Consider the following 72089-nt stretch of genomic DNA (forward strand, 5'->3'; position numbering starts at 1 on the left):
ATCAATAGGTATATGCCTTTTATTTATTTATTTATTTTTTAGTTTTTGATATTGATATTGACCTAGGGGTGTTTTATCACTGAGCCACATCTTCAGTCATTTTTATTTTTTTATTTGGAGGTAGTGTCTTATTAAGTTGCTTAAGGTCTCGCTAACTTGTTGAGGCTGGCCTTGAACTTGCAATCCACCTGCCTCAGCCTCCTGAGTCACTGGGATTACTTATGTGTACCACCACACCTGGCTTTTGGTATGCCATTTCAATTATTTAAGATGAAGAAAAGAGTTTGTAGTACAGAGGGGGATACCATGACAATGTATTTGCACTTAAAAACCTATTAAGCATATGATCTTCAAGTCAGGGGTTCTTAGCCCAGGAAAATACAGACAGACAATATAGAATGAATTAAAGTCCAGAATTTATTAAGCATTTATGAAGGATGGCTGAACATAGGGAAGGAAATGAAGGTGACAGTGACAGGGAAAAATGGCAGATAAGAATCTGGAGGACAATGCAAAAGTAATCATGACTGTAAAGATAAAGGAGCATTTGCATATAGCTATGAAATTCTTCTGAAGAAGTGTGGTCCTACCTTCATTAGACAGAAGGTAAAGATCTTAGTCTGAGAATTTCAGGCAAGACCATCTCTCCCCATCTAAAATCTCTGAAGATGGCACAAGATACATGAAACCTAAGGAAGAAGAGGATGAGGGTGAAGTAGCCTGCACTCCTAGTAGGTGATTCACAGGGTCTTATATGGGGGATGATGCATAGAGTATCTAGTGGCAGCATGATGGTCTTCACAAAGGTAGGAAGAGAATTGTGCAATAAGCGAAGGCATATGTTAGGATTTTGTGCAGACATCAGTTCTTTGAGGAGTGATCACGAGCAGCAAAGCTAACAGCAATTGGACACCCAGCAACAGGGCTTGCAGCAGGGTGTGCTGCAGCAGTGGGTCACACAGGTTTGCTTGGAGCAGGTCCTACAGCATGTGGTTCTAGAGCAAGCTGGAGGGCAGCATGGCTGGTAGCAGGGGATGATGCAGCAACTGAGGCAGCAGCAAGGCTCACAGCAGCTGGGCTCACAGCAGGGTGTACTGCAGCAGCTGACCACACAGGTTGGTTTGCAGCAGGAGGTCCTGCAGCAGGTGGTTTCAGAACAAGTTGGGGGACAACAGGGCTGGCAGCAGCTGGACCCACAGCAGCTGGGTGGACAGCAGGGTGTGCTGCTGCAGCAGCTGATGACACAGGCTGGTTTGCAGCAGGTGGTCTTCAGCAGGTGGTTTCACAGCAAGTTGGAGAGCAGCAGGGTGTGCTGCAGCAGCGGGTCACATGGGACTTTTTGGAGCAGGTCTTCCTGCAGCAGGTGGTTCTAGAGCAAGTAGGAGGGCACCAGGGCTGGCAGCAGGGAATGATGCAGCAACTGGGGCAGCAGCAAGGCTCACAGCAGCTGGGCTTATAGTGGGGTGTGCTGCAGCAGCTGACCACACAGGTTGGTTTGCAGCAGCTGGTCTTGCAGCAAGTGGTTTCACAGCAAGTTGAGGGACAGCATGGCCAGCAGCAGCTGGACCCACAGGTGGTTTTGCCACTGCAGCTGGACCCACAGCAGCTGGGTGGACAGCAGGCTGGCTTCCAGCAGGTGGTCTTGTAACAGGTGGTCCTGCAGCAAGTAGGCTTGCAGCAAGGGGAGCAACAGGAGCGGGCCATGGTGTGAGCTGTGGAGGGTGGGATTCTGTTCACAGGTGAGTGAGTTTGCACAATATGATGAGTCCTTCTAATTGGGCTCTTTTATCCATCTGGCCTCCAAAGTTTGGACCAATCAGTAGCCCTTTTCCTTGTCTTTGTTTATATTATTTTCTACATTGGTTTGTATTTGTCAAGGAAGAAGTTGTTTTCAAAATATGATGTGTTTTGAATTTAAGTGTTTAATCTGTTTCTTTTTTGAATGGTTTCATTAGTGCATGATAGTTATTCATAATTGTGGGGTTCAGTTCGACATATTCATGCACGCATGTAATGTAATTTGCTCCATTTCAGTCCCCACCACTTCCACTTTTCATCCCTTACTCTCTTTCTCTCTTCTACTTGTTTTCCTTCTATTTAATTACTGTTTTTTTTTTTTGACGGGTGTTCTATTTACATACATAAAGTAGAATTTTCTCTTGGTATTTTAATTCATGTGCATAGCATATTTCGGTCAACTTCATTCCCCAGTCCTTCCCCTTTTCCACTCCTCCTCCATCTTCCTCCATACCCTTCCTCTACTCCACTGATCTTCTTTTCTATTTCCATAGGATCCCCTCCCCCTCATTTGATAAAATTCCTTATTTCTCTCTCACCTTCACATGTGAGATAAAACATTCAACCTTTGACTTTCTGGATGCAAATGCTTTTCCCATTTGCATCCATTTACCAGAAAATGGCATCAATTTTCTTTATTACAGCTGCACAATATTCCATGGTACATACATTTATGACATTTTCTGTATCTGTTTGACTGTTGATGGGCATCTGGGATGGTTGTATAGCTCGGCAATGGTGAGTTTCACTGCTCTACATATTGATAGGCATGTATCAGTATATATGTTGATGTTAGTTCTTCTGGATAAATACCAAGGAGTGGGATAGCAGGAATAGGGGCTAGAGTGTGAAGAACTGTATTAAACAGGAGTGGTGAGAGTGGATATCCTTGCCTTATTCCCGAATTTAGAGGAAATGCTTTCAGGCTGTTCTCCATTCTTTATGATGTTAGAATTGGTTTAATCTATATAACCTGTGCGATAACAAAGAAAGTTTCTTCTATCGTTAGTTTCTTCAGCATTTTTAATATGTGTGTGGGTGCTGGATATATCAAAGGATTTTTCTGCATCTATTGAGATGATTATGTCATTTTGTCCTTAATTCTATTTATGTGATGTATTACATTTATCAGTTTATGTATGTTGAACCAAACTTGCAACCCTGAGATGAAATCCTGGTGATAATGATGAGCAATTTTCTTAATGTGTTTTTGAATGCAAATTGTTAATATTTTATTAATAAGTTTTACACCTATGTTTATCTGTGATACTGGACTATAGTTTTCTTGATTTTTTTCCCCCCTGGTTTGAGTATCAGGGTGATTCTGGCTTCATAGAATGAATTTGGGAATGTTATCTCTCTTTCTATTTCATGGAAAAATTTGAGGAAGTTATTTTTTCTTTGAAGGACTGGTAGAACTCAGTTGAGAATCCATTTGGTACTGGGCTTTTCTTTGTTGGAAGACTTTTAATTGCTGCTTCCATCTCAGTATTCGATGTTGGCCTGTTTAGGTTTTCTGTGTCCTGTTGCTTCAATCTGGGTAGATCATATCTACATAGAAACATGTCAGTAACTTCTAGATTTTCCAGTTTATTGGAGTATAATTTTTCAAAACAGTTCCTAATGATAACCTGGATTTCAGAAATGTCTTTGGTGATATTTCCTTTCTCATTTCTATTTTGTTGATTTGGGTCTTCTCTCTTTTTGGTTAGCTTAATTAATTAAGGGTTTATCAATTTTCTCTACCTTTTCAAGAGACATTTTCTAGTTGCATTGATTTTTATATTGATTATTTTAATTCTCAATTTCATTAATTTCAGTTCTAATCTTAATTATATCCTTTCTTTTACTGGTTTTGGATTAGCATTGTTTTTCTTCTTCTAGGGACTTGAGGTATAGTATTAGGTTTTTTATTTGGGATCTTTCTGTCCCCTCCCCCTCCCTGGCTCAATGTAGGCCCTCAATGCTATAAACCTTCCTCTAAGAACTGCCCTAATATTATTCTGATGATTTTCAAATGTGTATCACTGTTCTCATTTGGTTTTAGTCATTGTTTGCTTTCTAACCTGATTTCTTCTATGACCTATTCTTGATTGGAGGTGTATTTTCCAGTCTTCATATGTTAAAATGGTTTCTGTTTTTTTGTCTTGATATTGATTCCTAACTATATTCAGGTACGATCTGATAGGATGGAAGAGATAATCTCTATTTCTTTTATTCACTAAGCCTTACTTCTTGTACTAAAATGTGGTCTATTTTTTGAGTAGGGTTTAATTTATATACATAGGTTCATTGATATTTGGGGAATAAATATTTACACTCATCACATCTTGTTGTTGGAGAGTTCTTTTAACCAATACAAATCACGCTTCTTTGTCTCTTCAGGTTAATTTTGGCTTGAGGTCTACTTTGTCAGATTTGAGAGAGTAGCTACTTCCTCTTCCTTTTGGACTTACATCTTTTTCTATCCTTTCAGCATCAGCTTGTGGATATCTTTAAGGTGAGTCTCTAGTAAACAACATATGGATGGCTTTTCTTTTTTAATCTACTGTGCCAATCTATGTGCTTTTAATGAAGACTTTTTATGTCTATGTCTTTTTAATGAGACCATTCAGTGGTGTTACAGAGAGATGATTTTTATTTCCTGACACGTTGATTTATTACTAATGTTTACTTCAGTCTTGATTCTCCTTTACTGTGTATTATCCTAGTGAGATTCATCCATTTGTTGGCTCTGATATTTCTTTTTCATTGCTTCTATATATAATCTGTCATTATTATGTTCTGTAGTAGTTTAGTGGTTATGGATTCTTTTAGTTTCTGTTTATCATGGAAGAGTTTCTTCTTTTTTTTTTCTTCTATCTTCAATGCTGAATGACAAGATTTGCTGGATATAACTATCTTGGTTGCCACTCATTATCTTTCAGAACCTGGTAAATATTCCAAGCCCTCTTGGATTTTGCAGTCTGGGCTGCCAAATGAGTGGAAAGTCTAATTGGCTTATCTCAAAATGTAAACTGCAGTTCTGCTGCTCTATCCTTGGTCTGTATATTAGACATTTTAATTATAGTGTGTCTTGGTGAGTATCTTTTTTGTTGTGTTTTTTTTCATTTTCATGTTTTAAATATGACAGCAGGATGCATTAAAATTCATATCATATGTATAGAGCACAATTTTTCATATCTCTGGTTATACACAAAGTAGAGTCACACCATTTGTGTGTTCATACATGTACCCAGGGTAATGATGTCCATCTCATTCCACCATCCTTCTTATCCCCATTCCCTCTTCCCTTCCCCTCCCTCTCCTTTGCCCTATCTAGAGTTCATTTAAACCTCCCATGACTCACACCCCAACTACATTATGAATTAGCCTCGTTAAATCAGAGAAAACATTTGACTTTTGGGGGTTTTTTGGATTGGCTAACTTCACTTAGCATTATATTCTCCAGCTCCATCCATTTACCTGCAAATGCTGAATAATATTCCATTGTGTATATATATCACTTTTTTTTAACCATTCATCTACTGAAGGACATCTAGGTTGATTCCATAATTTAGCTGTTGTGAATTATGCTGCTATAAACATTGATGTGGTTGTGTCCTTGTAGTATGCTGTTTTTAAGTCCTTTGGGTATAGATGGAGGAGTGGGATAGCTGGGTCAAATGGTGGTTCCACTCCCCGTATTTCAAGGATTCTCCATAGTGCTTTCCATATTGGCTGTACCAATTTGCAGTCCCACCGACAATGTATGAGTGTGCCTTTTCCCCTACATCCTTGCCAACAATTATTGTTTTTTGTATTAATAGCTGCCATTCTGACTGGAGTGAGATGAAATCTTAGAGTGGTGATTTGCATTTCTCTGATTGCTAGAGATGTTGAACATTTTTTTTTTGTATATTTGTTGATTGATTGTATATCCTCTTCTGAGAAGTGTCTGTTCAGTTCCTTGGCCCATTTATTCCTTGGCCCAGTGTGAAATTTCCTGAAAAAAATCAGACATAGAAATACCACACAATCCATCAATCCCACCTCTGGGTGGATAGGGGAAAGAATGGCATCATAAACTTGAAGAGACATCAGCACTGTCATGTTCAAGACAGCATTAGAAACAACAGCCAGACTGTGGAAGCAAAACAAATATCCATGGATAGAGGAATGGATTTAGAGAATATGGCAGAAACCTGAAATACTATTTAGGTTTAAAAGAGAAGGAAATTCCCCTCTTATGTACTGACATGGATGACCCTTAGCCCTCTTTCCTCTATGAACTAAGCCAAGTACAGAAGGATGAACACTGCAGGATTCCACCTACGTGAGGTATGTAAAAATACATGAACTATGATAAAAGAATAGATTCATGGATTCCAGAGGCTGGGGTGGGTGGAAGTAGGGAATCAATAGATATGCCAATTCAATTATGCAAGATGAGCATCTTCTAGGGATCTATGGTACAAAATGTAAGTCAATGATAGCATATTTTGCATTTAAAAATTCATTAAGCATGTGATTCTCCCAACAGGGATTCTTAGCACAATAAAATAAACACAGAGAATATGAAGTGAATTAAGATTCAGCTTTTATTAAGAATTTATGATGGACGGTTGTACCAAGGGAGGGAAGTGAATTTGATGATGACAGGAAAAAGTAGTGCATAGGAATATGGAGAAAAATGCAAAAGAAATCAAGACTATGAAGATGAAGGGACAGTTGTGTGTAGCTATGAAATTTTTCTGAGTAAGTGTGTTCCTAAGTTCTTTAGATGGATAGGTCAAGAACTTTGTCTCAAAAATTCAGCCAAGAGCACACCTCCCCATAAGGAACTGTGAAACTGATCCAAGGTGCACAAGGTAAGGAAGAAGAGGATGAAAGCAGAGTGGTCTGCACTCCTTCGAGGTGAGTCACAGGTCTTATATGGGGAAGGATTCACAGAATTTCTGGTGACAGTATGCTTGTTTTCAGGCAAGATAGGAAGAGAATTTGTACAGGTAAGGCAAGCAGATTGGAAGGAGTTTGTGCAGGCATTGGTTTTGGGTAGCTGATCATGAGGAGCAGGGCTGGCAGCAGCAGGGCTGGCAGCGGGGAATGATGCAGCAACTGGGGCAGCAGCAAGGTTCACAGCAGTTGGGCTCACAGGTTGATTTGCAGCAGGTGGTCTTGTGGCAGGTGGTTTTACAGCAAGCTGGGGGACAGCAAGGCTGGCAGCAGCAGGGTTGGCAGCAGGGAGTGAGGCAGTAGCTGGGGCAGTAGCAAGGCTCACAGCATCTGGGCTCACAGCAGGATGTGCTGCAGCAGCTGATATCACAGGCTGGTTTGCAGCAGGTGGTCCTGCAGCAGGTGGTTTCACAGCAAGTTGAGGGACAGCAGGGCTGGCAGCAGCTGGTGACACAGGCTGGTTTCCAGCAGCTGGTCCTGCAGCAGGTGGTTCTGCAACAGGTAGGTTTGCAGCAAGAGGAGCAGCTGGAGTGGGCCATGGTGTGAGCTGTGGAGGGTGGGATCCTGTTCACAGGTGAGTGAGTTTGTACAATATAAGGACTCCTTGCCATTGGGCTCTTTTATCCCAGGGGCCTCCAAAGTTTGGCCAATCAGCAGCCTTTCACCTTGTTGTTGTTTATGTTATTTTCCATATTCAGTTTATGTTTGTTAAGGAAGTTATACTGTAAATGGGATGAGTGTTGTGAAAGTGTTTCATCTGTTTCTTAAGAGGGCCTCACTCACAGGAACTGTTTCCAGATGAAAGGAAGACAGTCACCTCATTAGCATCCTTGGTGCTCTGAGCATTTTTGGATCATGCTCCTCTGGAGATTTTTTCCTTTGCCTGTATTCAGATTAGGAAGTGCCTCTGGGAGGAGCATGATGTTGTGTATTCACTGTGATCAACCAATAACCTGGCACCAGGTCTGTTTCCCCACATACTACTCAAGATTAGTAGAGAAATCTTTCTCCGTATGAACTCTCCCACCTGTGTGTCCCAGGTGTTTCCAAGGTACTTGGGATGAGGATTTTGGGCATCTGGTTTTGCACAGCAGAACAGAACCAGAACCTAAGGGTAGAAGTTGTAACATTACCTAGGGATGAACCAGGTATGGATGGACATCAGTCATGTTTGATCCAGAACTGGGGGCTCATCAGGAAGAACCTGTGGGACTTTCTAACACACAATCCCTGCAGATCCAGGAAAACCAGAATGAGCAGGTGAGTCTGTTTCTCTTCTGGGTACCGGCAGAGCCTGTGATCTTAGGCCAGGGGTCTTCCTCGGTCTTTCCTTCTTTCCTCTTGTCTCTCTGTTTCTTTCTCTCTGCTCCTTTATCTTTCTGTCTGTTGCTTTCTTGCTTTATTTCTATGTCATGAAGGAATTACGATTAGCTGAGATGATCCTTAACTTATCTGTAGGGACTGACGGATTTAAATCTCATTTAATATATTTTATGTTCCATCTATTAACAGTTTGATACCTCAGTGGAGAGGTTAATTTGCTTTAACAAAATCCTCATTGTTATTTACTGTCTCAGTACAATGTTTTGTCCTTTCCCATTCTCTAAAATATAAGCACAAGACCCACAGATATAAATAATATGATTAAAGTCTAAGTTCAATATGTATTTAGACATTTAAATTACTCAACACAATATGTAGTGAAAATCCAGGTTATTGTAATTTGTTATCTAATGGATGTGAAGAGCTGTGGAAAGATTTTTCTGGGTCATACAAATAAATAAGCAGAATTTTATCTATTTCTCCTTAAATGTTTAACGAATATGTAACAAAATAAGCTTGTCATTCATTTTTTAAGTAAATTCAATACAAACAGATATATTTAGGATAATGTGGGTGGTGGTTTTAAAAATGTTCACAAAATCTTTGGTACCTTTTTATTCAAGAGGTAGAGCCTAATTTCTCCTGTCCTTGAGTGCAGTTTAAACTTAGTGGCTCACTTCCTACAAATAGTATATGGCAGAAATGACTGTGTACAACTTTTGAGATTAGATCATAAAAGATAACGTGGCTTTATTGTGTCCCCTCCCTCCCTTGCTCCCTCTCTTTCTCTCTCTCACACACTTTGAGAAAATGGCTGCTTTGTCATGTGGCTACTTGAGCATCCTACACAGAGGTCCATGTGGTGAGGAGCACCCAACATCCAGCAAGAAGCTGAGGCCTTGTAGGAAGCAAATCTTCAGATTCCAGGCAAATCTTCAGATAACTAAAATCACTGTTGAAGTTTTCACTATAACTGATGATATCAGGAAAGACTCTGAATCAGAATCTTCTAGTTAAGCCTCTTCTGCATTTCTGATCCAAAGAACCTGTGAGAAAATAAATAACCTGTTGCTTTTCACTGCTGTGTTTGGGGTAATTTGTTAGGTAGTTTAATAGATAACTCAGAAATGTGAAATCTACTTGGCCATCAACGTATGCACATAAAATTTTTGTGCATACATTGTTGCTCATTCACAGTATGCCATATTCATAACTTATAGTCACATATTTTTAAATCGAAATGGATTTATGTGTGTATCTGTAGGGATAACACAATTTTAATATCTTAAAATATTTTTCTCATGTGAATATCATCCCAAGCACAAGCCACAAAGCTGCTTCTCAGTGTTCTGATGAACAGATTCCTGCTACAGCAGCAGAAGCTTGGAAGTTACTTTAAACCCACCTTAATCTTATTCCTTTTTTTTTTTCCAGTAGTGATGTTAAATCACATTTAAGTCTACCATTGTTTCCAAAAGAATACAAGTTATTACTTTTCAACTTGGTGAAATATCCCAAAGTGAACATATCCCTGCCACTACTCTCAGGTTAGAACATAGAAAGGAACCCAATTTCTTACAAATCATACCTTGTCATTCACCCCCAAATGAGGTGGATCCCTTTGTTGGCCTGTTAGCCTTCTAGGGTTATTTTGTCTCTGTTTCCCCCTCTTAGGTTACTTAGGATAATAGAATTCCCAGGTTTCCTTATACCATGAGTGTGAGCTTCTTCACTATAGTTACCTAGAGTGTGTTCACCCTCACTGTAAAATTTCCACTGACACAATTAATCTGTAGATTGTCTTCCAGATGAATATGTGGCTTGTTTGTTGATTGGGACGAGTTGCATTCATGCTGCTATAGATGTTTTAGCACAGAGCCTGTGGTCGTGTTTATAAACACTTCTGGTGAATATACAACTGGATATAGGCCTGATTATAGAACTCTCAGGTGGAAAGAGTTGTTCTTTTGTTTGACAGTCTTGTCCATGGTTCTCCAGATTTCTTGTTATGTATTTTATAGTGTACATAGCTATGTGATAATTTAAAAGTTAATTTTTTTTTTTGCTGGTTCACTGATATAAAAAATGATCCAGTTTTGTATGTTTACCTTGCATCCAAACTCCTTTCTCATATCTGATAGTGCATGGTAGATCTTCTTGGAAGGGAGTGATTTTTCATGCAGTCAGATCATGAACAAAGAAACTTCTGTTCATTTCAGCATAGTCTTTTTACCTTGCATTTTTCTTGCCTTGGTCTATTGGTAAGCCCTCTAGTGCATTGTGCATCTGGTGGGTATTTTTGAACAATCTCAGCCTAGAGCCTTAAAGGGAGAGCTTTGACATTTCCTTATTACCGATGATCCTCCTTTTCCTTTCTGTAGATTCTTGTCATGAGGGCATCGACATTTTCTCAAATCTGAATAATCCTTGTAGATTTAACCCGATCCATGTGGTTCTAGTGACCTTCTCCCAATAACATTAAAAAATCCCCACTAATAGAGGTTACGATGTGAGCAACATGTTTTAAGATGCCCGGTAGCTTTGCCATAGATAACACCTCTCAAAGATGGGTCATGATGGAAAAAATTGTGAAAGTGGTTTTCTAGGCACTTGGAGGTGACCTTTTCCTGCTCTATGTGATTGAATGACTCACTGACCCTTCCCTTGAGCTTGGGCAGTGGTCTGTTAGATGATATGTCTGACATCACAGGTATGAACACTCCACTCTGGAGACAGACTTGAGACTTGCTCTCCCGTCTTGACTGGATGGTGAATAAAGACTTTTTCTTTTCTTTTCTTTTTTTTGGACCTTTTCTTTTGACAGCTGGTCTTTTCAGGAATTGTCACCCTGCATGATGGGTGAATGAGGACTGTTTCAGCAGTAGTCTGGAGGCTCTCGTAGTCCTCGTTTCTTAAGGTGATGCAGGTTGAAAATGTGTTGGTGTTTATTCTACCTTTTTTAGTCAACATGATGAAAACTGAAGCATGTTACAATGTTGGAATAACCTTGCATTTCCAAAAATAACACAATGTGCTCATGATCGGATGCATGTGACTCTGGCCTTGACTCACATCTATCCTAAACAGGATCTACTCCGTTTTGTATTCTACAAATTGATTCTTCCATTATCACTGTATTTCCTCCACCTTCTCTCATCAAGTCAGTTCAGAAGAAGCCAAGATTCTTTACCTTCTTTTGACACAAATTGACCTTGCTATAGTTCTACATCCTGGACTTCTGAAGGCACTGTCCTGCACGTAGAATTTATTAGTAGTGGTCAGACAGTGCGGGGGTAAAAGAATGTGTTCTTTTTTTTTTCCAAGCATAAGAATATATATATTTTATTGTTAGTTGTTCAAAACATTACAAAGCTCTTGACATATCATATTTCATACATTTGATTCAAGTGGATTATGAACTCCCATTTTTACCCCGTATACAGATTGCAGAATCACATCGGTTACACATCCACATTTTTACATACTGTCATACTAGTGTCTGTTGTATTCTGCTGCCCTTCCTATCCCCCTCCTATCCCCCCTCCCCTTGCCTCCCGTCCCCTCCCCTCTCTCTACCCCATCTATCCTAACTCATTTCTCTCTCTTATTTTTTCCCCTTTCCCGTCCCTTCCTCTTATATGTAATTTTGTATAACAATGAGAATGTGTTCTTTTGTCTTGGTGCAATAGGAAACCCCAAGGCTTCATTTCTGAAACACAAACTGTGGGGAAGAATTCTAAGGAGTCCCTGGTAGACAATTTGCTGAGTTCATTACCATGAGTGTATTCTATAACAAGAGTGTATTCTTCCAAAACACATGAATGAAGCAGTGCTTTTAACCCTCAGCACAGATGATAAGAAGAAGAATTTACTTGCAAGATAAATGAGCATCAGCTCAACCTACTGAGAAGCTGGGGGAAATATGGAATTGGAAAATTAATCAAGAAGCTGGTTATATCAGATTGTTACCCCAGCAAATGACACGTTAAAAAGGAGAATGGCTGTGACTTTTGGAACATAGACTGTTTACCAGATTATAGCTCTGTGTTGTGAATTTAGAGGCTCAAAGGTCTTAAAGCAGAAACCCCACTGTGTCAAAAATATAATTGGACTTGTAGGACATGTAATTTCCTAGTGGAACGTAAATGTTATGTCAAGGAGGAGCCAACATCTCATTTAGGGTATACACTCAGGTCTCACAGGACAGAGACAAGGGAGATGAGATTATTCTTGGATTGTGGACCTTCAAAGTGACATTAGCAGGAGCAGAGTCTATTTATTGCAAAAGCACCTCAAAGACAAAGATTGGCTTCAGAATTACAACCATTTCCTTTAGCATGGTTGAAGATTTTGAGAAAATGTATGTAGGTATAGATATATGGCAGAGCGTCGTCTTCCATGGAAGTTTGGAGGTTTGGGTTGACAGATTGGGTAGTAGATGGGAATGGTGGCACTTACCCAGGTGAACATGGGATAGGGGAGGGGCATTGTTTCTTGATCCTGTTGTTCCTTAGGCAAGACACTCAATGCTTCATCCCCACTGTATGAGGATATTGATAAACAGAGTCATATCATTCTAATATTATAGCTATTGCAGTGGTATAGTATTGTGTCTAGAAACTACCCAATGCAGTAAGTGTACTAAAAAATGTATTTAGAAATTGGAACCTTCATACAGTGGAGGGATGTCTTATGTTTCAGGAACCCCCTGGAAATCAGTATCGAGTTTCCTTGTATAATCAGAAATACCATAGGATCCAGCAACCCCCATCTCTGGGTGTTTAAGTTAAAGAATAGAATTATAATCTTGAATATATCAGTCCCATGTTCATGGCAGCACTATGAACAATAGCCAAGGGGTTGAAGAAACCCAAATATCTTCTGATGGAGGAATGACTCATGAGAATTTGTCAGAAACCTACAATCAAATAGAATTCAGCCTTAAAAGAGAAGGAAATCCCCTCTTTGAAGGGGATGTTGTCACTGAGCCACATTCTCAGTACTTTTTCTTTTCTATTTTTTGACAGTGACTTGCCAAGTTGCTTAAAGTCTGCTAAGCTGCTGAGGCTGGCATATGGGAGTGTACCACAGCACCTGGCTTTCTTTATGCCATGTTAATTGAGCATGATGAATAACGTCTAGGGATTTGATGTACAGTGTGATACAATAACAATGTGATTTTCACTTAAAAATCTACTAAGCAGATAATTCTCATGTCACAGGTTCTTTGCATAGCAAAATAAAGACAGTCAATATGGAAGGTCCAGAATTTATTAAGAATTTACCAATGATGACTGTATCTAGGAAAGGAAGAGAAGGGGACAATGACAGGAGAAAACAGTGCTCAGGAATATGGAGGACAATGCAAAAGAAATCATGACCATAAAGATGAAGGGGAATTTGCATAGAGCTATATGATATTCTTCTGAAGAAGGTAGTTCTAAGTTCTTTAGACGAGAGGTAAATAACTTGGCCGTAGAATTTCATGCAAGATCACACGTCCCCACCAAGGATCTATGACCCTGGTACAAGGTACACAGGCCTAAGGAAGAAGAGGGTGATGGATAGTGGAGTAGTCTGCGCTCCCTGCAGGTGATTCAGAAGATCTTCCATTGGGGACACTGAACAGAATTTTTGTGAGCATGATAGCTTTCAGCTGAGGTAAGAAGAGAATTGATTCAGGAAGGGAAAGCAAGCAGGTTTTGCAGAGTTTGTAGACCCTGGTCTTTGGGAGTTGATCATGGGCAGCAAGGATGGCATCAGCTGCACACGCAGCAGCAGGGCTGGCAGCAGGGTGTGCTGCAGCAGCGGGTCACATGGGACTTTTTGGAGCAGGTGGTCTTGCAGCAGGTGGTTCTAGAGCAAGTAAGAGGGCAGCAGGGCTGGCAGCAGGGGATGCTGCAGCAACTGGGGCAGCAGCAAGGCTCACAGTAGCTGGGCTTACAGGAGGGTGTGCTACAGTAGCTGACCACACAGGTTGGCTTGCAGCAGGTGGTCTTGCAGCAGATGATATCCCAGCAAGCTGGGGGAGAGCAGGGCTGACAGCAGCTGGATCCACTGCTGGTTTTATCACAGCAGCTGGACCCACAGCAGCTGAGTGGACAGCAGGGTGTGCTACAGCTAGTGGTCTTGCAGCAAGAGGAGGAGCAGCAGCGAGCCATGGTGTGAGGGGTGGAGGGTGGGATCCTGTTCACAGGTGAGTGAGTCTGTGGGATATGATGACTCCTTGCACCTGGGCTCTTTTATCCATGGGGCCTCCAAAGTTGGGACGAATCAGCAGCCATTTTCCTTGTTGTTGTTTATGTTATTTTCCATATTCAGTTTGTGTTTGTCTAGGGAGAATTTGTTATGCAAATGGGATGAGTATCCTGAAAGTGTTTGATCTGTTTCCTAAGTGGGCATAACTCAAAGAAACTGTTTCCAGAAAAAGGAAGACAGTCATACCTTATGAGTATCCTTGGTCCTCTGAGCATCATTTTGGTCCTGTGGTGGCTCCTGCTGCCCTGGGGAGGGTCAGGGCATTGTTTCTCTAGGGCTTTCTTCCTTTGTGTTCAGATTAGGAAGTGTCTGTGGGAGGAGCATGATTCTGCTGTATTCTCAGTGAGGAACAAGCCATATGTTTACCTAGAAGATCCTGACTCAAGACCAGTAGAGGAGGCTTTCTGTGTTTTCTCTTCCACTTATGTGTCTTGGGTGGCACTTTGAAAGAGAGTGTGGGACACATGGTCCTTCCCAGCAGAGCACAAGCAGAGCCTGAGGGTAGAATAAGAAGCAGTGTATGGGGACCAGTCAGGTAGGGATGGAAGTGTGGGTGACCATCATCCTGTTTGATCCAGTACTGGGGTCTCACCAGGATGAACCTGTGGGACGTTCTGTCACTTGAGCTCTGCGGACCCAGGCAAAGGGGCATGAGCAGGTGACTCTAGTCCTACCCTGGGTCCCAGGGGAGTCAGTGATCTTTGGTCAGGGATTTTTTTCTGTCTTTCCTTTGTCTGTGTTTCCTTGTCCTCCCTTTTGTTTCTCTCTATTGCTTTTCTTGCCTCAATTCTACTTCATGAGGGAATTAAGATTAGGTGAGATGGCACCTGGTTTACCTGTGAGGACTCACATATTTAAAATGTTTTCAGGTCTATCAATGTGTTCAGAAAGATGATAATTATGAATTTCCAACGTGGTGAAATATCCTAAAGTGAATGCATCCCTGTCAGTATATCAGGTTAGGAAAATAGAAATGAACCCCGTTCCATTCAAACCCTACCCTGTCACTGATTTCCAAAGGAAACAGAAGCCTCTGTTGACATGTGGACCTCTAGGACAATTTTGACTTTTTTCACTTTTAGTTTGCTTCAGATAATAGAATTGGTGCATCTCCTGATGTGGTGAGTGTGAGACCAGCACTCTAGTGTGTTCATGCTCATTACTATAAAGTATCCACTGAATGAAATAACACAATCTGTTGCAAGTTCCCTAGATGATCATGTAGCTTGTCTGTAGCTTGGGACCATTCAAATTTGTGCTGCTATACATGTTTTTGCAGAGAATCTGTGGTGATATATAAAAGCATTTCTGGTGAATCTACAACCAAGTATAGGATTAGTCATAAAATTCCCAATTGGAAGGATTCATTCTTTCTCTGTGGTGATCTTGTCCATGTTTCATTCTATTTCTTCATAGATATTCCGTTTTGTAAGTGTATAATATAATTTTTTTTATAATGTTATAATTTAAGTCAATTTTTAACTATGTTGGCTATATTAAAAATGATCCATTTTCTATATGTCTCTGTATGTAAATTCCCTGATTACATCTAAGAGTGCATGGTAGATCTTTTAGAAAGGGAGTAATTTTTTAATGCAATTACATCACAAATAATGCTCCTCTTTTTGTTCATTTCGGCATAGTCTTTCTATCTTGCATTTTTGCCCTATATGACACCTATGACCCACAGGTCATGATGGGATCAGTTGGTTAGGAGTATCTTTTCTGCTGCACCTTGTTGAAATCACTCTTCTTTCCTTTGCTCCTGTGCCAGGGCCTGCTGGTGGTGTGTCATGTTTGACATCAGAGGTCCAAACACTCCATGTGAAGACAGATTTGAGACTTGCTCGCCCATCCCCCAGCTTGACTGATGAATGATCACTTTCACTTTTGGAAGCTGTTTGTCTCAAAGGTTGGCACCCCTCATGGTGGGTGAATCACGACTCTTCAATCCTCACTCTTAAGATGTTGAATGATTTTTCTTCATGAACTGAAGCAATGTTATGATTATTTTACGTCTTATTTAGTCTATGTGATGAAAACTTTGAATAGTGTTCCAGTGTTGAAACAGCCTTACATTTCTGAAAATAACTAATTGGGGTCATGATCACATGCATGTGACTCAGGTCTTGTCCCACTTGTATTCAAGTAGGATCTATACCATTTGCATTATCCTTTTCTTCTAATTGGATTTCCTCCACCTCCTCTCATTAAATCAATTCTGAAGAAGCCAAGATTCTACACTTTCTTGTGTCCCAATTTGGCCATGTTTTAGTGGCATATCCTAGACTTCTTAAGGGGCTTTCCTCTCTATATGATGAACTGGCAGTTCTCTGACAGAGCCTGAGCAAAGGTATCTACAGTGTTCTTCTCAGATCATGCACTGGGAAACCCCAAGGCTTCCTTTCTGAAGCACACATCATATGGAGGAATTCTAAGGAGTCTTTTGTAGACACATCACGGAGCTTCATGACTGCAAAAACAATGTCTGGACCTGTTTATTAATAATTGATACTGTTCATGTCTACATCCAAATTGTATTATTCTGTAGGGCATGCATGAAGCAGTGCCTTTAGCCTAAACTCAAATGAACAGAGAGGAAATTACTTGGAAATTAAGTGAGTATTAGCTCAACCCATTGAGGAGAAGTTATGGGGAAAGACATACTTGAGAAACAGTTAAGAAGCCAGTGATATCAATTTGTCACCCAACCAAATGCCACATAAAACAGGAGAGCCTCTGTGACTCTTTGAACACTGACCTTTCATTGGGATTATAACTCTATTTTGGGAATTTCAAAACTCATATTTTGGATGAAGAAATATTGATGTGTCCAAAAAATATAACTGGATGTATATGATATGGCATATCCTAAAGGGCTCTAAATGTTGAGTCAGGGAGGGACCAAATGAAAATTTGTACAAAAAGTCAGAGACATCATATTGTGAGCTGGTCACCCAGATGCTATTGGACAAGAGACAGGAGATTGTTCTTTGAATGTGGAACTTGAAGCTGACATTAGGAGGAGCAGAGACCATTTATTGCATAGAACCCCAAAGAGAAAGATTGGCTTCAAGGTCAGCAGTATTTCCTCTAACCTGGTTGAGGATTTTCTGAAAATGAATATTGTTTTTTTTTTTTGTTTGTTTTTTTTAAAGGCAATGGTGTGGTGTTCCCTAGAAGTGCAGGTATGTTGGTGGAGAGGAGGGAGAAATGGAAACATTTTCAGGGCCCAGCCGAACATGGCATGGGGGTGGGAGTGTTGTTGTTTCCTCTTGTAGTTCCTTAGGCAAGACCAGGTATATTTTCTTATTGCATGACATTTCAGTAAACAAGGCCATATCATTAGAACATTGCAATCATTGTGGCATTGGAATAGCATGTGTGGCTCTTCCACAAAGTACTGAATGAATAAGGGTTTTGACTAGGATGTGGAGAAACTGGAAAACTGCTACACTGGAAGGAATGTATAATGATGTAGGAATCATGCAAACCAGCATGAAATTTTCTCAATACTCCAGACTTAGACACACCATATGGGCCTGAAAGCCCACTTCTGGATTTGTAGGGGAAAAAGAATGGGATCAGAAACTTGAAAAGATATCAGCACTCTTGTGTTCAGCGAAACATCATGAATAAGAACAAAGCTGTGAGAAACCCAACTATCCATCAACAGACGAATGGATCAAGAGAATAGGATAGAAACCTACTCTGGAATACTATTCAGGCATGAAAGTGGTAAAATCCTTCCCCCTGTGTTAACATGGGTCCCTATCCCCTAAATGAACTAGGCCAAGTACAGGGAAAACACTAGCAGGATTCCACCTATATGAGGTATGAAAAGTCGGTCAACTCACATAGGGACAGAATGGAGTGGTGTATTTCAGAGGCTGGGGTAGGTGGAAGTAGAAAGCTGCCAACCAATGGGTATGCCATTTCAATTTTTCAAGTTAAGCAACTTCTGGAGGTCTGTGCTACAGAGTGGAATACAATGGCAATGTACTTTGCACTTAAAATCGATCAAGAATGTGATTTCCATGACAGGGCGTCTCAGTACAAGAAGGTAAAGAAAGACAATACAGAATAAATAAAGGTTTATAATTTATTAGGAATTTATGAAGAAGGGATGTACCAAGGCAGCCAACTGAAGGTGACTCTGCAGAAGACATGGCAAACAGGAATAAGGAGAACACTGGGAAAGAAACCATGACTATAAAGATGAAGGAGCCCTTGCATATAGCTATGAAATTCTTCTGAAGGAGTGTGTTACTATGTCCTTTAGATGGAAAGATAAAGAATTTGGATCCAGAATTCCAATCAAGAGCACACATCCACATCCAGGACCTGTGAGTTAAAACCAAGGTCCCCAAGACCTAAGGAAGAAGTGGATGGGAGTGGTGAGGTCTGCACTCCCTCAAGGTGATTTATAAGGTCCTACATGGGGGGTGATGGACATAATTTCTTTTGACAGTCTGATATTTATCAGCCAAGGTAGGTAAGACAAGAAGGTTGAGAGGACTCTGTGTAGATGCTGGTGTTTGGAGAATTGATTACCGGCAGCAAGGCTGGCAGCAGGTACACACACAGCAGCAGGGCTGGCAGCAGGGTGTGCTGCAGCAGCGGGTCACATGGGATTTTTTGGAGCAGGTGGTCCTACAGCAGGTGGTTTGAGAGCAAGTAGGAGGGCAGCAGGGATGGCAGCAGGGAAAGACACAGCAACTGGGGCAGCAGCAAGGCTCACAGCAGCTGGGCTCACAGCAGGGTGTGCTGCAGCAGCTGACCACACAGGTTGGCTTGCAGCAGGTGGTCTGGAAGCAGGTGGTCTCACAGCAAGCTGGGGTACAACAGGGCTGGCAGCAGCTGGACTCACAGCTGGATTTACCACAACAACTGGACACACAGCAGCTGGGTGGACAGCAGGGTATGCTGCAGCAGCTGACCACACAGGTTGGCTTGCAGCAGGTTGTTTTGCAGCAGGTGGTTTCACAGCAAGTTGGGGGACAGCATGGCTGGCAGCATCTGGATCCACAGCAGCTGGGTGGACAGCAGGGTGTGATAGAGCAGCTAGTGACACAGGCTGGTTTCCAGCAAGTGGTCTTGCAGCAGGTGGTCCTGCAGCAGGTAGGCTTGCAGCAAGAGGAGCAGCTGGAGTGGGCCATGGTGTGAGCTGTGGAGGGTGGGATCCTGTTCACAGGTGAGTGAGTTTGCAGGATATGAGGACTCCTTGCAGTTGGGCTCTTTTATCCATGGGGTTTCCAAAGTTGGGACCAATCAGCAGTCCTTTGCCTTGTTGTTGTTTATGTTATTGTCTGCATTCAGTTTTTGTTTGTTTTAGAGGAATTTGTTATGTAAATGTGATGAGTGTTGTGGAAGTGTTTAATCTGTTTCCTAAGAGGTGTCAAATCACAGGAACTATTCCAGATGAAAGGAAGACAGTCTCCTCATTAGCTCTGAGTATCAATTTGGTCATGTGTTGTGTCCTGCTTTCCTGGGAGGGTGAGGCCATTGTTCCTCTGAAGCTTTGTTCCTTTGTCTATATTCAAATTAGAAAGTGTCTGTGGGAGGAGCCTGTTGCTGTGGTATTCACCAGGACAATTGGCACCTGTGCTCACTCAAGAACCTTTCTGTGTTTTCTCTTCCACTTATGTGTCTTGGTGGCACTTTGAAAGAGAGTGTGGGACACATGGTCCTTCCCAGCAGAGCACAAGCAGAGCCTGAGGGTAGAAGAAGAGGCAGTGTATGGGGACCAGTCAGGTAGGGATGGAAGTGTGGGTGACTATCGGTCCTGTTTGATCCAGTACTGGGGTCTCACCAGGATGAACCTGTGGGACGTTCTGTCACTTGAGCTCTGCGGACCCAGGCAAAATAGGATGAGCTGGTGACTCTCGTCCTACCCTGGGTCCCAGGGGAGTCAGTGATCTTTGGTCAGGGATTTTTTTCTGTCTTTCCTTTGTCTGTGTTTCCTTGTCCTCCCTTTTGTTTCTCTCTATTGCTTTCTTGCCTCAATTCTACTTCATGAGGGAATTAAGATTAGGTGAGATGGCACCTGGTTTACCTGTGAGGACTAACATATTTAAAATGTTTTTAGGTCTATCAATGTGTTCAGAAAGATGAAAATTATGAATTTCCAACGTGGTGAAATATCCTAAAGTGAATGCATCCCTGTCAGTATATCAGGTTAGGAAAATAGAAATGAACCCCGTTCCATTCAAACCCTACCCTGTCACTGATTTCCAAAGGAAACAGAAGCCTCTATTGACATGTGGACCTCTAGGACAATTTTGACTTTTTTCACTTTTAGTTTGCTTCAGATAATTGGTGCATCTCCTGATGTGGTGAGTGTGAGAGCAGCACTCTAGTGTGTTCATGCTCATTGCTGTAAAGTATCCACTGAATGAAATGACACAATCTGTTGCATGTCCCCTAGATGAACATGTAGCTTGTCTGTAGATTGGGACCATTCAAATTTGTGCTGCTATACATGTTTTTGCAGAGAATCTGTGGTGATATATAAAAGCATTTCTGGTGGATCTATAACCAAGTATAGGATTACTCATGAAATTCCCAAATGGAAGTATTCATTCTTTCTCTGGTGGTCTTGTCCGTGTTTCACTTTATTTCTTCTTAGATATTCTATTATGTGTGTTATATATTATAATTTAGAAGTAAAATTTTTAACTGCTCTGGACATATTATAAGTGATTCATTTTTTATATGTTCCTGTATGTAAACTCCCTGATTATATCTAAGAGTGCATGGTAGATCTTTTTGGAAGGGCATAATTTTTTGTGCAATCACATCACAAATAATGATGCTCTTTTTGCTCATTTCAGCATAGTCTATCTTGCATCTTTGCGCTATATTACACCTGTGACCCTCAGGTCACAATGGCTTAAGAGGAACAGTTGGTCAGGAGGTTTTCCAGGAACTTGCAGGGCATCTTTTCTGCTGCACCTTGTTGAAACCACTGTCCCTTCCCTTGCTCCTGTGCCAGGGCATGTTGGGTGGTGTGTCGTGTCTGACATCAGAGGTCCAAACACTCCATGTGAAGACAGATTTGAGACTTTCTCGCCCATCCCCCAGCTTGACTGATGAATGATCACTTTCTCTTTTGGAAGCTGTTTGTCTCAAGGGTTGGCACCCCTCATGGTGGGTGAATCAGAACTGTTTCAACTACAGCAGGAAGGCTTTTTTAATCCTCACTTGTTAAGGTATTGGATTTTGAAAATGTGTTTATTTTATGCATTGATTTTTTTTCATGAACTGAAGCAATATTATGATTATTCTGCACTTATTTAGTCTATGTGATGAAAACTTTGAATAATGTTCCAGAGTTGGAACAACCTTTCATTTCTGAAAATAGCTAATTGGGGTCATGATCACATGCATGTGACTCTGGTCTTGACTGTGACTTCTATCCAATTAGGATCTATCCTATTTACATTATCCTTTTATTCTAATTGTATTTCCTCTACCTTCTTCCATTGAATCAATTCTGAAGAAGCCAAGATCCTCCACTTTCTTGTGACTCAATTTGGCCGTGTTTTGGTTGCATGTCCTGGACCTCTTAAGGGGCTCTCCTCTCTATATGATGAACTGGCAGTTCTCTGACAGCACCTGAGCAAAGGCATCTACAGTGTTCCTCTCAGATCATGCACTGGGAAACCCCAAGGCTTCCTTTCTGAAGCACACATCATATGGAGGATTTCTAAGGAGTCTCTTGTAGACATATCACTGAGCTTCATTACTGCATAAACAATGTCTGGACCTGTTTATTTATAATTGATACTGTTCATTGTTACATCAATGCATAAACAATGTCTGGACCTGTTTATTTATAATTTATACTGTTCATTGTTACATCAAGATTGTATTATTCTGTAGGGCATGAATGAAGCAGTGCCTTTAGCCTACACTCCAATGATCAGAAGAGAAACTTACTTGCAAGATAGTGAGTATCAGCTCAACCCACTGAGGAGAAGCTGGGGGAAAGATGTCCTTGAGAAACAATCAAGAAGCCAGTGATATCAATTTGTCACCCAATCAAATGTCACATAAAACAGGAGAGCCCCTGTAACTCTCTGAACACTGACCTTTCATTGGATTATAACTTTATTTTGGGAATTTAGAAACTCATATTATGGATGAAGAAATACTGATGTGTCCAAAAATAAAACTGGATTTATATGGCATGGCATATCCTAAAGGGCTCTAAATGTTATATAAGGAAGGCACCAAATGAAAATTTGTACAAAAAAAGGTCAGAGACATCCCTGTTTGTGCTGGTCACTTAGTTGCCATGGGACAAGATACAGGAGGTTCTTCTTTGAATGTGGAACTTGAAGCTGACATTAGCAGGAGCAGAGACCATTTATTGCATAGAAGTCCAGGGAGAAAGATTGGCTTCAAGGTCATCAGTATTTCCTCTAACCTGGTTGAGGATTTTCTGAAAATGAATATTGATGTTTTTAAAGGCAGTGAGGTGGTATACCTTAGGAGTGCAGGTGTGTTGGTGGAGAGGAGGGAGAAATGGCAACATTTTCAGGGCCCAGCTGAACATGGCATGGGGGTGGGGGCATTGTTGTTTGATCTTGTAGTTCCTTAGGCAAGACCAGGTATTTTGTCTTATTGCATGACATTTCAGGCCATATTGTTTGAACATTGCAATCATCATGGTATTGTGATATTGTGTGGCTCTTCCACAAAGTACTGAATGAATAAGGGTTTTGACAAGGATGTGGACATTTCTACACAGAAAGGAATATCTAATGATGCAGGAGCCAGTATGGAATTTCCTAAAAAGAACAGACTTAGACACACCATATGGTCCTGAAAGCCCATTTCTGGATTTGTAGGGGAAAGAACAGGATCAGAAACTTGAAAAGACATAACACTGTTGTGTTCAAGGAAGCACCACGAATAAGAGCAAAGTTGTGGTAAACCCAACTACCCATTGACAGATGAATGGATCAAGAGAATAGGATAGAAACACACCCTGAAATACTATTCAGGCATGAAAGTGGTAAAATCCTTCCCCCTATGCTAACATGGGTGAAACTTGGCCCTGTACCCTAAATGAAGTAGGCCAAGTACAGGGAAAACATTAGCATTAGCAGGATTCCACCTATATGAGGTATATAAAGTTGGTCAACTATCATAGGGACAGAATAGAGTGGTGGATTTCAGAGGCTGGGGTAGGTGGAGGTAGGGAGTTGCCAACCAATGGGTATGTCATTTCAATTTTGCAAGATGAACAACTTCTGGGGGTCTGTGCTACAGAGTGGGATACAATGACAATGTACTTTGCACTTAAAATTGATCATATTAGGGGTCTCAGCAGAAAAAGGTAAAGAAAGACAATACAGAATGAATAAAGGTTTATAATTTATTAGGAATTTATGAAGAAGGGATGTACCAAGGAAGCCAACTGAAGGTGATTCTGGCAGAAGAATGGCAAACAGGAATAAGGAGAACACTGGGAAAGAAACCATGACTGTAAAGATGAAGGAGCACTTGCATATAGCTATAAATTTTTCTGAGGGAGTGTGCTTCTATGTTATTTAGATGAAAAGATAAAGATTTGGCTCCACAATTCTAATCAAGACCACAGCTCCCCTTCAAGGATCTATGAAGCTGAACCAGGTCCATAAGACCTAAGGAAAAAGAGGATGGGAGTGGGGTGGCCTGCACTCCCCCAAGGTGATTCACAAGGTCTTACTTGGGGGATGATGAACATAATTTCTGATGACAGTCTGATGGTTTTAAGCCTCGGTAGGAGGGGAATTGCAGGTAAGGCAAGCAGGTTGAGCAGGGTTTGTAGACCCTGGTCTTTGGGAGTTCATCATGGGCAGCAAGGCTGGCAGCAGGTGCACACACAGCAGGAGGGCTGGCAGCAGGGTGTGCTGCAGCAGCAGGTCACATGGGACTTTTTGGAGCAGGTGGTCCTACAGCAGGTGGTTTGAGAGCAAGTAGGAGGGCAGCAGGGCTGGCAGCAGGGAATGATGCAGCAACTAGGGCAGCAGCAAGGCTCACAGCAGCTGGGTGGACAGCAGGATGTGCTGCAGCAGCTGGTGACACAGGCTGGTTTCCAGCAGGTGGTCTTGCAGCAGGTGGTTCTGCAGCAGGTAGGCTTGCAACAAGAGGAGCAGCTGGAGCGGGCCATGGTGTGAGCTGTGGAGGGTGGGATCCTGTTCACAGGTGAGTGAGTTTGCAGGATATGAGGACTCCTTGCAGTTGGGCTCTTTTATCCATGGGGTTTCCAAAGTTGGGACCAATCAGCAGCCCTTTGCCTTGTTGTTGTTCATGTTATTGTCTGCACTCAGTTTTTGTTTGTTGTGGAAGAATTTGTTATGTAAATGTGATGAGTGTTGTGGAAGTGTTTAATCTGTTTCCTAAGAGGTGTCAACTCACAGGAACTGTTCCAGATGAAAGGAAGACAGTCTCCTCATTAGCATCCTTTGTGCTCTGAGTATCAATTTGGTCATGTGTTGTGTCCTGCTATCCTGGGAGGGTGAGGCCATTGTTCCTCTGGAGCTTTATTCCTTTGTCCGTATTCAAATTAGAAAGTGTCTGTGGGAGGAGCCTGGTGCTGTGGTATTCACCAGGACAATTGGCACCTGTGCTTACCCAGAGGATCCTCACTCAAGACTAGCAGAGGAACCTTGGCATCCTTGGTGCTCTGATCAATCTTTTGGGTCAATGGGATGGCTAATGCTGCTCTGGACGGATCAGTGCAGCTTTCCTTTTAGAATATTTTTCCTTTGATTGTATTTAGATTAGGAGGTGTCTGTGATAGGAGCATGGTGCTGCTGTATTCACAGGAAGGAACAGCACATGTGTTTACCCAGAGGATCTTGACCGAAGGCTCCTAGAGGTATCTGTTTCTACCCGGGCTCTTCCACCTTCCATCTCTGTTCTGTGAGGACTAACATTCAAAATATTTTGAAGTCTACTGAAAAACCAGCCTCTACCTCAGAGCAAAGCCTGTCCAAGGAAGGGACATGACCTTAGTCCTTAGAAAGACCCACAGAGCACTCCTAAGCACATTCCCACCCTGCTGAGTTGTTTATCTACAAATAACAGGAGAGATCTGCTGCACCAGGTGTCCCTGACTCAGTCAGGCTAGGTGGGGATCCATAGCAGCCCCCTAGCAGCCACCAATCAGCATGAGACAGGGAAATACCTGGGATGCCAGTGGTTTATGGTGGTTGATAACAAGTTGGGAAACCATGTAGTTCAGCATGTACACCCCTCTTGGCTCAAACCAATCAGTTCAAACGAATACCCCTTTTGTACTGACCAATCACCCCTACCCAACTTGTTCCCACCAGTGAATGTGCTAATCATGTTTTAGAGTTGTTATTTGATTTTCCCGCAGTGTGTGATGATTTGCTAAGGGATACTATAATGTATGTGAAGTCCTTGCCTTCTCCAAAAAATGTATAAAACTGCTGCAAACCCTGGGCTCGAGGCCTCTCAGCGTCACCAGTTGCTGTGTGTGTGCTTGGAGGACCGAGCTAGCTGGCAATAAACACCTCTTTGCTGCTTATATCGATCTTGGGTCTCTGGTGGTCTTTGGGGGTCCTGAATTCAAGCATAACACTACCATTTCTTTAAAACAATACAACTTAGAATATAGACGTGTACCCATAACCTGCAGATTATATTCCGCCACTTTTTTCTAACGGGTTTTCATCCCTTTGTTCAATCGAACCATCTAAGTTGGCAATGACTTATTTTCACTCTTAGGTTGATCAAATAATAGAATTGGTTTCCTCTCTATTTTTGTTCTTTGTGTGTGGTACATCCTTGTAATTATCTGAAGGCAGCTAACTCTCAGTGTTGTAAGATCTTCCACAGACTGAATTGGATGAAAATTGTCTGTTGCTTGTCTTCTAGATTAACGGGCAGCTTGTTTGCAGATTGGGGCTAGGCATATTCATGCTGCTATATAGATTTTTCATACCGAGCTCGCTGTCATGTGTACAAACTTTTCTGGTGGATATACAAACGGGCATAGAATTGTCTATTAATTCCCATGTGGAAATCTTTATTCTTTTCTTTGTCATGGTCCTGTCAATTTTTCCCTAAATTTATTCTTAGATCTTTTGTTTTTAATGCATGCTATATGTTTTAATTTAAAATATAAAATTTTGCTGCATGGGGAATATTGAATATGATCATTACTGTACGTTTATGTGATATCCAAACAGTTTATTGTAAATTTTTTGGAGTGAAACAGTTTCTAATGCTTAATTCTGTCATGGTCTTGATGCTTCTGTTCTTCTCAACATAATCTATCTTCCATTTTTTCCTGCCTTGGTTCACTGGTAGACCCTCTGGTATAATTGTGCATCAAATACTTTTCTTTTTATAATCCCTGCCTATGGAGTGAGAGCTCCCCACTTTTCCTCATCGTTTATGATCCTTCTTTTCTTTTCTCTAGATTCTTTTCATGAGGGCAAAAAAAAAAAAAAAATTCACTAGTGATAATTAAACCCTCTCTAGTCTTTACCTGCTTCTCGTCCCTGTAGTGACTTGTACCTAATGACTTTAAAAACCAACAGTTCCAGATGTCACTAGCTAAGTAATATTTTGTAGAATTCCCAATAGGTTTGCTACAGATAATACCTCTGAAAGGTGGGCCATGATTGAAATAGTTGCTGAAGTGTTCTTCCAGGTACTTAGAGGCAGCTTTCGTCCAGGGACAATAGCTGACCCTTCACTTGGGCCTAGGAAAGTGTCTGTTTTGTGGCGTCTCTGATATCAGATGTCCAAAAACTTCATACAGGAGGCGAATTTGGCACCTATTCTACCACCACTTGGTCAACTCACTTATGAATAAAACTAGCCTTCTTAGTTAACAGTCATGTCTTTTTCTTTTCCTTCTCAATATGTTACAGCACTCTGTCTTGAAAAGCTTTTCACCTTTGTAAAATGCTTTTATTTTTCTGTGTGAGTGGATACAATGTGCCCCAGTCTGGCTGGGCACAAAATAACCCACAAGGCACTTCTAGGTTCAAAACAGGACCTCCTTTATTGCCCAACTCTCACAAACGCCACCCACGGGCCCTTCCAGGAACACCACACACCAACCGGAAATCCCTCCTCCGGAACTTCTCCAACCAAAGCAAACTCTCCAGGAATCCCCATGAGAACTCCAAAGTAGCCGGTGCTGGAGGTGGACAACAGGGGTCTAATATACAGTTGAATACACAGCTTAACATAACCATCATCATCTCAATGTCACCTCTCAACCACTCCCTTCTGGCAAAAATGCCATGTGCCATTCCTACTCGGCTGTGGCTCTCAGCAAATGAAATCATTATTGTACCTTTTTCAGCAAATGTGGTTAAAACACTGGAACACATTAAGACGCTGGACCAACTTCACGTTTCTGTTAACAATCCCATGTGGTCTCGATCTGCTGCCTATGGCATGGTCTTGGCTCCCTTCTGTCTCATGGGGGATATATATATATATATATATACTGACTTTTCATTTCATAAATTTGTTTTCCTGTCCTCACTCTATTTCCTCTACCTTCCTGTGGCCCAAATTTGCCTGGTTATGGCACTGTGTCCTGGTTTCCTGAGGACCCTCTCAAGCCTATAGCATATACAAACAGAGCTCTTACAGTAGGTATACGGGAATATCCCCAGGGTTCTTCTCTGGCAGACACACCGCGAGGGGAGTTTCAAGGGGGAACTTGTAGCCATAGCTGACCTTTGATGTGGGCTTGTGAAACACAGAAAAGAGGCTGTACCAATGTTCTGAAATTCAGATGGGCCATCTCTACAGCCATATTTTTTTTTTATTCCGCAGACCATGATTGAAGAATTGTCTTTTGCCCTCTATTCAAATTTTCGAAAGAGCAACTTATTAGTGTGTGTAAGCATCAGCTGAACTCACCAAAGAAGACCTGGGGGCAAAGTGCGATGGGAAAACACAACCAAGAAGCTGGTGGCATCCGATGACCACACACAAAACCGAGAGCCCCTGGGTCTTTCAGAAGAGCTACCACTGTGAGTCTTACGTTTGGACTTTGAAAGGAATTAAAGAAAGAAACTCTGAGTTACTGAAAAATAGAAATTGACTTGTGTGACAAGTAACATTGTCACTGGCTCTCAAATGCTGTGTCAGGGAGGAAACAAATGAAAATTTACATGAACAAATTTGAAGTATGACAATTGGTGCTATCCACTTGGGTGCCACAAGACAGGAAAAGGAGGGAGATCAGATTATCCTTGGAAGGGGGCTGTAAAAGTGGTACAAGTAGGAAAAGAGCCAATTTAAACAAATCCGTGTTAAATAAATATACTGGATTCAAGATCAGCAGAACTTACACCAGCCTGACTGAGTATTTTGTGATTATGAATGTGTGTTTCTCAAAAGGCAGGCAGTTGGTCTACCATGGAAGGATGGAGTTGAAAGAGGCCCAGGTGGGATTTTGGCGTTGCCCAACTAAGGCCTAAAGAGGGACATTATTCCTTGGTCATCTAGTTTCTTAGGCAAGATCATGCAATTTGCATTAAACATTGGGATATTATTTCAACATTGGGTTAAATAAAATATTGGAATTTTGTGTCTAGCTATTATAAAAAAAATTTCTCAATAGAGTACTGGTGTTGACAGAATGTGCATACCGGTGGGATTATAAATGAGGTATCAACTGTGGACTAGGGAATGGAGGTTCCTCTGAAAATTAAAAACAAATGTCATATGATCCAGCAGACCCACTTCAGAGTGCTTATGTAAGCAATTGAAATCAGAATGCTGAAAAGATATTAGCCCTCCAGGATTCATGGCAACACTATTAACAGTAGCTAAGACATGGAAGTAATGAATGGGTCAAGAAAACATGGTACAGACATACAATGGAATACTATTCAGCCTTAAAACAGATGGAATTCTCCCATTTTTCGATAAGATGGGTGAACCTTGAGGATACTATGCTAAGTGAAATAAGCCAGTCACAGAATGATAACTTCTACATGATTCCACTCACATCAGGTGTATTAAAGTCAAACTCAGGGAAAGAAAGACTAGAATGGTAGTTTCCAGAGGCTGTAATAGGAGGATGTTGGGAATTCCTAATCAATGACTACTGACTTTCAGTTATCCAAGAGGAAAAACTTCCAGAGACATTGTACCTATGGTGTGTACTACAATGTCAATGTATTGTACTCTTCAGATCTACTTAATGTGTACATCTAATGTCAAGTGGTCTTACAGCAGGAAAACAAAGACAGACATAAGGAACGAATAATGGTACAGAATTTATTAAGGGTGTCTGTATCTGGGGAAACAACAGAAACTAATAGAAAAGGATAAAGAAGTATACAAGAATCCAGAATATGCTGCAAAAGAAAATAGTTGATCAGCTGCATAAACTTTTTTGAAATTTTTTAATGAAGAAGTGTCTTCCTAAGTTATTTAGAGAAAGAGGTAAAGAACTTGGATTTAGAATTTAAGCCAAGGCCATAACTCCACATCAAGGATCTATGCAGCTAGCCTAAGATCCATTAGGCCTAAGGAAGAAGAAGTAGTCTGTATCTCTTCATAGTGATTTACAAGCTCTTATAAAGGAGATGATTAATAGACATCTTAGTGATAGCATGATGGTTTTCAGGAAAAGTAGAAAGTGAATTTGTGCAGGCAAGGCAAGTCAGTTGACAGAAGTTTGTTTGTGCAGATGTTGGTCCTTTGGGGAGTTGAGCATTAGCAGCAAGACTGGCAACAGCTGGATCCGTAGCCCTGGCTTAGGCAACCAGGCAGGCAGACACAGGTGGGGTGGTAGCATTTCCTTGTGCAGTACACGGGTCCAGAGCAAACTGGCTGGCAGCAGCTGGATCCACAGCCACTGGACCCACAGCAGGAATTGGACCCACAGCTGCTAGATTCACAGCAGCTGGGCTGGCAGCAGCTGGACTCAAAGCCACTAGACCCACAGCAGCTGGGCTGGCAGCAAGGCTGGCAGCAGCTGGACACACAGCAGCAGGGCTGGCAGCAGGGTGTGCGGCAGCAGCTGGTCACACAGGTGGGCTTGAAGGTGGTCCTGCAGCAGGTGGTTTGGCAGCAGGGCTGGCAACAGCTGGAGCCACAGCTGGAGCCACAGCAGCTGGGCTGGCAGCAGGGTGTGCAGGAGCAGGTCACACAGGCTGGTTTCCAGCAGGTGGTCCTGCAGCAGGTGGTCCTGTAGCCAGTGGGCTGGCAGCAAGGGGAGCAGCAGCAGTCACTCATGGTGGCAGGTGTGGAGGGTGGATCCTGTTCACAGGAGAGTTTCCTAGAATCTGATGACTTCTCCCCATCTGGGCCTTTTATACATGGGTCTTCCATGGTTTGGGCCAATCAGTAGGACATTTCCTCCTTGTTGTTTACATTATTTTCCCTATTGTTTTCTATGTTCAGTAGGGTATTAACAAGGAGGAAGTTGTTCCCTGAATGTCATGAATCTTTTGAAAGTGAGTGTTTCATCTGTTTCTTAATTGGCAGTAACTCATAGGGACTTTGTTCAGACAAAAGGAAGGAGCCACAGCATCTGCATTGTTCCTGCTCTGGTCATCACCTGGTCATTGAGGCCTGTGAGGGTCAAGGTCGTTGTTTCTCTCCAGTTTTGTTTTCTTGGCTGTACTTGGATTAGGAAGTGTGTTTGGGACACTTTGGGGAAGGACATGCTGGGGAGATGATCACAGGAACAAATTGAATACCTGGTTTGTTTTCTCTTTACCTCCCCCTCCCCCCCCCAAATCAAGATAAATACTATGCTCTGTGCCTGTATCTGCTTCTCCAACCTGTAGGTCTTTTGGTCTGAAGTACACCCGAGAAAAGGATGTTTAGTGAAAAGTGATCCCAATGGTAGAGCCAAATCAGAGGATGGGTAGACGCAGAATCAGTGCATTAGGAATCAGAATGTATCGATGGATTTATGGATGACCATTGGCCCCACTTTGCCCAGGACTGAGGGGCTCATGACAAAGAACCTGCCCTGCTGCAGATCCAGGCAGACCATGATGAACTGATGACTCCATCCTAACCTGGGTACCAGTAGAGCCAGTGATACTAGGCCAGTTGTCCCCTCCATTTCTTTCCTCCCCTCCTGCCCTCCTTTTCCACCTTTCCCCTCTCTTTCTCTCCATGCTTCTTTTCTTTAATGAGGGATTTAAGACTGAGATGATACTTCATTTATCTTTGAGGCCTTACATGTTTCTAACTCTTTGTTAGGTACACCATTCATTTAAAAAAAGGATGGAAAGGATTAATTTCCAGCTTGATGGAATTACAAACTGAATCTGTCTGTGTCCTTATTACCAGGTTGGGAAGTGAAATTGACTCCCTCCAGTGGTATCCTCTGACTGGTCCCCAGAGGGAGCCAGTCACTCTGTTGACTTGTAACCCTGGAGGTTAGTTGTGGCTGTTTGATTTTTATTATAAATAAAAATTGGTTTCTCTCTCTCTCTCTCTCTCTCTCTCTCTCTCTCTCTCTCTCTCTCTCTCTCTCTCCTGTTAGGTTTACCACTGTAATCATCTGTAGTTTATTAAATTTCACTGCTGTGTAATTCCCAGTAATACATGAAGTTAACACAACTTCATTGTTGATTAGCTTCTGGATAAGCACATGACTGTCGCGACCCCTTGCCCGCAAGGAAGACGCAACTCGGGAATCTTCTTCTTTCAGCGGTTTATTCAGGCCCTTGATATTTCTTCTACTAATCCCTCGGATGCCCCCTCCCAGCCTTAATAAAGCATCTCAAGCCCCAATGCGAAGCTGCCACGTGGAACTTTCTCATAGGGTGCTGAAAAACCATGCGCCAACTCTCCCAAATAAGGAGTTGTTTGTCACATACCACAGCGGAGTCAGCGCCATCTTGTAATGGCGACCATAGTCTGCATAAATGGCAGAGGCGGCTCACCACACATGACTTCTTTGTAGAAGGGGATTATGAAAACAGTGTTGTTATGCATGTTTTTGTACAGAGCCTTGGTATATGTAGTTAAAACTTTTTATCATATAAACTACATGTAGAATTACTCATAATTTCTAGTTTATGTATTTATTTTTTTTCTTTTTCAAAATCTTACCTTTCTTTTGACCTATTCTGAGACATCTTATTTTTTATTCTATTGTACATAACTCAAAACTTTTAGTTTAATGCTTCTGAAATATAGAAAATTATTTATTTTGAATGTTAATCCTGTATCAAAGCTCTCTAGCTTTTTCTAATTGTTTACTGCAGGGCAAGTCAGGCACTGTCAAAATCATGTGCAAATGATAATTCTTTATTAACCTCATTTCAATCTTTTATCTTGCATTTTTTTCTTGCTTTTGACCATTTGGTAGAGCCTCTGGCACCATATTTCATATAAAGGTGTGGTGGATATCCTTGTATATTCTCAGTGCAGAAGGGAGAATTCACAAATTCCCCAGTTATACTTGATGCTTCCTCTCTCTTTTTTTTTTTTTGTAGATTATTTTCAACAGAATCATGAGACTATTTTATTCCTTATTTACTAAGGTATTTTTGTTTAAAAGTTTTAAAATACTTTATTATTATTTTAATCCTATGTATTTATGGGGTACAGTGTGATAATTCAGCACATACATGCAATGGATAGTGATCAAACGAAACATTTAAAATTTTTATGGGCATATAATAATTGTATATATTTAAGAAGGAACAGAGTGATATTTCAACACATGTAGGTTGATTCCATTCCTTTGCTACTTTGAACAGCCCGACATAAACATGAGTAAGCAGGTGTCTCCTTGATATATGGACATCATTTTCTTTGGATAAAAATTCAGAAGTGGGATAGTCAGATCACATGATAGTACTATTGTTAGGTTTTTAAAGGATACTGTTTTCCATTCCATAATGATCCTATAAATTTGCATTTGTAAATGTGTTTTAGGGTTCCCTTTTCTCCACATCCTTACCAGCACATTTTGTTCTATTTTTAGCATAATCATTCTAATAGGAATGTGATGTCTCATCTGGTTTTAATTTGCATTTCCCTAACAGTTAATGATGTTGAGCATTTTTTCCATAAATTTTATTGACTGTTGAATTTCCTCTTTTGCCAAATATCTATTTGTATTATTTGCTTATATTTTAATTGAATTATTTGTTTTTTGTTATTGAAGTTTTGAGTTCCTTATATATTCTGGATAATGATTAATGTCAGATGAGTAACTTGCAAATTTTTCTCCCATTCTGTAGGCTGTCTCTTCACTCTGTTGATGCTTTCCTAAACTTCTTAATCTGATATAAAATGCCATTTGTCAAATTTTGCTGTTTGACAAATGGCATTATATCAGATTAAGAAGTTTAGGAAAATTTTAGAAAAAATTTTTGTGTGTTTTGGGGGGTCTTATGCAAAAATACTTACCTGTCTAAACATCTTGAAGTGTATCCAGTATGTTTTCTTTAAGTAGTTTTATAGTTCCAGGTCTTATATTTGGATCTTTGAGCCATTTTGAATTGATTTTTGCATAGAGTGAGAACAGTCAAGTGTCAATCATCTGCATTTGAATATCCAGTTTTCCAGGTATCATCTGCTGAAAAGGCTGTCATTTCTCCCATGTATGTTTTTGTTTGCTTTGTCAGAAATCAGTTGGCTTTTGATGCAAGAGTTTTTTTCTGGGTACTCTATTCTGTTCCCTTGGTCTATGTGGTTTTTATGCCAATACCATGGGGAAAGGTTTACTTTCTTGAAAATGATGTTGAGATTTATGAAGTGATTTTTCTTTATGAGTTGTGATAATGTTATGGTTATTGTGCCTTTTTTAAGCAGTGTGGCTAAAATACTGAAGAATGTTCAAATGTGAGACCAACCTTGAATTTTGGAAAACAACATTGCATTTTGCGTCATATACACATGGCACTAGATTTGAATCATTTATATCTTATTTATGATAGATGTTGACTTGTTGGACACTTGCAAGCATCATCTAAACTCACAGAAGAGAACTGGGGGGTGGGAAGAGTGTGACCGGTAAATTGTAAGTTCAAGTTAGTGATATGAGATTATTACCTGATCAACAGGTAATAATCTCATATCATATAGAGCCCCGTGTCATGTCTGTAGCCCAGTCATGCTTGGGCACCAGGGTAGGTTGCTGAGAGAAGGAACCAAGGAAGATGCCTGGAGATGGAGGATGAGACATTAGGTTTAATGGGAGATGCTTATGGGAAAGGTCCAGTGGGGATGAGCTGGACAGATACCCTCACTAGAGAGACCAGTGACAATGATGGACAGGAGCACTTATGTCCTTCACAGTGCTTTACCAAGTAGTACCTCCTGTCTGTCATGATGCTATCTCAGAAAAGAATACCTCCTGACCCTCATAGTGTTATGTCCACTGGCAGCCATCTGGATGAGTGACACATCCTTTGCATAGTGTCCTCCATTCTGCACCAGTCACCACAGGGAGAGGAGTTTTATAAGTTAGGCTCTAGAAGCAATGACATCATCAGCATGAGCTTGCTTGTCTTGCTTTGTTCCTTGTATAGCCAGCATCCCAAGGAGAGCAGTCCTGACTCCCCCTCCCCCCTTCTCCTCCTCCTCCTCCTCCTCCTCCTCCTCCTCCTTCTTCTTCTTCTTATCATCTATCTTCTACAAATAATACCGACTTGCTCTAGTTCCCAGAATTTGTGAGGGAAAGCCCATGAACTTCACTATCTGGATATTCTAGTCCAGGCCTGCTATGTTCCTTTAACTTGGCCAGGCTCCTAGGAACTTACAGGAGCATTTTAGAGACATATAGTATGATTGTCTTCCTTTTAAGAATGATGTACCATGTGATTTTCAAGAAAGCACACATACTACTCTATTTCACACGTAGGCTTTGGCAAAGATTGGAGGAGAAAACTTGAGTTATCTAAAACTATAATTAGATATGTATGACATATAATATACTTATTTCTGAGTATCATGGTAGAAATGAAACAAATGGAAGTTTATACTAACATATGAGAAGCATCATAATTTTGACTCTATATTCAGGTAACAACTCCGCCCCCCCCACCAAAAAAAAATCAAAACAAGAAGACAAGAGATCAGAGTACCTTTGAAATTAAAGCTTAAAAGTGACATAAATAGAAGCAGAACTAATTTATGTACAGGCACCTTAAAGAGAGAACAGCTTCAAAATTAACAGAATATACTATTGCCCAGTTGCAGATTCTATGAAAGTGAATGGATATTTCCTAAAAGGCAGAGGGGTGGTCAATCTTGGAAGTTCAGAGTCAGGAGAAGTACAGCTGGCAATGGCCAGCCACACATTACACAGCACGGCACCTGTGTCTTCAGGTTTCTCAGACAAGATCATATGTTTTGACAGGAGTGCATGAGATGTCATTAAACCTCCAGTGAACCATTGTGAACCTCCAGTCACAAGAGTGAGTGTTTAAATCCCCACCGCCATGGCTTTTACCATATTCTGTTGAAGGTTTCTTCCTTTGGGAGCAACATTTCTGCCACAGGACATAATTCAAAATAAAAACATCACCTTGCCTTTCTTCATGCCAGTAGACCAACAAGCAGAGAGAGGAGTTACTATTAGTTGTGAGACAATTATCATGAGACTGTAGAAATAGGGAGATTATATCTGGAACCCAAGAGATTGACTGGATTTATTGGTTTACTGTCACTGCCATGATAAGCTACCAGAAACTGAATGGCTTTAATTTATTTCTGAAGGCTGGCAGTCTGAAATTAAGGTGTTTCCAGATGAAGACAATTCTCTTCCTCCTCCCTCCTCCCTCCCTCCCTCCCCCTCCCCCTCCCCCTCCCCCTCCCTCCCCCTCCTCTTCTTCTTCTTCTTCTTCTTCTTCTTCTTCTTCTTCTTCTTCTTCTTCTTCTTCTTCTTCTTCTCCTTCTCCTTCTCCTTCTCCTTCTCCTTCTCCTTCTCCTTCTCCTTCTCCTTCTCCTTCTTCTTCTATCTGAGAATTGTGAGGGAGGTATTGATTCCAGGTTGCTACTTTGACTTGTAGAAAGATGTCATCTCCATGTGTCTTACATTGTCTTCTTTCTATATGTGAATGTCTCTAATTTTATCCTTCTAATATAGACACCTGCCAAATAGATTAGGGTCCAAACTATTTCAGTAGGTACTTATTTTAGCTAATTGCATCTTCAAAGGTACTTTTTGAATAGGAATTCTGGGGCTCACATAACACTGGATTATTTCCTGGGGTATCTACTCTCAGAATAACAACAAATGGGTAATAGCAGCAACCACAGTTTGACAATGACATAGTAACTAGAGATGCAGACCCATCAGGCAGGAAGATCTAGGTTACCTTTGCTCTAAGTAGGTACTCAGGGGAAGAAGGCATGTAGGGTTTGGTTCACATGATAGCAAGGAACAAATTCCTTTAGATGAGACTCTCAGGAGGACAAGAGATTCTCAAATCTTTTTGAGGTAGATGAATCCCTCCAGTGGCTGGTAAGAGGCAAGGGTCTCAAAGGATCCCTGCATTCATGAAAGCCATTAAATGCAACCCCAGCTGCCACAGCAAGTAGCTGGTGCTCACTGAGGTGTGGGAAACTAATTTGGGAAGAACATTGTAAGCAGAAATGCTGTCTGTATATACAAGGGATTACTCCTTCCTCAGTTACATCAAGTCAAGGACACAACTTGCTCCAGTTAAGTCCTGATGCCATTTCTACTTATCTGAGATGTCAGTGTAAATACACTGGAGCAGGAAGAAAAGGCCCAGTAGTGGATCTTGCTTATTATTAAGCACACGGCATCACACAATGAAATGTTCTCCTGTGAAAAAGGGAGATGCTAATTTATGGGGGGCTGTTTTGAGTCTTAGGATGGAAAATGCTCTGGGTACATGTGTTCGTACATGTTATATAAGGAATGCTGTCCAAGAAAACACAGCACAACATGGGATGAGAATGGTTCAGAATTTATTAAAAGCCATTTAAGTAAGAATTCCTGCTTCTAGGAAGATTATGGAAACAAAAATCTGAAAGAAACATGAGTACACAAGAAACATGAGTACATTGAGAAAGAAAACATGATCACGTAGATCATTGATCAGCCAGAGAAACCTATGTGGAGAGCTGTGAGGCTTTGTTACATAGAGAGAAGAGAGGGAAGATCTTGACTTAGGAGTCAAAGGCAAGAACATAACTCTGAAATTGAGATACAGGAAGATGCTGCTTGATGCCCCAGGCACAAATCAGGACGAAGTAGTCTGTATATCCTCAAGCTGATTCACAGGGCTTACACAAGCAGGGAAGTAACAGGCTTTTGGTGACAACATGATGGGCTTGTGAAGTACATTTTTGCCTAAGGAGGTAATTCAGTTGACAGAAGTTTGTTTGTGCAGATGTTGGTCTTTTGGGGACTTGAGCATTAGCAGCAAGGCTGGCAGCAGCTGGATTCATAGCCCTGGCCTAGGCAACCAGGCAGGCAGACACAGGTGGGGTGGTAGCATCTCCTTGTGCAGTACACGGGTCCAGAGCAAACTGGCTGGCAGCAGCTGGACCCACAGCCACTGGACCCACAGCAGGAATTGGACCCACAGCCACTAGACTCACAGCAGCTGGGCTGGCAGCAGCTGGACTCACAGCCACTAGACCCACAGCAGCTGGGCTGGCAGCAAGGCTGGCAGCAGCTAGACACACAGCAGCAGGGCTGGCAGCAGGGTGTGCGGCAGCAGCTGGTCACACAGGTGGGCTTGAAGGTGGTCCTGCAGCAGGTGGTTTGGCAGCAGGGCTGGCAACAGCTGGAGCCACAGCTGGAGCCACAGCAGCTGGGCTGGCAGCAGGGTGTGCAGGAGCAGGTCACACAGGCTGGTTTCCAGCAGGTGGTCCTGCAGCAGGTGGTCCTGTAGCCAGTGGGCTGGCAGCAAGGGGAGCAGCAGCAGTCACTCATGGTGGCAGGTGTGGAGGGTGGATCCCGTTCACAGGAGAGTTTCCTAGAATCTGATGACTTCTCCCCATCTGGGCCTTTTATACAGGGTCTTCCATGGTTTGGGCCAATCAGTAGGGCATTTCCTCATTGTTGTTTACATTATTTTTTCTATTGTTTTCTATGTTCAGTATGGGTATTAACAAGAAGGAAGTTTTTCCCTAACTGTCATGAATCTTTTGAAAGTGAGTGTTTCATTTGTTTCTTAATTGGCAGCAAGTCATAGGGACTTTGTTCAGATAAAAGGAAGGAGCCACAGCATCTGCATTGTTCGTGCTCTGGTCATCACCTGGGCATGTGGCAGTTCCTACAGGCCTGTGAGGGTTAGGGTTGCTGTTCCCCTATTGCTGTGTTCTTTTTCCTTTATGTAGATTAGGAAGTTTCTCTGGGAATGATAATGATGCTGCTCTGATGAACCGAATGCCTAGTTCCATGTCTGTGTACCCAAGAAGTGGTTGAGGCATCTGTCTCTGGACCAGCTTCTCCACCTGTATCCCAGGTGTACCAAAGGCACTTGGGAAGAGGCTGTAAACTGTGTTCCCAGGAGAGCCAGATCAGGTGTGTGGAAGCAGAAGGATTCCCCTGGGACTTAGGAAACATCCATCAATCTCCAGCCTAGGTGACCCCTTGACTTTGTCATGGCTGAGCTGCCGGGTTTCCTAGAATGAGGTTCTTCACGTATATAAAAATAAGTTGGTATAACTGGGGAGTTCTAGGAATACTGAATTTGCTGGGGACTGGAGTTCTAACCCTGTGTACCAGCAGAAACATTTATTTCAGGAAACATGAAATACATGTCTGTGTTCTTTCTTTCTTCTCCATTTAGTGAAGGAATAAGATTAGAGGAAATAATGCCCAGTTATTTATGAGTTCTACTATGTTCCAAACTTTTCTGAAGTATAAAACATTCATTTAAAAAAGTGTTCAAATTATTAGTTTCAACTTGATACACCAATTGAACACTCCCCTGTTACTGTAACAGGTTAATGAATAGAGTTTATCCCCATCCTGAAAACATAACTCCTTAATCATCCCCATTGGTAGATAATCAGTCTACTGATGTATAACTTTGTAGGTCACTTTAGGCTGTTTTATAACTCTTGATAAATGAAATGGTATGGATTTGGCCACTTTTTCTGCACATTAATATTGAGATTCACCCAGGTAATTCATTCATTCGTATTCCTCTAGTATCCTACCTTAAATGTATAAGTCACAATTTCTTTGTTTACTATACTGTTGATATACACGTAAGTTGTTAGCAATTGGAGACTATTAAAATATTAAAACTAATTCTGACTATTAAAATATTAAAACTAATGGAAATTCTTGAAGGTTTATTTTGTTAATAAATGTAAATATTTCTGTTAAATAGCATACCTAAGATTAGAATAGCTCATAGATTTGCTTAGTCAAAATATTTATATTCAAGAGGTCTTGCCCATCTTTGCATAAATTCATTCCTAGGCATTTTACTCTTCACGATAATATGCATCATATACTTTAAAAATTTAAGTTTTAACTATCTGAATTATAGAAAAATAATTTATGAATTTGTGTTGGTCTGATATCCAAAATCCCTCAGTATTTATAATAGTTTATCAATAATGTATTTTAAAAATTTTGCACAACAATCATGAATTGGCTGTAATGTATATAAAGAATATAGTTGTGTGCATTTTTCTTGTAGCAGGGGCCACTCTTAATATTTCACAATTATGGTACTTTATGTCTGTTTCTTCTCATCAGATCAGCTGAGGATTTTTTTCTATTTCTATTTCCTAAACTATTGAGATTTATAACATGCCTTTGCTTAAGCTATTGGGATGACATTATGATTAATCCATTTTTTAATTTAGTAAATATGAATAAAACATTGATAAATATTCAAATCTTAGAACAAATTTGCACTTCTGAAAAAAATTCAAATGGCTATGATGATGTGCATTGGCACTGCATTTGATTTGCCTATCTGTTGTTGAGGCTGTGTTGCGTCCCCAGAATTTAACCTCCTGTTCTTATTGTACTTCTTCCCTTCTCTAAGAAACTCAGCTCTCAATATGTCAAGGTTCCTCATTCTCTTGTGGCCCAATTTGCCCTTAATAGTGGCTCCCTGTACTGGTGTATGTGAAGGTAATTTATAACCATATTACACTCTAACAGTGCTATTGCAGATCACGGGCATGGGGAACAACAGAGAGACTAGAACATCCCATAAGTCCCCATAGGGAAGAGTTATGCAATGTTATCTTCCTATATTTTGGTGTCGTGTAGTTTGTCTCCCAAAGGTTCACGTGCTGGAAGTTTTCCCCTAGTGTGGTGGTGGTGGGGTGCCTTTAAAGTACTTTGATGGAGTAGGGCCCAGTGGAAGGTGGTTGGGTGATTGGGGCTACATCCTCATGAATGGATTCATAGGGTTCCAGGGAGTGAGTCAGGTTTTGTGGGACTGTATAGTTCCCAAGGGAATGGGTTGTTTTAAGGCGAGGTTGGTTGTCTCAGCTTTGTGTTCTTCTTCTTCTCTCACCATGTAATCTATGAGCCTGCTTCCCCTTCAACTTGTCTACCATGTTGTGACACAGCCAGGGGGCCCCAGTCAGACTCTGGTGCTGGCACTATCTGAACTTTCCAGGTACCAGAATCATGAGCCAGATAAACATCTTTCCTTTATAAATCACACATGCTTAGCATGTGTGAGACACTGGGTTTGATTCTCAACACCACATAGAAATGAATAAAATAAATATCTAGTGAGAAATTAAAAAAAATAAATTAAAAAATTCACCAACCTCCAGACCAAGGTATTAATGAAAAACCATAACAAATTCACAAAGAACAGGAGAGTTCTTTGGAATGTAAGGAGCCAACTTAGAGGTAACACACTGCAGTGTTCATTGTTAACATCTGGATGTGTGATATCCCCTGGCCCAGTGAGTCTTACGTGGTTCACACATAGGTGATTTTATATATATCCTCAGTAGAAGTATACATGGGTTCAGAGATTGATGGGTGGAAGTAGAAGTGAGTCTTCTCATTTTTAACTATCAACAACAATATTTGGCAATTTGGGCCCCCATTCCCATGGCTTTGGGTTCCACTCAGTTAAAAGCTTTGTGCCTAAGTAAGGGATATTCTATCAGAGGATATAATCTAAAGTTACAACTGTTCCTGATCACATTGGACTCCTCATGTCAACAGAGAAAATGGCAAAGACAGGAGTTACTCTTTGATGAAGTACAATTATAATGAAGAAATAGAGTGTTGGGAGGATTGTTCCTGGAATTTAGGGGATTCCACGGTGTGCCCATGCCTGGGAATAGCCACAAAAGAGCTATGGCAGCAACCATGGCACGATGGCCTGGTAACCAAAGGCTAATGATTCTACTTGTCTTGATGTCATTGTAAGAGTCTTCAGGCTGACAATCCGGTACCTGAGTCTATCCATTATTTCCTACATGACTGTACACAATGAATTGTGTTTATCTGAAAAATGGAGAAAATAATTTGTGAGGACTGATATGATACTCAGAATGGATAATATAGTTGGTAACAGGAACTACTACTGTACAATAAAACAAAACACAATGTGAAATGAATTGTGTTTCAGAATTCATTAAGAAACATAAATAAATCCTTGTGATTCATGAGATAATTCTAAGTGATCATGAATAGAACAAAGCAAGACACCAGAAACATGAGTACATTAGAAAACAAAACAGGATTATTGAGATTACTGATCAGTTGCAAAAATTATGAGAAAATTCTAAGGCTTGTGTTTGTAAGATACATAAAGAAAGAGATTGAAGGGACACTGGGATACCAGCTATGACTCCCTTCTCCCTGCAGGGATAAGTCTATGTTACCCCTTTTAAAATAAATCCTGCATTGTATGCTTGCCTGAGCATGCTTCTCTAATGTTGCACATGTGAGGGAACTGAACTCATCACTGGTAACCAACTATATTATTGGTGCTTGCTTTTTTTTTACGAAAACCAGGACATGGGTGGAGCTGGTGCCCAACGTGGAGCCAATGTTGGTAAACAGGGATCCTTCCATACATGTTGAGGGGGAAAGGCAGTAGCTTACTGCCTGGAACAGGCTTTGACCACGTCTTTCATCAGCTGGTACTAATTAATCCCCAACAGGATCCTGCCTCCACCCCTTATTTGACCTCCTTCTCTAAAACAAGCTCTATAAAAAATTAACAAAAAACAAATGTCAATAGTAATGGTGGATCGATTTCTTGTTTCTAATGTTCCATTATCATTGGTAATTTTTTTCTGGAGAACCTTATGCTTTTGCAGCAGTAATTTCTATTTATAATAAAATTATGTTGATTAGAATGGTTAAAAAATAAAGAGGTTGAAAATCTTTATTTTCTATTTAAAAATTTTCCATGGTTTTAATTGGTGCATTATAGTTGTACATAATTGGGGAAGTTTTTGTTACATATTTGAATATGCACAAAATATAACAATAAAATTTGATCAATATTACTCCCTAGCACTTCCCCCTCCCTCCCTGACCCCTATCCTCTCCTACCTTTTCTCTACTGATTTCCCCTTGATTTTTTTAGATCCCTGCCCCTCCCCGACTTTTTTCTTTTCCTTTCTAGCTTCTTCATATGAGAGAAAACATATGACCCTTGACCTTCTGAGTTTGGCTTATTTTGCTTAGCACAATGCAATGGTCTCTAATTTCATTCATTTTCCTGCAAATGACAATTTAATTCTTCTTTATGACTGAATATAACTTCATTGTGCATATATATCACATTTTTTTAAATGCATTCATCCATCGATGGACACCTAGGCTGGTTCCATAGTTTGGCTATTGTAAATTGTTCCGCTATAAACATGGATATGCATGTAGTATGATAACTTTAATTCCGTAGGATGAATACTGAGGAATGGTATAGCTGGATCATATGGTGGGTCCATGTCTGAGACCGATGATCTTAAGAGTCCAAGCCAAGACCATAACTCCAGAATGAGGAAATCATGAAGATGGCACATGATCCCAGGACATAGGAAAGAAGAAAAACCAGGATGAAGCCCTTTGCACTTCATCAAGCTGACTCACAGGATTTTCAATGAGTAGAGTGGCAACAGCAATTTCAGTGACAGCATGCTGGCTGTCAGTGTAGTCTAGAAAGTGAAATTGTCCACAAAATAGTATGCCAGTGTTGTGGGAGGATGATGGGGCTTTGTGGAATTCGATCAGCCACCAAAAGGCTGGTGGCAACTGGACATATAGCAGTTAGGCTGGCATCATGGCATGCTGCAGCAGCTGGGTGCAGGGCAGGGTGTGCTGCAGCAGCTGGTCACACAGGCTAATCTCCAGCAGGTGGTCCTGTAGCAGGTAGGGGAGCAGCAGGAAATGGGTCATGGCAGCAGGTGTGAAAGGGGGATCCTGTTCACAGGCAAATGTTGCAGAATACGACAACTCCTACATCCAGGCTCTCTTATCTATCTGGCCTCCAACATTTGGAACCTTCGGCAGCCTTTTCTTTGTGGGTTGTTCATGTTATATCAATATCAGTTTGTGTTTGTGAAGGAAGAAGTTATTCTTTAAGTGATAAAAGCATTCAGAAAGTAAATGTTTAATCTGTTTCTTAAGAGGGCTTAACTCACAGGAACTGTTTCCAGATGAAAGGAAGACAGTCACCTCGTTAGCATCCTTGGTGCTCTGAGCATCGTTTTGGTCATGTGGTGGCTCCTGCTGCCCTGGGAGGCACTGAATGGTGTTCTTCTAGAAGAGTTCCTTCTTCTGTATTCAGATTAGGAAGTGTCTGTGGGAGGAGCTTGATGCTGTTGTATTCACAGGGATGAGCAGCATGTGTTTACCCAGAGGATCCTGACTCAAGGCTCCTACACACATCTGTCTCTGTACCAGCTCTTCTGTCTGTGTGTCCCAGGTGTGTCCAAGCCATATTGGAAGAGGGTGTTTGGCATGTGGTTTTGCACAGCAGAACAGACCAGAACCTAAGGGTAGAAACAGAAGCAGTACAGGAGAGGATCCATTTATGGATGGATGTGTGGGTGACTATTGGTCCTGTTTGATCCAGTACTGAGGGCTCACCAGCATGAGCCTCTATGACTTTCTGCCACAGAAGCCCTGCAGACCCAGGCAAGCCAGGATGAGCAGGTGACTCTAGTCCTAACCTGGTACCAGCAGAGTCACTGATCTTGGTCAGGGATTTTTCTCAGTCTTTCCTTCTGTCTCTATCTCTCTTTCTCCTCTTTTCTCATTCTGTTATTTTCTTGACTTCTTTATTTTTGATGAGGGAGTCAAGATTAGGTGAGGTCGTACCTGATGTATCTTTGAAAACTAACATATTTAGGACATTTTTAGGTCTGCCATTCATTTAAAAACGAGGCAAGTCATGAATTTTCAACTTGGTAAAACTACCTAAAGTGAGCATAGTCATTCAATAAATGGATTAGGAAATGGAAGTGAAACCTGTTTTCTACATATCACATCCTCTCATTCAATCCCAGTGGGAGCTGATCATTCTTGATATGTAACATTCTAAGTCAGTTTTGACTTTCTCTCTTATGTAAACAAAATGAGTCATTGGTTGTTCTCTATTGAGGTTAAATGTGGAGACTCATGTGTACATTTATCTGCTGTGTTCATTCTTCATGCTTTCACAGATTGAAGCTGACACAATTCATTTATGACCTCTAGGAAAACAAATAGCTTGTTTGCAGGTTGTGACTATTCAAATTATTGCTGCTATATGGGGTTTTGTATAGAACTTGTGGTCATGTATATAAATTTCTCTGGTGGATATACAAAAAGTTATAGTATTAGTCATAGAATTCCCATGCACAAATCTTTATTCCTTCCTTTGTGGTGAACTTATCAATTTTTCAACAAATTTATTCTCATATGTTTTATTTTTATGTACCCTATATGTCAAAATTTAAAATTTAAAGTTTTATTGCCTCTGAAATATCAAAAAGAACCCATTTTTGCATTTTTGCATGTATCTGAAATCCTTGGTTATTTCTAAAAGTTTATTGCAGATTTTTTGGGAAGGGGGCAATATTCAATGCACACTTATGTTATGGCCAATGATACTTCTTTTGTTAGTTTCAGCATACTATTTCTATCTCCCATTATTTTTCTAGCCTTAGTCCACTGGTCAACCCTTTAGTACAACTGTGCATAAAATGAATATCTTTGTACAATCTTAGCATAGGAGGGAGATCTCTCAATAGTTTACCATTATTTATGATGCCCCTTGATTTTCTGTAGAATTTTTTTATGAGAATAAAGTTTCATGAGTCTGATAAAACCCTCTATATGTAATCTGCTTCATGTCATCTTTAGTTACCTGCTGTGGGGGACTTTAAAAATCCCCATTTTTGCAAGGTTCAGGGGCATATGCCTATTATCCTAGCAGCTAGGGAAGCTGAGGTAGGAGGATCACAAGTTCAAAGCTTTAGAGCCTCAGCAACTTAGGCTCTAAGCAACTTATTGAGATACTGTCTCAAAAGAAAATATTTTTTAAAAGTGGGGGGGATGCTGGGGATATGGTTCAGTGGTTAATTACCCTTGAGTTCAATTTCCTATACCAAACACACACACACACATACACACACAAATAATAATTAACTAATTAATTAAATCACCAATTTTAGAGGTCACAAGCTAAGCAATATATTCAACCAATATATTGTCAATAGCTTTGCTGTAGACAACACCTCTGTTGTGTGAGCCATAATAGAAAAGTGGTTTTCCAGAGACTTGGATGTGGCATTTGGCTTTCTCAATGTGGTTGAAACCACTGATACTCCACTTGGGCCTGGGGAAGTGTCGGATTAGTGGCTGATAGGTGGCATCTCTGAGATCAGAGGTCCCACAACTCACTCTGAGGTTATGCTAACCCATGGTTTTCTGAATATGTATCCTGTGAAGAGCCTCAATATTCAACTATGCACCCACAGATCACAGATCACTTCACTTTTGCTGACCTCTGATTACCCATCCCCACTCTTTAAACAACCCTGATTCTTTGTCTCATAAATATCCCTAAAGCCTTATGTTTGGATGCAGAGTAGAGACTCACTCTCCCATCCTTTGCTTGGCTGACTCATAAATATCCCTTTATGTTTGAAAGCTACTTGTTTTGCTGATTGGCATATTACACAGTGGATCAAATAGGACTGTTTCAGGAACAGCAATGAGGCTTTTAAAATCATCATTAGTTGTTTTATGTTGAAAATATGCTGCTGTTTATAGAAAGTTTTTTTCCTTTACAGATTGAGATAATGTTATGATTAGTCTACTTTTTTTCAGCAAATGTGATTAAATGTTCCAATGTAGAACAACCAGGCATTTCTGAAAATCATGCAATGTTGTTATAATCATAGGTGTATGGTACTGGATTTGACTCACTTCTATCTTATGGATCTGTTCTAGATCTCTCTATTTCACTTGTGAAAAGAGGTCTTCTCCATGTGTCTTACGTTGTCATCCTTCTATGTGTATATGTTGCAAAATATCCTCTCTTAAATAGACACCAACCCATTAGACTCGGATCTAAGCTGTTTTGGTATGAACTTATCTTAGATAATTGCATCTTCAGTAGTATGATTTGAACAGAAATTCTATGTGATCATATTCAACACATAATACTGGATTATTTCCTAGAATGTTCATGCCAAATAATGACCACAAATAGGTAATAACAGCAGTCATGGCTAGACAATGACATAGTAACTACGGTTTTAGACCTATCAGGCACGAAGATCTAGGTTACCTTCACTCTAAATAGGTACTCAGGAGAAGGAGGCCAAGTAAGGATTTGATTCACATGATACCAAGGAACCAAAACCTTTAGATGAGACTCAAGAGATTCGTAACACCCTTTTTGAGGTAGATGAATCTCTCCAGTGGCTGGAAGAGGCAAGGGCCTCAAAGGATCCCTGCATTCATGAAAGCTATTAAATGCAACCCCAGCTGCCACAGCAAGTAGCTGGTGCTCACTGAGGTGTGGGAAACTAATTTGGGAAGAATATTGTAAGCAGAAATGCTATTTGTATATACAAGGGATTTCAGTTACATCAAGTCAAGGACACAACTTGTTCCAGTTAAGTCCTGATGCCATTTCTACTTATCTGAGATGTCAGTGTAAATACACTGGAGCAGAAAGAAAAGGCCCAGTAGTGGATCTTGCGCATTATTAATCACACAGCATCACACAATGAAATGTTCTCATCTGAAAAAGAGAGATGCTAATTTATGGGGGGCTGTTTTGAGGCTCAGAATGAATAATGCCCTTGGTACATGTGTTCATACATGTCATACAAGGAATGCTGTCCAAGAAAACACAGCACAACATGGGATGAGAATGGTTCCCAATTTATTAAAAGCCATTTAGGTAAGAATTCCTGCTAGTAGGAAGATTGTGAAAACAAAAGTCTGGACCCAAGAAACATGAGTACATTAAGAAAGAAAACATGATCACATAGATCCCTGATCAGCCAGAGAAACCTATGTGGACAGCATAGGATTTTTTTTTCTAAGTTACATAGAGAGAAGAGAGTCAAGATCTTGATTTAAGAGTCAAAAGCAAGAACATAACTCTGAAATTGAGATACAGGAAGATGCTGCTTGATCCCCAGACAAGGCAAAGAAGCAAATCAGGACGAAGTAGTCTGTATATGCTCAAGCAGATTCACAGGGCTTACACAAGGAGGGAAGTAACAGGCATTTTGGTGAGAACATGCTGGGCTTGTGAAGTACATTTTTGCCTAAGGAGGTAATTCAGTTGATAGAAGTTTGTGCAGATGTTGGTCCTTTGGGGAGCTGAGCATTAGCAGCAAGACTGGCAGCAGCTGGATTCATAGCCCTGGCCTAGGCAACCAGGCAGGCAGACACAGGTGGGGTGGTAGCATCTCCTTGTGCAGTACACGGGTCCAGAGCAAACTGGCTGGCAGCAGCTGGACCCACAGCCACTGGACCCACAGCAGGAGTTGGACCCACAGCCACTAGACTCACAGCAGCTGGGCTGGCAGCAGCTGGACTCACAGCCACTAGACCCACAGCAGCTGGGCTGGCAGCAAGGCTGGCAGCAGCTGGACACACAGCAGCAGGGCTGGCAGCAGGGTGTGCGGCAGCAGCTGGTCACACAGGTGGGCTTGAAGGTGGTCCTACAGCAGGTGGTTTGGCAGCAGGGCTGGCAGCAGCTGGAGCCACAGCTGGAGCCACAGCAGCTGGGCTGGCAGCAGGGTGTGCAGGAGCAGGTCACACAGGCTGGTTTCCAGCAGGTGGTCCTGCAGCAGGTGGTCCTGTAGCCAGTGGGCTGGCAGCAAGGGGAGCAGCAGCAGTCACTCATGGTGGCAGGTGTGGAGGGTGGATCCTGTTCACAGGAGAGTTTCCTAGAATCTGATGACTTCTCCCCATCTGGGCCTTTTATACAGGGTCTTCCAAGGTTTGGGCCAATCAGTAGGGCATTTCCTCCTTGTTGTTTACATTATTTTTTCTATTGTTTTCTATGTTCAGTATGGGTATTAACAAGGAGGAAGTTGTTCCCTAAAGTCATGAATCTTTTGAAAGTGAGTGTTTCATCTGTTTCTTAATTGGCAGCAAGTCATAGGGACTTTATTCAGATAAAAGGAAGGAGCCACAGCATCTGCATTGTTCGTGCTCTGGTCATCACCTGGGCATGTGGCAGTTCCTGCAGGCCTGTGAGGGTCAGGGTTGCTGTTCCCCTACTGCTGTGTTCTTTTTCCTTTATGTAGATTAGGAAGTTTCTCTGGGAATGATAATGATGCTGCTCTGATGAACCGAATGCCTAGTTCCATGTCTGTGTACCCAAGAAGTGGTTGAGGCATCTGTCTCCGGACCAGCTTCCCCACCTGTATCCCAGGTGTACCAAAGGCACTTGGGAAGAGGCTGTAAACTGTGTTCCCAGCAGAGCCAGATCAGGTGTGTGGAAGCAGAAGGATTCCCCTGGGACTTAGAAAACATCCATCAATCGCCAGCCTAGGTGACCCCTTGTCTTTATCCAAGGCTTTGCTGCCAGGTTTCCTAAAATGAGGTCCTTCTCATAACTCACTAGAAACTAATGTTTGAAATATGATATGTCAAGAGCTTTGTAAGGTTTTGAACAACCAATAAAAAAATCTATTATATTAAAAATCAAACAAACAAACAAACAAACAAACAAAAAAGTTGGTATAACTGGGGAATTCTAGGAATACCGAATTTGTTGGGTACTTAGTGAAGGAATTACACTAGAGGAGATTATGCCCAGTTATTTGTGAGTTCTACTATGTTCCAAACTTTTCTGAAGTATAAAACATTCATTTGGGCTGGGGATGTGGCTCAAGCGGTGGCGCGCTCACCTGGCATGCGTGTGGCCCGGGTTCCATCCTCAGCACCACGTACAAACAAAGATGTTGTGTCCGCCGAAAACTAAAAAAATAAATAAATTTAAAAACAAAACAAAACAAAACAAAAAAAAACATTCATTTAAAACAGTGTTCAAATTATTAGTTTTCAACTTGATACACCAATTGAACACTCCCCTGTTACTGTAACAGGTTAATGAATAGAGTTTATCCCCATCCTCAAAACATAACTCCTTAATCATCCCTGTTGGTAGATAATCAGTCTACTGATGTATAACTTTGTAGGTCACTTTAGGCTGTTTTATAACTTTTGATAAATGAAATGGTATGGATTTGGCTACTTTTTCTGCACATTAAGATTGAGATTCACCCAGGTAATTCGTTCATCTTGTTCCTCTATTATCCTACCTTAAATGTATAAGTCCCAACTTCTTTGTTAACTTTGAGTTCTTAGCAGTTTGAGACTATTAAAATGTTAAAACTAATTCTGCCATGGAAATTTTTGAGGGTTTATTTTTTGTTTAATAAATGTAAATATTTCTGTTAAAAAGCATACCTAAGATTAGAATAGCTCATAGATTTGCTTAGTCAAAATATTTATATTATAGAGGTCTTGCCCATCTTTGCATAAATTCATTCCTAGGCATTTTACTCTTCATAATAATATGCATCATATAGTTTAAATTTTAAGTTTTAACTATCTGAATTATAGAAAAATAATTTATGAATGTGTGTTGGTCTGTTATCCAAAATCCCTCAGTACTTACAATAGTTTATCAATAATGTATTTTAAAAATCTCATACAATAGTCATGTATTGGCTGTAATGTATATAAAAAATATAGTTGTGCATTTTTCTTGTAGCAGGGGTCACTCTTAATATTTCACAATTATGGTACTTAATGACTGTTTCTTTTCATCAGATCAGCTGAGATTTTTTTTTCTATTTCTATTTCCTAAACTATTGACATTTATAACATGCCTTTTCTTAAGCTTTTGGGATGACATTATGATTATTTCATTTTTTAATTTAGTAAATATGATTAAAACATTGATAAATATTCAACTCTTAGAACTTTGCATTTCTGAAAATAATTCAAATGGCTATGATTATGAGCATTGGCACTTCATTTGGTTTGCCTATCTGTTTGGGTATCTCAGACAAGACCATGTGTTTTGACAGGAGTGCATGAGATGGCATTAAACCTCCAGTGAACCATTGTGAACCTCCAGTCACAAGACTGAGTGTTTAAATCCCCACCCCCATGGCTTTCACCGTACTCTGTTGAAGGTTTCTTCCTTTGGGAGCAACATTTCTGCCACAGGACATAATTTAAAATAAAAACATCACCTTGGTTTTCTTCATGCCAGTAGACCAACAAGCAGAGAGAGGAGTTACTATTAGTTGTGAGACAATTATCATGAGACTGTAGAAGATAGGGAGATTATATCTGGAACCCAAGAGATTGACTGGATTTATTGATTTACTGTCACTGCCATGATAAGCTACCAGAAACCGAATGGCTTTAATTTATTTCTGAAGGCTGGCAGTCTGAAATTAAGGTGTTTCCAGACGAAGACAATTGTCATCGTCATCGTCGTCCTCCTCCTCCTCCTCCATCCTACTCCTTCTCTCCTTCTCCTCCATCCTCCTCCTTATCTTCTCCTCTCCTCCTCCTCCTCCTCCTCCTCCATCCTACTCCTTCTCTCCTCCTCCTCCTCCATCCTACTCCTTCTCTCCTCCTCCTCCTCCATCCTACTCCTTCTCTCCTCCTCCTCCATCCTCCTCCTTCTCCTCTCCTCTCCTCCTCCTCCTCCTCCATCCTCCATCCTCCTCCTTCTTTCCTCTTCTTCCTCCTCCTCCTCTTCCTCCTTCTCCTCCTCCTCCTTCTCCTCCTCTCTGAGAATTGTGAGGGAGGTATTGATTCCAGGTTGCTACTTTGACTTGTAGAAAGATGTCTTTTCCATGTGTCTTACATTGTGTTCGTTCTATGTGTGAATGTCTTTAAATTTATCCTTCTAATACAGACACCAGCCAAATAGATTAGGGTCCAAACTATTTCAGTATGAACATATCTTAGCTAATTGCATCATCAAAGGTACTATTTGAATAGGAATTCTGGGGGAAACATAACACTGGATTATTTCCTGGGGTATCTACCCTCAGTAATAACAACAAATGGGTAATAGCAGCAACCACAGTTTGACAATGACATAGTAACTAGAGGTGCAGACCCATTAGGCAGGAAGATCTAGGTTACCTTTGCTCTAAGTAGGTACTCAGGGGAAGAAGGCATGTAAGGATTTGGTTCACATGATAGCAAGGAACAAATTCCTTTAGATGAGACTCTCAGGAGAACACAAGAGATTCTCAAATCTTTTTGAGGTAGATGAATCCCTCCAGTGGCTGGTAAGAGGCAAGGGTCTCAAAGGATCCCTGCATTCATGAAAGCCATTAAATGCAACCCCAGCAGCCACAGCAAGTAGCTGGTGCTCACTGAGGTGTGGGAAAATAATTTGGAAAGAACATTGTAAGCAGCAGATATTCTGTGTATATAAGAGATTATTCCTTTCATATTTGCATCAAGTCAAGGGCACATCTTGCTCTAGTTAAGTCCTGATGCCATTTCTACTTATCTGAGATGTCAGTGTAAATACACTGGAGCAGGAAGAAAAGGCCCAGTAGTGGATCTTGCTCATTATTAAGCACACAGCATCACACAATGAAATGTTCTCATCTGAAAAAGGGAGACACTAATTTATGGAGAGCTGTTTTGAGGCTCAGGATGGATAATGCCCTTGGTACATGTGTTCGTACATGTCTTAAAAGGAATGCTGTCCAAGAAAACACAGCACAACATGGGATGAGAATGGTTCAGAATTTATTAAAAGCCATTTAAGTAAGAATTCTGGCTACTAGGAAGATTGTGAAAACAAAAATCTGGACCCAAGAAACATGAGTACATTGAGAAAGAAAACATGATCACGTAGATCCCTGATCAGCCAGAGAAATCTATGTGGAGAGCTGTGAGGCTTTGTTACATAGAGAGAAGAGAGGGAAGATCTTGATTTAAGAATCAAAGGCAAGAACATAACTCTGAAATTGAGATACAGGAAGATGCTGCTTGATGCCCCAGACACAAATCAGGACAAAGTAGTCTGTATATGCTCAAGCTGATTCACAGGGCTTACACAAGCAGGAAAGTAACAGGCATTTTGGTGACAACATGCTGGGCTTGTGAAGTACATTTTTGCCTAAGGAGGTAATTCAGTTGACAGAAGTTTGTGCAGATGTTGGTCCTTTGGGGAGCTGAGCATTAGCAGCAAGGCTGGCAGCAGCTGGATTCATAGCCCTGGCCTAGGCAACCAGGCAGGCAGACACAGGTGGGGTGGTAGCATCTCCTTGTGCAGTACACGGGTCCAGAGCAAACTGGCTGGCAGCAGGTGGACCCACAGCCACTGGACCCACAGCAGGAGTTGGACCCACAGCCACTAGACTCACAGCAGCTGGGCTGGCAGCAGCTGGACTCACAGCCACTAGACCCACAGCAGCTGGGCTGGCAGCAAGGCTGGCAGCAGCTGGACACACAGCAGCAGGGCTGGCAGCAGGGTGTGCGGCAGCAGCTGGTCACACAGGTGGGCTTGAAGGTGGTCCTACAGCAGGTGGTTTGGCAGCAGGGCTGGCAGCAGCTGGAGCCACAGCTGGAGCCACAGCAGCTGGGCTGGCAGCAGGGTGTGCAGGAGCAGGTCACACAGGCTGGTTTCCAGCAGGTGGTCCTGCAGCAGGTGGTCCTGTAGCCAGTGGGCTGGCAGCAAGGAGAGCAGCAGCAGTCACTCATGGTGGCAGGTGTGGAGGGTGGATCCTGTTCACAGGTGGGTTTTTCTGGTATGAAAAAGTCTTTTTTTCTTGAGGCTTTTATACCCTAGACTCCCAATGTTGGGACCAATAAGAAGAACTTTTCCTTGTGTTTTCTTGTTGTTATTTTGGTCCCTGGTGAATTGTTAAGGAAGTTATCCTCTTTGTGTTTTAAACTTCATGAAAATTAGTTTTAATCTTTTTCCTAATTGGGAATGCTATTTATGAATGTTTTCCAGAAATGAAAAAGGCAGGATTCATCATCAGCATAATTTCCACTTATGTCATATCATCTGGTCAGGTGATCTTCCCACTGTCTTGGGGAGGGTCCAAACAGCTGTCCCTGTTGGGTCTGCTTCCTTTAGCTCCATGTTGATTGGGAAGTGCCATGAGAATTTAGGATTCTGACGTCTTTTTCTGTGTTGCCATCTTGTAGGGTCCAAGACTGATCACCCGGGCAAGTCTGATTCAAGGCTACCACAAGGGTCAAAATCTATGGCAATCTGCTCTATGGCAATGTGTATGTGGAATTTCCATCAGAGATATTTGAGTAGAAATCGATGGGCACAATTTTTTTCATATGCAAATCAGCATCTTAACAAGAAGACAGTGGCAGATTCCATGCACAGGGATTCAGAAAGCATCAGTACATACCTGCTCATCTTGATTTTTCTGGCCTGCTCAGTGAGCTCAGGTGAGATACCCCAACATACACATCCTTTCCTTTATACACTGAGAAAAACCGGTTCCATGTGATGAGTCCCCAGATATTTTTAATCCGTAAACTCATACATTTTAACAAATGTGTGGACTTCTCTGTCATGATTTCTTAAACATTTTTCCTTTCCCGTGGGAACATATGTAGGTATGAGATTGTTCTGCCACAGGGAAAGTGTGTCCCCAATATTTAGATGGTAGGTAACATTAGTATAACAATATTTCAATATGTCACTATCAGTAGCATTTCCTGCTGACCCTTGATGATGTGAGCCTTCTGAATTTTACTGGAATGTACTCATGTTTTAAATTTACATTTCTTTGATGACTCATGTACAGTAAACATTTGTTACTTCTTTTTCCTGTTTCCTGAGGTGCTTGTTCAAGTCTTTTCACCATGTTTTTTCTTGATTGTCAGTTTCTTATTAATTTCATGGATTCTGGACATGTGTTTTGGATATGTAGTATATATCTATATACATATGTATTTTTAGTGTATATGCAGAAAGATAGGTATGTATAGAAATTGTATATGGGTGATAGATAAATATCTGTGTATGTTGATTATTTATATTTAACATATTTTATCCCATTCCCTATTATCTTCCCTTTTCACTCTTTTAATTCTGTCTTTGGATAATTAGAAGTTACTACTTTTAATATTTAATATTTTAATGATACAATTAATCAATTTTTTCCTTAATTTGGCACATTAAATGTTTTGCTTAACAGCTCTTTCAGTAGCTCAATATCATGAAACTTCTCTTCTAAAAGCTTTACTGTTTTACCTTTTATACTTACATCTAAAATACAGCATTAATTGATTTTATGCAGTTTCTTTTTTTCTGAGGGAGAAAGTGCCATAGTAGACTTTTTTCTTTCTTGTACTCAGGATTGAACCCAGAGGTAATTTACCAAGAAACCCCATCCCCAGCCCATTTTACTTTTTATTTTGAGCCAGGGTCTCACTAAGTTGCTTAGGGTCTCGATAAGTTGTTGAGGCTGGCCTTGAACTTGTGATCCTCTTTCCTCAGCCTCCAGAGTAGCTGGGATTACAGGCGTGTGCTGCTCTGCCCCTTGCCATGGCAGGATTCTGATGCGTGCATTCTGTGTTTAACTGAAACTCTAATGGTCCCTTGTGTGTGGGGGTCATATAAAACGTAAAATAATATTATATAAAATTGAACATGTAAAATAGTATTATGCAGAACAAGTGGCAGTCAGATTCTTCCCTAGGGTTGGTTTGTTGTTGCTGTTTCTTTGTGATTTTTTTCTTAACAAATTCTGTTAAGTTGATAATCTTGATCATTTGTAGTCACTGAAACTTCTTCTTGGCCAGGTAATAATTTGACAGAGATTTCCTTCAACATCTCAAATGAACACGTGTTCCAGTCCTTGCTGAGGAGCCTGGAGCACCTGTTGGGGTATGCTTCCAACACTTAGCCAGACAGCTGACGTCTCTGCCTTAGCTTTTACTTCCTACTTGCTCTCCAGAGCTTCACATCAGCCAGAGGTGAGAGCTTAGAGTTTCCTCAGATCTAACTTGAGCATGCAATCCCTTGCCACCTGTGCACAGCCTCCTAGATTCCCAGGGGTATGTCAGAGCTCATCAAAGTCCCTGTGGACACCTCAACTTTCAGTTTTTCTTCTTAAGGTTTTGGTTATCTTATTCTTTCCCTAATCTCTACCCACCATCCTTGAGCAGATATGCTGTTAAACCATAGCTTCCCTTTGTTTAGAGCAAACATATCCCAGACTTTCATACTTAGCAAGCTCTAAATTAGCTCAAATAAAGACAGCCTTGCAAAAATATATCCTGGAAATATATTCTGACCACCAGACAGATCAAATAATGACACTTCTCTAGGAATGGACTTAGCCCTGTTTTGTCCCCTTGGGTGGCTGTTGGACTGCCAGTTCTTGCCATGATGATAGGCTGTTCGTTTTCAAGGGAGCTGGTATGCTGGGTGAGATGGGAATGAAAATAGAGCAAGTTAAAAGGTCACAAAGTCATTGTTCTTACAAAGGTGCAGACTTTTTTTCCTGCATAATTGCTTCCCAGACTATTTCAAACCTTTGGTTAATTCCAGAGTACGGAAAAAATTACTTTAGTGGCCCAGATCCACTCAAACTGGCCTGCACAGGACCCCAGCTCACAGTAGGCCCCTGTCCATCCTACCTCCTGCAGATACCGCGGGAGCCCAGCCCTTTGGTAACAGGACCACCCCTTCTGACCAGCAGACTACCGCAGCCTGCAAGGGACTAAATTTATAGTTATCTTATGTTAGACAAGATGCCAAAAACATACATTGGAGAAAAGATAGCTTCTTCTACTTATTAAGGAAGATTAGGCCCTAAGAAACTTAGTGAGACACTGCCTCAAAATAAAAAGTAAAATGGGCTGAGGATGTGGTTTATTGGTATATTACCTCTGGGTTCAATCCTGAATATAAAAAAATAAAAGAAAGAAAGAAAGAAAAAAATCTACCATGGTGCTGGGAAAACTGGAAGTCCATATGCAACAAAATGAAATTAAGCCCCTATCTCTCACAATGCACAAAACTCAACTCAAAATGGATCAAGGACCTAGGAATAAAACCAGAGACCCTGTATCTAATAGAAGAAAAAGTAGGCCCTTATCTTCATCATGTGGGATTAGGCCCCAACTTCCTTAGTAAGACTTCTATAGCACAAGAATCAAAATCAAGAATCAATATATGGGATGGATTCCAACTAAAAAGTTTCTTCTCAGCAAAAGAAACAATCTGTGAGGTGAATAGAGTCTACACCTTGGGAGCAAATCTTTACCCCTTACACATCAGATAGAGCACTAATCTCTAGTGTATATAAAGAACTCTAAAAGATAAACACCAAAATAACAAATGTCCCAATCAATAAAAGGGCCAAGGACCTGAACAGACACTTCTCAGAAGAGGATATACAATCAATCAACAAATATATGAAAAAATGTTCATCATCTCTAGCAATTAGAGAAATGCAAATCAAAACTGCTATAAGATTTCATCTCACTCCAGTCAGAATGGCAGCTATTAAGAATACAAACAACAATAAGTATTGGCGAGGATGTGGGGAAAAAGGTACACTCATACATTGCTGGTGAGACTCCAAATTGGTGCAGCCAATATGGAAAACAGTATGGAGATTCCTTGGAAAACTGGGAATGGAACCTCCATTTGACCCAGCTATCCCTCTCCTCAGCCTATACCCAAAGGACTTAAAAACAGCATACTACAGGGTCATAGCCACTTCAATGTTTACAGCAGCACAATTCACAATAGCTGAACTATGGAACCAACCTAGATGCCCTTCAGTGGATGAATGGATAAAAAAATGTGGCATTTATACACAATGGAATATCACTCAGCAATAAAAGAGAATAAAATCATGACATTTGCAGGCAAATAGATGGCACTGGAGAAGATAATGCTAAGTGAAGTTAGCCAGTCCCCCCAAAACAAATGCCGAATGTTTTCTCTGATATAAGGGGAGCATGGGAGGAATTGATAAACTCTAGATAAGGCAGAGGGTGGGAGGGAAAGGGAGGGGGCAGGGGGTTAGAAATGATGGTGGAATGTGATGGTCATCATTATCTAAAGTACATGTATGAAGACATGAATTGGTGTGAATACACTTTGTATACAACCAGAGATATGAAAAATTGTGCTCTATATGTATATTATGAATTGTAATGCGTTCTGCTATCATATATAAATTGAAAAAATTAATAAAAAATAAATGAGTAAATAAATAAATTGCTTTAGATCATTTTTGCCAGTTTTCTCAATGTTTTCGTGGAGGAGAACATTTGTGCAAGTCCTTACTAGCTGTGTTTACTCATGCACTCTACTTTTATAGATATTTGTATCAGAAGAGTCCCTCCTAATCCTAGTCTTGTAAGGCTTTTGTTTTAAATCATGCAAGGTGTGTTCAAAGTTGTCCATAGTAAGTTAATCGTAGGAAATGCTTATTTTCTTTTGTTAAGGGGTCCAATTACATTGAATAAATTTCAGCTGATTTGCATTACTGATAGAAAACAAACCTACTTGGTTTTGTTGTATTGATATTTGAATATCTAGGATTATTTTTGTTCATATTTTGTTTAGGAATTTTGCATCTCTGTGTCTTGCATGAGTCTTTTCCTCAAATTTATATTGGACTCTTAAAAAAATTGGACATTATTTTCTCTTTTGTAGAGTGTCTAGGGGAATTTTATCCTTTCTTCCTTGAAAGTTTTATGTTTAGTAAAATGCACTGGTGGAAATGGTGGTGCCTTTGTGAAATATGTCTGTTTATGAGGAGGCATCGAAAGGAGAGGATTAGCATTTATCATCATTAATTAAATTTCTTATGTTTGTATAAAAATGTTTAGATTTTTCTATTTCTCATGCCAGTTTTAATACATTTTCCCCAAAGGAAATTACTAATTGGAGGACAATTAAAATTTTTGGTATGAAGTTTTTATAATATGGTTGAATGTGCTTTTAAAAAAAATAGCTTATAGCTTTATTAAGGAAACATCTCAGCTTTTTACACTTTACCTCTTGGAATCTTGGGTTCTTTTACTATTGTGGAATATAAGACTATGTCCCATTATTGTTTGTGATATCAGTTACAAATTCTACTCTCCATTTTTCTAGAATAGCATTTCCATGGTTTACTGATTTTTCTAAAATTTTATGTGGAACCAACACTACTCGAAAGAACTGCAGAAACATGAGATACTCAAGGATAATTGTCTCCACCAGAAGAGACCCTACACATCCAATAATAAAGATCACTCAGCTAGAGTTATTGATCCTTCATACAACATTCTGCCAGATGATTGTCTCGCTTCCTTCAGGTGTTAATCTATAACCTCATTGTAGCCTATTATATTTTGGTATATTAAAGATTATTTTCTTACTTAAATTTCACCTACCCTGAGCCTCCTACTTATTTCCCTGACATTAATGGTGCCGTTTCTTGTTAAATGCACTGATGAATATCCTAAGATGATATAGGTATTGTCCTATAACACATCCTAAAAATGCTATTGCTACACCACTTACATTTTCATGTACAGTATCCCTGGCATTGGTTTGCAGCTAATATGAGATAAGGGTTAAATTTTATCCACTGACCCAGATGGATTTCCAATTGTTCTGGCACCAAGTGAAAAGACCAGCCTCTAACTTTGCTGCTAACAACTCTTTTCACATGAGTAACTCCCTTTCTGACCTCACTGTTGTAGGTCAACTAAAACCGTAGGGAGAAAAAAGGCACCAAAAGCCAAACTCACCTCCTTTAATATCCTTTCTTTTTCAGATCTTTCATCATAATTTCATAGAGTCTTTGTAGCTTTCCAATTAATTGATTAAAAAATTAAAATTTTAAAGATTTTAGGGTTGTTATCAATTGAATCTCTGTAGTGAACCACCTAATAGTCTCTCCTCTAGAATTTAACTACTGCTCCTTTTGAGCAGACAGGAAATTAGGCAAGTAAAAAGGAAGGGAACAGAGAACTGAAAGGAGAATATCTTAAGAACAACCCAGTACAAAGCCAACCCTTTTAGGAAAATACCTCTGTCCCAATTATGAACCCTAACTCATTTGCAATCCTTCGCACAAACTGAAGTATACCCTGGGATAGCGTAAGCTTGGAGTTTCTTGTTGTATGACTTCTCACAGGTTAATTATCATTAATTCATTCATTCATTTTTGCAAATGCATTCAGCCCTCTGTATCTGTGAAGGATTGGTTCCAAAGCTCCCCAAGGATACCAAAATCTTTGGATGCTCAGTTCCTTTATAAAAAACTAGCATAAATGCATATAGCCTATGCATATCCTCCCATATATTTTAAGTCATCTTTAGATAGAATATCTGGTAGAATGTATTTTTGTTTTGTTTTTGCAATGTTGGGCATAGAACCCAGGCCTCACACATGTTAGGCAAGTATTCTAATGCTGACTACCCTCAGCATCCCCAATATCTAACAGAATGTAAATACTGTGTAAATAGTTGTTCTACTATATTATTTAGGGAATAAACACAAGAAAAAGATGTGTTCAGTAGAGTTGTATTCTTTTCTGAGTCTTTTTGAATCCACAGATAGCAACTGAAGACGGATATGGAGAGCCAACTGTATTTATCAAGTGATCTTTTTGTGTCAATAAGAGGATGAATAGTGAAACACAAGACCTAATATGTTAAACAGGAATCAGTGATTTTCCTTCAAAGGTATATTATAGCAATGCAGAGCTCAGACTGCAGGGAAGCTGACAGATGCATATCTTATTTTATCCCTTATTAAACTTGTAACTTTAACAACTCTTGATTTGCATTTTCCTGTATACTAACCATGTTGTATATGTCCTCATTGTTTTATTTGCATATATACTTATCTCAGTATGGAATTTCTAACTGGTTGGTTAGAAATTTCTAACTGGTTTTCACTTGCTATTTTTCCATTGAGTTTTAATATATTTTCTAAAAAACTGATTTATAGGAGTTTTTTTCCCCTTAATAGCAATCCTGTGTTGATATGTGTATTACTAAAACCATTCTCTAATTTGTAATTTGTTTTTATTTGTAATTTGTTTGTCTTTTAATGAACCTGAATTTTGTATGTTAACATAATGAAGTTTAGCAATCATTTCTACCAGAGATAACTGACTTTATTTTTTTGGTGATGAAGTTTTTTCTATCTCAAGGTTTAAAGTTATTTATCTATACTTTTTTTCCTAAGAATTTTGAAGTTTTGAGTCAATTTCAAGACTTTAATCCATCTGGACTATATTTTAGTATATATGTAATGGAGACCCAATTTCATGTTTACAGCTGTGTTTATTGAACATTTTCTGGAAAACCATAAATTCACAATAATATTTAAACTAGTTTTTTTCCTGATCAGTGTTATCAGAAATGTATATTTTTGATAAAGATTTTTGAGGTGCCAACTTTTGATTTTGTGACTTTTTTCACTTTATATATTCTAGTTCATTTATTTCCATTCTCATTTACCTCTTTACTCTTTCTGTTTAGGGCTTTTTTTTTTTTCTTTGTTACTCATTTTCTTTTCCCTAGCTTTATAAGAGGAAATGCTATGTTAATTAATTTTCATTTAATTTTTTTTCTAATGCAAATATTTAGAGGTTATAAGGTTCCCTCAACATGCTATGTTTGTGGTATCCTTTACATTTGATGCACAGTGCTTTCATTACCATTCATTTTTTCAGATGTTCTTATTTTCATTGTAAAGTCCTTAATTTTGGTATTCCAAGTCAGTAGTTCTTTCCTTAGCTCTATCTAGCCTTTGATTTACTTTTTGTTTTTGTGGGGAGGGTACAGAGGATTGAACTCATTTTGTGTTGTATTTAAGCAACTCAGGGTCTTACTGAGTTGCTTAGTGCCTTGCTTTTGCTGAGGCTGGCTTGGAACTCGAGATCATCTTGCCTCCGCCTCCCTAGCTGCTGGGATTACAGGCATACATCACTGCACCTGACTATGATTTACTTTTTTATTTATACCAAACACTCTATTTGGTTGTTTTTATGATTTTTTTTAAATCTTTTTAAGAAATAATTAAATAACAGCTATTTTATGACGTGAAAGAAATATGAAATGTGGAAATCAAGCCAGCCAGCTTCTACCTCTACATCCAGGAAGTTTAAATGTTGGAAGGAAATAAAAAGTGTCTCTCAAATGAAAAAAAACAAAACAAAACAAAAACCCAAAAACAACAACAACAACAACAACAACAAAAAACAGCTTCCAGATGAACCCAGGTTTCTGTGGTGCATGTTGAAGGGATTTTGATTTTTAAGCCTTCAGAGAGATTACATCAGGAGGTGGTGAGGTTAGTCAAAGCTGGAGATCTACACATAAAACACTCCGATAGCCTGAGCTGAGCTATGAGAAGATACTGAACCAGCAAACAAAGAAAATGAACCTCCATAAATAGTCTTAGAATCCTTAAATGTTTTAATTTCTTTAATTTCAAAATGTTCTTCATCTCTGGGAATCATTATAAATATGTTCATTTTGTAGAACTAAGCATACTTTCCATTTATGAATTTCCTCTTGAAATTTCTGAATATGTTAGGTTCTGAACATATCAAAGTTTTTATAAGCAAAATAATGATTTATCAATGATGTGCAGGCAGGCCCTAATCTCCTGTGAATGTGTCCTCTGAAAGTCTGGGGGCTTTGCAGATGAGAGTAAGTATCACTTTTTTATTCCCCTCTCCCCGCCTTATTGCGGGTTAACTTTCACATATCAGAGAAAACATTCAACTTTGGGTTTTGGAGGATTGGCTTATTTCACTTAGCATGATATTCTCCAGATCCAGCCATTTACCAGCAAATGTCATGAAGTCATTCTTCTTTATGACTGAGTAATGCCCATTGTGTAATAGGGCATTAATATTCAGGATAGACAAAGAACTCAAAAAACTTAACACCAACCCTCCCCTCAAATAACCCAATCAATAAATGAGAAAAGGAACTAAATGGACACTTTTCAAAAAAAGAAATAGAACAGTCAACAAATAAATGAAAAGGTGCTCAACATGTCTAGCCATTAGCAAATGCAAATGAAAACTACACTGAGATTTTATCTCCTGTCAGAATGGCAATTATCAAGAATACAAGTAACAGTAAATGTTGGTGAGGATGTAGGGAAAATAGTACACTCACACATTGTTGGTGGGACTGCAAATTGCTGCAACCACTCTGGAAAGCAGTATAGAGGCTCCTCAAAAAAAAAAAAAAAAAAAAAAAAAAAAAAAACAAAGAAGGAAATAGGGCTGGGTTGTGGCTCAGTGGTAGAGTGCTTGCCTGACACTTGTGAGGTACTGGGTTCCATCCTCAGCACCACATACCAATAAGTAAATAAAATTACACACACACAAAAAATTAGAAATGGAACCACTATTTGACCCAGTTATCCCACTCCTCAGTTTATACTCAAAGGAGAGTAAGTATCTTAAAGGGAATGGTTGTTATGAACTGTATGGGCACACCCAATGTAAATGTAAGGTCCTTATAAGGAAAAGAGGGAAATAGGAGAGTGAGTGATAGGATGATGGAAACAGAAATCAGAATAATGCAGGGTCATTTGCCAAGGAAGGGGAGCAGCTCAGTTGCTAAGTTGGAAGAGGCAAGAACATGAATTTTACCCGTCACCTAGAGAAGACATACATCCCTGCCCACACCTGAATTTGAGCCATGTGAAACTCATGTTGGATTTTGACTTCCAGGACTTTAAGATAATAAATTTGTGTTGTTTAGGATGCCAAATTTTACTGTGGTCATTTGTACAGCAGTAATAGGAAACAAATACCCTTTTTTCAATCCTGTGCCTGAACTTGACCTTGATGTGACTCTCCATCTGCCTTTCTAAGGGCTCTTGTATGTTTCCAGAAGTTCAACTATCTAGGCAGTTACAGAGTTTGAGTTTGGAGTCAAATATACCTACCCTCTGAAAATGTATAACCAAATCCCAAAGGGCTCTTTTCAGAATCCATGTTGAGGGGAGAATTCCAAGGACCATTTCTCCTGATTAAAACAAAAACCAAAAAAATCCCTGTGTTTTCTCTACTTTGAGAAGAATTGAAAAAAAAACAAGGAAAATTATCTGCAATTAATCCAGGCATTTCTCACAGTATATTTTAGGTTTTGCTTTACATTCAGTTCACAGGAAAAAATTTAACTGCTCAACTCTGAGGGAGAATTGTGAAAAAGAGAGTAGTAGGGCTGGGGTTGTGGCTCAGTGGCAGAGCACTCGTCTCACATGTGTGAGGCACCTGGTTTGATCCTCAGCACCACATAAAAATAAATAAATAAAATAAAGGTATCATGTCCATCTACAACTAAAAAAAAATATATATAGAAAAGAAAAAGAAAGTGGGGGAATACTTGACAAGCTGTTAATGTCAAGATTGTCACCTGGTGAACAAAAGTAATAATGATCAGCGCAACTTTCTGGAGAAATCTGTCACTGGATTTTATACTTAGTTTCTGGACACAAGACATGTAGGAGATAGGACAACTGAGTTATTCAAAATATAATTTAAAACATCATAAACTCAATAGTATTTTTGACATAATTTAGCCAAAGTAAAATATAAAATTTGCTTCTGGGTCCTCACGAAGCAAAGGCATAAGTGAGGTGGGTGGGTCACAAGTTGGGGTCTGTGGTCTGGTGTTTTTCACATGACTGAAGGTAAAGTCAATAATATTTACCTTTTTAAAATGAGATTAAAGGAATCAGAAACAATAAATGCAAAATCACATGCAAACTTTATGTAATTTACTAAAACTTGATTGCAGATATTGTTTAAGCACATGTAGGTTTTTAATGGGAAGGAACACCATAGAAAGGTCAAGTTTGTGAACTTGGTATAAGGAAAAGCACCAAAATAAATGCGGATAGTGTTGAGCAGAACTTCCTGGGATGATGTGCTGCACTCTGTGTCTTCTCTTCCCACAGATGAGGTAGATTGCAAGATGTCTGTGCCTGAAACTCTTTCATTCAGTCTTTAAACTCCCTGATCTGCCTCCTTTAACAGAAACCACACAGAATAAACTTCGGGGTTGTGATGTGTCCCTCTCTGCAGGTCTGTTATGGTTAGATGTTTGGACACTGCCTACAGGAACCCTCTGGAGCACTATCTGAGAAATCCGCAGAACTGCTGTACCCTGATCTGTTGGGTGTGTGGAAGAAACTCGGCTCTTCTCAAAGATGTGGCCCTAGTCATTTACTTGTTTCTATCTTTTTCTTATTTTTCCTTTCCTGTAGGAGTATTAGACTTTACATCACTAAATGCTTCAGTTCCCTGTTTTCCATTTTCTCTCTTAGAAAGAATGGTGTTTCCTCTTTTATCAGTGCTCTCCAACCTAGGAGGCTCCTAATAGTACCTTTTCCTTTCTCTCTCTCCTCACAATCTTTCTTACCCCTGAAACTCAGGCTTTCATTTCCCTCCATTGATTGGTCCTTCCCTCCCCAAGCTCAGGGAGCTATTTTTTTTTTGGAAAACTCAAAGGCTGACATGCCTACTACACTATTACCTTGAGTCCCCAGATTTGTCGTTACTTAATTTCCTTTAAAATGTTTTTACCTGGAAACAAATGGTCTCTCAAAGTCTGAGTGCAAATGAAGTGTGTCCAGTGTTTCACAGTCATGACTTACTCCCACAGGTGAGCAGAAGAATGAGGACTTACAAGAATTCCATTTTCATGACACCAGTAAACTAATTCTAAGTGAGCTTCTCGCATCAGAGTCCCAGGACAGTGACAGGAACACAGTATGCAATCAAAAGGAGTTCACCAGAGGCTGCACAGAGGCCAAAGCAATAAAAGATTCACATCATTTAGTAGATTTACTAGGGTACTTGAAACCAGCTGTTGCTTGTAAGATGTGGATACTGGTTGCCATACTGTAGGGAATGAATTTGGGAAGAGATTAGTTAATAGAAAGTGATCTGCCAATGTAAGAAAATGGTGTTTTCATTGTCAGGGAACAACTTAAATTTCCCAGTGCTCAGTCCCCAGTGTCATTTCTGCTTATACTAAGCTGTACATATGACTGCACCAGAACTGGAATCAGAAAGCCCGGATCCTGGACCTGATTCTGTCCGGCTTCAGTTGTGAGACATTTTGCCAAGTCATTTTACTCATCTTGGTTCTGCCCAAGTTTGGGACCATTGTGCGACTGAGATAAGGTAACACACTTGAAATGCAAAACAATCACAGAAACAAAACAAAATATAGGAAGTAAAACAGTGAAGAGTTTATTAAGAAGCCAATTGTCAACTAACAAGACAAAACAGAGCTGTCATGAAAGCATGGCAAAACGAGTCATCAAAACAAAATGATTGGTATGTGTCATCACAAAGACCTAATGAGAAAGTTAGTTCTAAGTGTTTTCTTTATAATTTAAAATTTTTTCTTAGCTTGGAAAGTCCATAATCACTTTGTAAAGACTGAGACCATGGATCCAGATCAAGAAGAGATGACATTGACAAGCAGCAAACTAAATGAAGAGAATATCAAAAGTAGATAAGACTGTACTTGCTGAGGAAGCTCAGAATCTGTTAGCAAGATGATGACAGTTTGATGACAGTATGGGCATTACTATAGAGAAAGGAGGGTGAGTTTGCCATACTATGGTATATGGAAGATCAGACAGTGCAAAGTAAGGCAGGCAAGTGGGGTCTGTGATAAATTGATCAACAACTGCAAGACTGGCAGCAGCTGGATCCATAGCCCTGGCCTAGGCAACCAGGCAGGCAGACACAGGTGGGGTGGTAGCATCTCCTTGTGCAGTACACGGGTCCAGAGCAAACAGGCTGGCAGCAGCTGGACCCACAGCCACTGGACCCACAGCAGGAGTTGGACCCACAGCCGCTAGACTCACAGCAGCTGGGCTGGCAGCAGCTGGACCCACAGCCACTGGACCCACAGCAGCTGGGCTGGCAGCAGCTGGACCCACAGCCGCTAGACTCACAGCAGCTAGGCTGGCAGCAGCTGGACTTACAGCCACTAGACCTGCAGCAGCTGGGCTGGCAGCAAGGCTGGCAGCAGCTGGACACACAGCAGCAGGGCTGGCAGCAGGGTGTGCGGCAGCAGCTGGTCACACAGGTGGGCTTGAAGGTGGTCCTACAGCAGGTGGTTTGGCAGCAGGGCTGGCAGCAGCTGGAGCCACAGCTGGAGCCACAGCAGCTGGGCTGGCAGCAGGGTGTGCAGGAGCAGGTCACACAGGCTGGTTTCCAGCAGGTGGTCCTGCAGCAGGTGGTCCTGTAGCCAGTGGGCTGGCAGCAAGGGGAGCAGCAGCAGTCACTCATGGTGGCAGGTGTGGAGGGTGGATCCTGTTCACAGGCAAGTTTCCTAGAATCTGATGTTTCCTTTGCTTTTGTACCTTTTATATACGGTACCCCAATCTTGGAACCAATGAGCAGAACCTGTCTTTGTTATTGTTTATGCCAATTACACTAATCTATTGGGAAATGCTCCCAGGAGGACGGTGTTCCTTAAGTATAATGAATTTTCTTTGAGTAAGTGATGTTTGCTTTTCTAATGGGTAAATAGCCAGTCAAAACCCTTTTCCTGAAATGAGAAATCGGTCATCATTTTCTGCAACAGTTAAACACTAATTCTCACTTTATTTATTTTAATTAATAAATGATTTTGCAGTGCTGGGAATCACATGTGCTAGGTAAGCACTGTACCACGAAGCTACACCCCCAGCCCTAAACCTCAGTTTTAAAATCAAATGTAGTATTTGGTCACCTAACAGTTCCAGCTTAGCTTGGTGAGAGGTCAGAACCATTTCCAGTCTCCATCTGTTTTCCCTGGGTGCAACTTTGAGAAGCACTTCTGTAGAGAAGGTGGTGTTGATAAGTCACAGAGATGAGTGAAAACCAAGTTTCAGGAGACTGCAGATACTCCCTGTAATGTAGAAATTAGTATAAAAGATTTATCCTCTTGCTCTAAATGATAATGTAACCTGGGTAAATATATAAAACCAATGTTACAGGTTTTGAACAGTGATCAGCTGTATGCTATGACCCTTGAAGGACAGAACTACATGAGGTACGACCTAAATAGTAATTCACCCATCCATTCCCTTATGGAAAAGTTTAAAATTCCAAATATATCCTGTAGGAAACATTGAGTGGTAAACTCATCCAAAACACCTGTGCATCTCTTAAGAAGGTAACTTCGAGAAACCATCTGTGAAATACATGAGGATCTTCTCAGCATGGCCAGGGAGAAATAAGCCTGAAATTGGGAACTTTTTATGGGTCTTCCATGGAAATAGATTGCCCAATGCACTTGACCTTCTCCTTGGCTCTGCTAGGAAGGTTCCTCATAGTAGCTCCAGAGACGGGCGTAAACCATTAGGAACTGAGCAGCCCACCTTTAACCTTTTGGGGAAGAACATTCTATAGAATCTCCTTGATGTTTCCCTGATATAAATAAAGCAGGCACAGGGCCATTTTGTCTGAAGCTTGATCTATCTGATCAGCTTGCCCGTCCTGCCCCTGATTTTGAAACTACTGTGTTCTGTGGGTTTTTTTTTTCCCACTATTCTATTTTTCCCAGCTTTTATTTCTCAGTCAGCCCATTCCACCAGGAGGACCCCTTTCCCAAGGCCCGTGCAGGCAGGAGGTGACCACAGTCAGAACCCCTTTATTTTCCCCTACAGCTATATGAGCCCTGGCACTGGGTCTCTTCATGATTCAGCTTGTCATCAGAAGATCTAGGTTCTTCTACCTGGGAACCAACCTAACACCCAGGTTCCCTTTGAATAGTGTGTCCTTCCTCCTCATTTTCTTCTTCCTGCCATTTCCCTCTTTTTCATGTAAACTCTGTGTTTGATTTTCCTTTAGCTTGTTTTAATCTCACAGGACACCAGGATTTGTTTTATTTCCTTTTGACCCAGAGAATATGATGGGATCAAAAAGTATATGCCAGTTGCAAGGTTGCCTTAATTCTCAAGACAGTGCACAAATTTATCTTACTCTTACAATGTTCATGTCAGGAACATTTTCTTTATCTCCCTTCTCCCCTCCACCATAAATAATCCATGTAAAAACAGTCAGGTTTTTAAAAACTCTCAGGTATTCCAATAATTTAAATGGAAAGTTGGTTCCTGCCTGGGAAATAGGGAGGATATAAAGTAAGGTCACTTCATTTTTTTAATTTAATTTTTTTTAAATTAAATTAATTTTAACTTTTTAAAAAATTTCAAGACTAGTTCAAAGAACTTTTCTTTCCTCTGAAAAAAATGATGCTCCATAACTTCCACACACTGTATTTCTTACATTAGGAACAGTCTCTTCCATAAGCAAAGTAGAACTTAAAATCAAGCTTTTGCTCTCATAAACGATGCTACAAAGGACTTATGTATTAGTACACATGTATGCTGTTCAACACATTTCTAGAAGGGAAATTGCTCAATCAAAAGTTATGCACATTCGAAACTCTAATAAATCAAGATATTATTGAATTTAATATAAGATACTCTTCAGATGCTATGGAATTTAAGCTAAATTACCATCTGGAGAAGTTGCCCCTGTTTAGACGCTTGCCATCTCTGTGAAAATGTATTTCCTTATAACATCATGAATTCATTAAAGTTTTAAAACTTAAATATTTTATATTTTTCATTACAAATAACAGCAATTCACTGAGGTATCTCCAGAGCTTAAGGCAGGACCTGCGCAAACTGTATGTAGGCAGAAGATGGTTTAGGAATGAATAAAGGGTTCAATTAAACATTTTAAACATTGTGATAGACTGGATAGCTTTCCAAAGTTCAAAAGACATTTAAATCAATCTCTCTCTCTCTCTCTCTCTCTCTCTCTCTCTTTAATGAAATGACTGAATGTTTTTTATTCAATTTTCTATTTCGGTTTTTATTTGTTTTTTTTTTTTCCATATTGGGTTATACCAGGCATTCACACATTTTCTGTTAAATTAGTTACTGTATTTATTATTTATTCCCTGTTTATGTTTTAGATGTTTTACATTTTGTTTACTTTATAAAAACAGGTATTTAAAACATTTCTGTTTTAAAATTTTCCAACATTTTTCTTCATTGCTATTAACTTTTTTTTTTCTGTAGTAGAAAAGCCATTCTATTTTAAACATCTTAATTTTTCCCCAATTTTTCTTCTAGTACTTTCATATTTATTTTATTTTCTTAAAAGCACCTTTAGAAAATGAGAAACTGTTCCACTAGAGGATTGGTATGAGACACAGACTTCAGGATGACACACAGAATGCTGGATTTCATGGAATCTGTCATGTGACAACCAATCTGATGAGTAAGATCAAGAGTCTTTGAAAGTAGACGATACACATAAGGAAATAGGCAAGAGACAAAAGGTGACTCAGGAAGATACTGGATAAACCATACATACTCAGAGAAAGGAAAACATGCACTCTATCTAACTTTTATGTAGATTCTCCCACAATTAGCTAATCTTGTAATTACTTCTCTGTGAACATAAACAATAACAAGGAAATAATCTTTAACATGGTGTCAGCAGGTGGGTATAAAAGTAGACATGGAATTAGGAGACTACCACATTTGGGAAACTCATTCTCTTAGAAACCCACCCAGAACCTCCACCCTCTGACACCATGGTCAACTCCTGTTCTGGCTCCGTCTGCTCTGATCAGGGCTGTGGTGAAGGTCTCTGCCAGGAGACCTGCTGCCAGCCCAGCTGCTGCCAGACCACCTGTTGCAGAACCACCTGCTGCCGCCCTAGCAGCTGTGGGTCAAGCTGCTGCAGGCCCAGCTGCTGCAGGCCCCAGTGTTGCCAGACCACCTGTTGCCGCCCCAGCTGCTGTGTGTCCAGTTGCTGCCACCCCAGCAGCTGTGGATCCAGCTGCTGCAGGCCCCAGTGTTGCCAGACCACCTGCTGTAGGACCACCTGTTGCCGCCCCAGCAGCTGTGGGTCCAGCTGCTGTAGGCCCCAGTGTTGCCAGACCACCTGCTGTAGGACCACCTGCTGCCGCCCCAGCTGCTGTGTGTCCAGCTGCTGCCGCCCCAGCAGCTGTGGGTCCAGCTGCTGCAGGCCCCAGTGTTGCCAGACCACCTGCTCTAGGACCACCTGCTGCCGCCCCAGCTGCTGTGTGTCCAGCTGCTGCCGCCCCAGCAGCTGTGGGTCCAGCTGCTGCAGGCCCCAGTGTTGCCAGACCACCTGCTGTAGGACCACCTGCTGCCACCCCAGCAGCTGTGGGTCCAGCTGCTGTAGGCCCCAGTGTTGCCAGACCACCTGCTGCCGCCCCACCTGCTGTGTGTCCAGCTGCTGCCGCCCCCACTGCTGCAGACCCCAGTGTTGCCAGACCACCTGCTGCAGGACCACCTGCTACCGCCCCAGCTCCTGTGGATCCTCTTGTTGAACCTTGTATCTGACTACCAGCCATGAGTTAGCCATCATCACAGAGCCTGACCACCAGCTTTATCATCCCCCTGTCCAGTAAGAAACTGGCATAAGGACATCCTTCTACATTAAAAACCACTAATATCTCCCATAGATCCCTTCATTATATCCCAGCCTCAGATATATGATGCAATTAGATGAAGCCCCAGTTATTCTTGGCATTCATAATCATGTGTTAACTATTCTTCAATAAAAATAACTTCAATATCATAATTTCTTGTGCCTTCCTTCCATGATTTTCAGCTTATTTTCTGGTATTATTTCTCTCAAGGAGAAGAAAAGTTTGGGTTTCTGTGGCCAGAAGAAACATTCACAGTAGTCAGGAAACAGAATCAACCTAATTGTCCATCAACTGATGACTGAACAACAAAATGTGGCATATATAAGATTTGGAATACTATCTTTTCCATATAAAGGATGAAATCCAGTCATTTGTGACAACATGGATGCAACTGGAAGACATTATGTTGTGAAATCAGCCAGGCACAGATAGAAAAATACCATACACTATCACTCAAATGTGCAATCTAAAAAATATTGATCTAATAGGAATTGGGAATAGAAAAGTGGTTACCAGGGACTGGAGAAAACAAGGAGGTGAGAAATAGGGAAAAGGTTGGTCATCAAGTGCCAAGGTTAGATAAGAGAAAGATGTGCTGATGTTCAATTGCATCGTAAGGTCAGTATAGGGAGCAACAATGTACTGTATATTTAAAATAACAAAGCTAGAAGAAAGGATATTGAGTGTATTTACTGAAAAGAAATGATAAATATTTGAGGAGATAGATATGCTCACCCTGATTTGAACATTATGTAAGGGTCCGGCGGAGCGTCGGAGAAAGAGACCACAAGAGACCAGCCTCAAGCAATAAGCAGGGGGAAATTTTATTGAGCCAGCATGCTGGGGCTCTGTGCCCACTCAAGAAAGGAGAGCAGCCCAGAGCCCAGAGCC

The 72089-nt window shown here is 40.6% G+C and overlaps 4 protein-coding genes and 1 pseudogene across 13 annotated transcripts; 1 reads left to right on the plus strand and 4 right to left on the minus strand.

The window, feature by feature from the left end:
* Positions 1 to 895: 895 nt before the first annotated feature.
* Positions 896 to 1704, minus strand: LOC144375621 (uncharacterized; annotated as a pseudogene).
* Positions 1705 to 6839: 5135 nt separating this feature from the next.
* Positions 6840 to 7271, minus strand: LOC110597789 (uncharacterized). The gene has a single exon (XM_021724023.2). It carries the CDS (start codon positions 7269 to 7271, stop codon positions 6840 to 6842), a length of 432 nt encoding a protein of 143 aa, XP_021579698.2.
* An 11592-nt stretch (positions 7272 to 18863) lies between these two features.
* On the minus strand, positions 18864 to 19472 carry LOC144375622 (uncharacterized). Its single transcript, XM_078041068.1, has one exon. The coding sequence runs from the start codon at positions 19470 to 19472 to the stop codon at positions 18864 to 18866; it is 609 nt and encodes a 202-aa protein (XP_077897194.1).
* A 46937-nt stretch (positions 19473 to 66409) lies between these two features.
* Positions 66410 to 67024, minus strand: LOC106144761 (uncharacterized). The gene has a single exon (XM_078041216.1). The coding sequence runs from the start codon at positions 67022 to 67024 to the stop codon at positions 66410 to 66412; it is 615 nt and encodes a 204-aa protein (XP_077897342.1).
* A 3194-nt stretch (positions 67025 to 70218) lies between these two features.
* On the plus strand, positions 70219 to 71096 carry LOC101955763 (uncharacterized). 10 transcript variants are annotated; one of them, XM_078041223.1, is made up of 3 exons: positions 70219 to 70543; positions 70589 to 70723; positions 70799 to 71096. In XM_078041223.1, exons 1-3 carry the CDS (start codon positions 70332 to 70334, stop codon positions 71094 to 71096), a joined length of 645 nt encoding a protein of 214 aa, XP_077897349.1. In that variant the 5' UTR covers positions 70219 to 70331. The 10 variants fall into 10 exon arrangements, with proteins under 10 accessions (XP_077897349.1, XP_077897347.1, XP_077897350.1 ...); XM_078041221.1 differs by having other exon boundaries at positions 70219 to 70774; positions 70865 to 71096; XM_078041224.1 differs by having other exon boundaries at positions 70219 to 70648.
* The last annotated feature ends 993 nt before the right edge of the window (positions 71097 to 72089 follow it).

Source organism: Ictidomys tridecemlineatus, chromosome 3 (genome assembly GCF_052094955.1).
Source record: "Ictidomys tridecemlineatus isolate mIctTri1 chromosome 3, mIctTri1.hap1, whole genome shotgun sequence".
Lineage (NCBI taxonomy): Eukaryota > Metazoa > Chordata > Mammalia > Rodentia > Sciuridae > Ictidomys > Ictidomys tridecemlineatus.

Coding starts and splice junctions, on each gene's coding strand:
- LOC110597789 (XM_021724023.2), bottom strand. CDS start 7,271: ATGGCCCACTCCAGCTGCTCCTCTTGCTGCAAACCTACCTGTTGCAGA.
- LOC144375622 (XM_078041068.1), bottom strand. CDS start 19,472: ATGGCCCACTCCAGCTGCTCCTCTTGCTGCAAGCCTACCTGCTGCAGG.
- LOC106144761 (XM_078041216.1), bottom strand. CDS start 67,024: ATGAGTGACTGCTGCTGCTCCCCTTGCTGCCAGCCCACTGGCTACAGG.
- LOC101955763 (XM_005321837.3), top strand. CDS start 70,332: ATGGTCAACTCCTGTTCTGGCTCCGTCTGCTCTGATCAGGGCTGTGGT.